General features: G+C 42.2%; 1 protein-coding gene across 1 annotated transcript; it reads right to left on the reverse strand.

The window, feature by feature from the left end:
- Nucleotides 1-1,625: 1,625 nt before the first annotated feature.
- Nucleotides 1,626-35,918, reverse strand: LOC126191477 (odorant receptor Or2-like). The gene is made up of 6 exons (XM_049932361.1): nt 35,900-35,918; nt 17,430-18,313; nt 16,379-16,478; nt 16,150-16,254; nt 6,574-6,729; nt 1,626-1,814 (listed from the first exon to the last, which is right to left on the reverse strand). Exons 2-6 carry the CDS (start codon nt 18,287-18,289, stop codon nt 1,758-1,760), a joined length of 1,278 nt encoding a protein of 425 aa, XP_049788318.1. The 5' UTR covers nt 18,290-18,313; nt 35,900-35,918; the 3' UTR covers nt 1,626-1,757.
- Nucleotides 35,919-72,089: the final 36,171 nt, after the last annotated feature.

Consider the following 72,089-nt stretch of genomic DNA (forward strand, 5'->3'; position numbering starts at 1 on the left):
TGCACTCAGAGTGGCTGAGCCTTGGTTGGAGAAATGGCGGGTTAGAGTAAACGTCGACAAGTGCGAAGCCGTTCTGTTCACTAGAAGACCGAAGCAACTGCGCAAACACCGATATAGCAGACCAAAAACTCTATATGCACGCTCAATACGTTTCCGTGAGAAAGTAAAATACCTCAGTGTCTGGCTGGACCGGAAATTACTCTGGGGGGGGGGGGGGGGGGGACCACATACAACACATGACCAACCGAGCTAGCGCGAGGCTCAAACATCTCTACTCTATGCTCAACAGGCGTAGCACACTGAAGAGAAGGGTGTCGAGGTCCAGTGTACATGACACTTATTCGACCTCTGATGTCGTACGCAGCTCCTGTCTGGGGATACTCTGCGCCTACACGCCTGCGCCGTCTGCACCTCATACAAAACAAAGTACTCAAAATCATAAGCAATGCTCCACGATACACACGCATCACGGACCTTTACCGGGAATACCGGCTTGAGACTGTAAAGGAGGTAATCCACAAACTCACCACAAGACTGTACAGAAACTCCAGACATTCGCAGAACCCGTTTATTCTGAATCTGGGGAACTACGACCACAACCATAGATGGGAAGATAAAAGACCAAAAGACGTACTTGTAAGTACCTAATATCTATTGCCTAGCACACGCAAACACAACCGTACAGGTGAACCCCTGTTAATCAGACGCCATTACTGGATATCCAGGTGGAATACCGAAAAACTGGCACCACGCAGGGGAGCCGTACCGTACACTGCATGCAGACCAGCTCCACACATCCCCTACACAGTGAGATGATCTATGGCCGATCTCCCACTACTGTATAAAGATCTTGATTGTTCTAGGAACGTAGCGGCTGCAGGAACTGGGATACATCGCCAACGCTTGCCATGGTAATGAATCATGATACCCATACCAACAAATCCAACCTTGCATGAACTATCGCAGCTAGTAAGCCACTACAGCTCTACTACCCATCCCACTGTCGCAGAGGTTTTTATCCCATGGCACGAGCCTTGGCACTTTTTTTTCCTCTGCTCTTCAAATTGCTATCCTCACTCGCGCTTCGTCCATCATCTATCACCTGGTGGACCGTGTTAATGCGTAGTCTTACCCAGACGCACGGATAACATCACAGCTCAGCATCCTGTGATCCATTTACTAGACAACTAACATGTTGACGGAGGTGACAGTAGAACTTTTGGTTTGGTCCCCACGTTGGTGCGGGCGTGGAGGGGCCCCATCTCTGCGAGCCCAAGGTTTGTCACTGCTTTCTCGATTCTGAGCTGTCCAACATAGCTCTTCTATATGCTGAATCAATTTCGCCCTCAGAAGCAGTCCTAGATTCAGATTCGTCCAAGCATTCAGAAATAGCCGTTGAAATGCTTGGGTCTTCTACATTTACGGTATAAGTTGGTTGTCTTTTTCGAAAAGTACTAGATGAGTTCTTCGACTGCAATGCGAAACAAGTTCAGGTGATCAGTCTTGAAGTGACTAAATAGCTTAGGAAGAAATGTCTAAGGAGAAATTGTTAGTCAAACCGAAAACTGAGATTAATGCATTACTCATTCTCGGCACAGTCATTTAATCTCATTTCAGTTGCAAGTGACTTAGTATGTTACATGTGCATCATGACCACAAATAATTCCAAATTGGCTTCTTATTTCAGTTGTGTGTTCGGACCTCCACAATCACGTCACCTTTATTCATGTCCAGTTTCTCACGAAACTGCTATGTCATCAGCGATCGCTCATCTGGCGCAGAATAGCGTAGTAGGAATACGAAGCGTTGATAAGCTGAAACAAACACGTCACAAACTATTACTCACAGCTGCACTGACTGAAACTGGAATTATACAACTATGTGATTATGCTGTACCTCATATTTTAACCTTACTACTAGCGCACCTATCAGTAAATAACTAAGGAATGATGCTGGGTAGAATTTCTAGAATTGTTTCATCGTTCTCCTGATAATGTAACAGTGGACATCAGCCACTACGTTCTGCTAGGTTTTTAAACGATGACGATTACAGTGAGTGCATATTAAGTTGGCCATTACTATGATATTATGAATTTGGGGATCACGAAGCAGACAAAGCGAAAGAATTCTCCTACCTGGAAAGTAATAGACGAAGGAAGGAGGACATAAAGAGTACACTAACAGAGGAAAACAGGGAATTCCACTCAAAAATAAGTCAGCCATGTCAATCGTATGATTTAATTCGAGGAAGGAATTTCCGAAAACGTACATTTAAGCACAGCACTGCACGGATGTGAATCATGGTCTGTAAGAAAATCTGAAAAGAATTGAATCGAAGTGTCTTGGATATGGAAGGACGCTGAAAATTAGTAGTATTGGTAAGATAAGAAATAAGGAGTGTCTCCACGGAATGGGTTGGCAGAGAAAGATGTGGAGAGTATTGAAGAAGAGACAGGAAGTATGGCATCAAGTGCCAATTTCAGTTCCATTGGAGGGAATCGTAAACTACAGGAGAAGACAGGAGCACCAAGGGCACAGACGATAGTGCTCCTGTAGGGAATCATCCTTTGCACGCTCCCCGTGAGACCCACATTCACAACTTGTCCACACCAAATGATAAGTCCCTGCAAGCGCACTATGTGCCACCGATGGCTCAGATGGATAGAGTGTCTGCCATGTAAACAGAAGATCCCGGTTTCGAGTCCCAGTCGGGGCACCCATTTTCAACATGTCCACAATGAAGTATATGAACGCCTGTTTGCAGCTAGGGTGTCCATTTACTTATCATTTCATTTCCAGCAAAGCTGCAAGGTCATCAACGGTAACTGTTCATTCTGGAACAGATACTACCGTCATATATAGTTAAAATATGGCTTCCCGGCCATTGACCTTCTTCTGCGAGCGCACTCGCTATGCCAGAACTCGTACGGGACTTGGTAGATTAATCTGCCACGAGTAATGAGTATGATGGATAAACATCCATTAGGCGCACTACGAATGTAGTGGTGTGGACATGTTGGGAATGTGGATCTCACGGGGAGCGTGCTAAGGATAAGTCCCTGCAGGCGGACTGTCCTCTGTGCCCTCGGTGGCTGAGATGGATAGAGCGTCTATCTCGTAAGCAGGAGATCCCGGCTTCGAGTCCCGGTTGGGGCACACAATTTCAACATGTCCCCAATAAAGTATATCAACGCCTTTTTGCAGCTAGGGTGTTCATGTACTTATCATTTTATTCATTGTTTGCTGAAATGACTGCAGAAAACTCAAGACACTTGGGGAGGATTTAATGCTAGTAGAACATTAGCACTAAGCAGTAGTTACTCTTCTTTACTGATACATGATATTGAGTATGATGGATAAACATCCATTAGGCGCACTACGAATGTAGTGGTGTGGACATGTTGGGAATGTGGATCTCACGGGGAGCGTGCTAAGGATAAGTCCCTGCAGGCGGACTGTCCTCTGTGCCCTCGGTGGCTGAGATGGATAGAGCGTCTATCTCGTAAGCAGGAGATCCCGGCTTCGAGTCCCGGTTGGGGCACACAATTTCAACATGTCCCCAATAAAGTATATCAACGCCTTTTTGCAGCTAGGGTGTTCATGTACTTATCATTTTATTCATTGTTTGCTGAAATGACTGCAGAAAACTCAAGACACTTGGGGAGGATTTAATGCTAGTAGAACATTAGCACTAAGCAGTAGTTACTCTTCTTTATTGATACACAGAGCTGATGAATTTTAATGGCTTGAATTTTCTCAACATACTATCAAAAGAAAAAAGAAAATTTGATCCTATTCCCCAAAGATACTTTTTTTGGCAGGAAATTTGGCTCTTAAAGTGTAAGCATTACACGCAAATTTCGTAAATAACCTGCTTGAAAGTATGTTCCGAAATACTGTTTATTACATTTCAGTAACAGGTTTTTATTTTATTTCAAGGCAAATCAGCTTCATTCGACAGTATTAACCGATGAAAATCAAGGAAAATCATCTTAGATATCATTTTCATTATTTTATCTTTTCGAATATTTTGATTTGCGTCTAAAAACTGAAATCGGGTCTGTTAATTTTAAGATGAGCATGGTGCGTAGTTGTAGACAGAAGCTGAGCTCCAGTATCTGTTCAAAGATACCACATAAGTATCTTCAAAAAAAAAAGTTTCTTCCACGGAGTGGAATACTCCTGTATTTCGTGTTCAAGAAGTGTGTATTTTGATTGTTTAAAGAAACAGGTTGCCGCACAGAGCTATAGCGAAAGATAGTAAAAGTTAGTTTCCTACATATAACTCTGTAAACTACTTGAAACTGTTTATTCTAAAATGAACACATAATCAGCATTTAAAAAATGCCGACTAACAGATAAAATACACCCCCTCACGCGATCCACCAATCTACAAAAGGTTTTCTTTTACTCTTTTACTTACGTTAAGAGGAAGGTTTACCTTATGAGGCTCTAAGTTCATGCAGTGCGATAATGATGTGCTTAAAAAAGAATTTTCCAAAATGAATCACGTGCCATCGTTTGACAGTGTCGAAATTCAGTCTAAATTGTCGATTGCTGTCTACTGATAGCGCAAACATGGCGGTACCGTGATTCAAAAGTCGCTCCAAAACTTCAAATATTCGTTATTTACACATTTTCTTAATACAGTGATTTGAGACTATTCGCCGGCCGCGGTGGTCTCGCGGTTCTAGGCGCTCAGCCCGGAGCCGCGCAACTGCTACGGTCGCAGGTTCGATTCCTGCCTCTGGCATGGATGTGTGTGATGTCCTTAGGTTAGTTAGGTTTAAGTAGTTCTAAGTTCTAGGGTACTGATGACCACAGATGTTAAGTCCCATAGTGCTCAGAGCCATTTGAACCATTTCTTTGAGACTATTCAGTACTTGAATACAGCTACTATATTTTATCGTATCTGTAAGACTTAGTTGGAATGATAATCTGTTTCAGGAACACCTCCGTTGTTTCTGATCTACATAAACGATTTTGGAACAATCTGAGCAGCCCTCATATACTGTTTTCAGATGACACTGTCATTTTCCGTCACGTAAAGTCATCACATGGACAAAAAAATGTTTCAAAATGATTTAGACAAGACACGTGTGTGGTGAAAAATGCGAAAAATGACTTAAAACTATGAAATGCGCCAAGTCACCCGCATGAGCACTAAAAAGATTCCTCTAAGTTTAAGTTACACAATAAATAATCTTAAGGTCGTAAATTCAACAAAATAGTTAGGGATTACAATTACGAGTAGCTTAAACTGGAACAACCACATAGAAAATGTTGTGGGGAAAGCAAATCACAGACTGCGATTTATTGGCAGAACACTTAGAAAATGTAGCAGGTCTCCTACAGAGACTGTTTACACTACACTACACTATGCTACACGACGTTTGTCCATCCTCTCTGTGCGGTTTGGGACCAGCATCACACAGGAAATAGAGAAAAGTGTCCCACGAATATGATACACGAATATGAGTGGCAGTAATTGAAACAATGGTGTTTTTCACTGCGGCAGGACCTTCTCATCAAATTTGAGTCACCAACTTTCTCCTCAGATTGTGCAAATATGTATAGGGAGAAATTGTCACCATAGTATAATAAGAGAAATCAGACCACACATGGAAAGATTTAAGTGTTCCTTTTCCCCGGGCTATGCTAGAGTGTGGAGCGATAGGGAAGTAGCTTAAAGATGGTTCGATGAACTGTAGGCTGGACAGTTGTGAATTGCTGATGTAGATGTAGGAGTAGAACAAATAAATATAAAAGGAAGTAATGCACGTAGGTTTCGTCTGTTATTGGAGTGTTGGAAGCAGGGATCATCTGCAGTATTGCCAGCCTCAGAAGTTTCAATGAATACAGTTTCTCTTCATCGGAGTATGGACACTCTTTTATAGTGCCATTTTTGTGATGTACGAAGGAGAATATTTTTCTAGTATTGTTAGTCACAAGAGCAGAAGAAGAGACGCGTTGTCCTGGAAAAAGGAGGGTGTAATGACAACAGTTTTATTCTTGTATTAGCATTTTAGGGAGAATGAACAGTTTAGGATCTGTTTCGTGTATTTACTTCAAGCAAGGAAACTCTAGCGAGTTGTGTTCCCAGTTCTGTCATGTGTGTTGACAACGTTTAAACAGAGTACGTTATAGTGATCGGATCAGGCTCACTGTTATGAAAACCCTATTTTAGAATATGGAAAACAATAGATATTTGAGGATGAAGGTGGAGTTTTATACACAATTATGATTTGCAGATAATTATTAGGAGTATGCAATCAATCGCTCCGTGATACATGAAGGAAGGATTTCGATTCCCGGACAACGGGGAAAAATCTACTGAAGAGGTATTAGGTGTCACCGTCTTTCTATTGTTTGATTTTCACAGTCGGGCAACCACAATTTCTTCCATCAATGGCATATTGTTTCAATTGCTTCGCCGCAGTACATGCTAATTTATAAGTATTCTGAATGTGTCTCTCTCGTCAAATCAAAGCAGACGATTGACAATTTACCAACTACTGAAGAAATTGATACGTGCTGAACTATCTTAGTACGACAGCTTAATCTGCAGCTTACCGAGACGAAAGTTGATCTATTGATGGTGTATATACGGCCTGCGGAGACGGTAAGCGGTTTCTGAGCACGGGCCATGAGGATGTGCAGTGCTGTGGTGAAACGTCGTGGTGCGCCCGTCCATTCGCTGAAGTACGCTGATGTGCACAGGCGCTCGCTCTGAAATGTAGTGTAGACTTCAATGATTTTCCAAAAAGAAGCCTCGTTACTGCATATCAGAAATGACAAAAACATTCAAATGGGGTCAAATTTCATGCTACGGTAATACTAATAAATGTTGATTATAAACGACATCAGTCGCTGAAATGGTAATTCCAGCCTAGGATATACACTCCTGGAAATTGAAATAAGAACACCGTGAATTCATTGTCCCAGGAAGGGGAAACTTTATTGACACATTCCTGGGGTCAGATACATCACATGATCACACTGACAGAACCACAGGCACATAGACACAGGCAACAGAGCATGCACAATGTCGGCACTAGTACAGTGTATATCCACCTTTCGCAAATGCAGGCTGCTATTCTCCCATGGAGACGATCGTAGAGATGCTGGATGTAGTCCTGTGGAACGGCTTGCCATGCCATTTCCACCTGGCGCCTCAGTTGGACCAGCGTTCGTGCTGGACGTGCAGACCGCGTGAGACGACGCTTCATCCAGTCCCAAACATGCTCAATGGGGGACAGATCCGGAGATCTTGCTGGCCAGGGTAGTTGACTTACACCTTCTAGAGCACGTTGGGTGGCACAGGATACATGCGGACGTGCATTGTCCTGTTGGAACAGCAAGTTCCCTTGCCGGTCTAGGAATGGTAGAACGATGGGTTCGATGACGGTTTGGATGTACCGTGCACTATTCAGTGTCCCCTCGACGATCACCAGTGGTGTACGGCCAGTGTAGGAGATCGCTCCCCACACCATGATGCCGGGTGTTGGCCCTGTGTGCCTCGGTCGTATGCAGTCCTGATTGTGGCGCTCACCTGCACGGCGCCAAACACGCATACGACCATCATTGGCACCAAGGCAGAAGCGACTCTCATCGCTGAAGACGACACGTCTCCATTCGTCCCTCCATTCACGCCTGTCGCGACACCACTAGAGGCGGGCTGCAAGACGGCCTAACGGTGTGCGGGACCGTAGCCCAGCTTCATGGAGACGGTTGCGAATGGTCCTCGCCGATATCCCAGGAGCAACAGTGTCCCTAATTTGCTGGGAAGTGGTGGTGCGGTCCCCTACGGCACTGCGTAGGATCCTACGGTCTTGGCATGATTCCGTGCGCCGCTGAGGTCCGGTCCCAGGTCGACGGGCACGTGCACCTTCCGCCGAACACTGGCGACAACATCGATGTACTGTGGGGACCTCACGCCCCACGTGTTGAGCAATTCGGCGGTACGTCCACCCGGCCTCCCGCATGCCCACTATACGCCCTCGCTCAAAGTCCGTCAACTGCACATACGGTTCACGTCCACGCTGTCGCGGCATGCTACCAGTGTTAAAGACTGCGATGGAGCTCCGTATGCCACGGCAAACTGGCTGACACTGACGGCGGCGATGCACAAATGCTGCGCAGCTAGCGCCATTCGACGGCCAACACCGCGGTTCCTGGTGTGTCCGCTGTGCCGTGCTTGTGTTCATTGCTTGTACAGCCCTCTCGCAGTGTCCGGAGCAAGTATGGTGGGTCTGACACACCGGTGTCAATGTGTTCTTTTTTCCATTTCCAGGAGTGTACATAACTCAGCAAAACCTTTTGTAATACTGATTTACTCAGAGGGATTTGAAGGTGAGAGATTCATTTAGTATTTGCAAGCTACCGAAATTCCTGGTCGTAGCTTTAGAGGTAAATGCCCCACGTTAGAAGACAGAACTCATTTCATTTAGTAATCTCCTCTAATGAATGGATTTCGCTAATACATCGCACCTTGTTAGAACATGGCAGGAAGTCTGCATTATTTCCCTGTATATGCTTTAAACATGCTAGTGAGAGCTCTTTATGGATGGTTCATTTACGTACTCAGACTAGTGATGCGATTCTACGTAAAAGTATCCTTTAGTTCTGACTACCGATGATGGCTTTGACTGAAAAGCGTTGGAATATACTGGTAATGTACTTTACAAGTCCCATTCGGACGGCAGATTATAACAAAAACTGATCAAAAACGACGACTCAAGATTCAAATTAAAAAGTGTAGTATAGTGCATTAATTGTTGAAAATATTAGGGTACTCTAGGGGAAATCTCTTAGTAATGAAATAAATAAAAAACTACAAGGAAGGCAAGGTGGGATGGCAGCGGGAAAAATGTGAAGGAATAGAAGAAGAAATGAATACCGGAAGAACTTACGCAGCGTATAGTAAAGTCAAAATAGCCTTCACCGAAATCAAAAGCAACGATTGCAACATTATTGGGATTTCACTATCAAGCGAAAAGGACAGAGCGGATAATAGGAAACAATGCTTCAAAGGCCTGTGTAAGGGGGACAACTGTCTGATGACGTGATAGAAGGAGAAATTGTAGTCGATGTGAGGGAAATAGGGGATCTAGTATTAGCGCAGGATTTAAAACAGCTTAGGAAGGCTTGGGATAGAAAAACAACACAAAGGGTACAAAATTTTCCACCACAATTCCTAAAATAATTGGGGGGGGGGGGGGGGGGGAGCGGCGATCAAACGACTATTAAAGACGGAGAGAAGAATCTATGAGACTGGTGACGGACCATCAGATTTTCGAAAATATGTTATCCGCTCAATTACGAAGTAGTAAAGTTAAATAACTGCGAGAATTACAGAAAAATCAACTTAACAGCTCATGCATCAAAGTTTCTGACAAGAATTGTATCAAGACGAATGGGAAAGAAAACTGAGAACATGTTAGATACCGATCAGTTTGCATTTAGGAAAAGTAAAGATACCAGAGAGGCACTACTGACATTGCTCTTGATGATGGAATCAGGACTGAAGAAAAATAAAGATGTGTTCATAGGATTTCTCCGTCTGGGAAGAGCGTTCGAGAGGATGGAATGGTGCAGTATGTTCCAAATTCTAAGGAAATGTGGCTATAGATAAACACGGCTAATATACAATATGTACAAGAAACAAGAGTGACAAATAAAACTGGAGGACCTAGAATGAAGAGCTCGGAATAAAAGAATATAAGAGAGAAATGTAGGCTTTCGCACCAGCTGGTCAATCTATACGTAGGAAATTCAATGACGATATAAATGAAAGTTTCAAGAGTGAAACGAAGAATCAGCTCGAAAGGACATCAATGATAAGAGACATTGATGGCATTGCTACTCTTGGTGAGGGTGAAGAAGCATTACAGGATCTGTTGAATGGAATGAACAGTCTAATGAGTACAGAGTATGGATGGAGAAAAAAAATAAGATATAGAAAAGTAAAGAAAAGTGGTACATATGAGACTGGCCTGCATATTAACATCAAAAGATGTGATTGAGAAGTAGAGGAAGTCAAGGAATTCTGCTACCTTGGAAGCAAAAGAACCCATGTTGGACGAAACAAGGAGGATATGAAAAACGGACTAGCGCAGGCCAAGGGGCATTCCTGACCAAGAGAAGTCCGCTGCTATCTAGCGTAGACATAAATACGCCGAAGAAATTTGTGAAATTCTACATTACGAGCACAGCATTGTATGGCAATGAATCCATGGACTGCGGGAAAACCGGAACAGAATTGAATCCAAGAGTCTGATATGTGGTGCTAAAGAAAAATAGGGAAGATGTGGCTGAATCATAAGATAAGGAATGAGGAGGATTTCCACATAATCGGCGGTGAATGTGAAATACGAAAAACAGTGAAAAGGTGCAAAGAAGCAGGTATAGCACTGTAGGAGATGTGTTAAGGTATCAGGGAATAACTTACAATTTGTTACACAGTGCTATAGAGGGTAACAACCGTAGGGGAAGACAGAGACTCGAATACATCGGCAAGTTACTCAGGGCGTAGGGTGAAGTGGTTGGCACAAGAGAAGGTTGTCGGTCCACATCAATAACGTCGATAGGCTGCAGGTTTTTGGAACATGTATTGTGTTCGAACATTATGAATTACCTCGAAGAGAACAAACTATTGAAACACAGTCAACACGTATTTGGGAAATATCGTTCTCGCGAAACGCAACTAGGTCTTTACACGCACGAGGTATTGCGTGGCATTGACAACTGTTTTCTAATTGATTCCGTGCTTCTAGATTTCCAAAAGGATTTTGACACTGTACTACACAAACACGTTGTAGTGAAACAGCATGCTTATGGAATGCGTGCTTGTGGAATATCGTCTTACCAGGAAAGTACTTGGGCTCGAACAAACACAAATACACCAAAATCGTGTGAGAAATAATGTAAAGGTCTCTTATTGCACTAGTGATACTCCCGCAACACTCTGCAGTCGTCCGTTAGAGGCCTCTGCGTATGTCATGCCGCATTGCACACTGACCTGCCGGTATGCCAGTCGGGGCCAGTAGGGACGGTGCAGTGTGCCTCTGAAGTTGCGTTTTGTGACATTATTTGTGTATTGAAGCGTCAGATGGCTCGGCTATTGGTAATCAATCCTGCTAATGTATTGCGATTGGTTGAGATGAAGTTACGAAGAACCCTTCTTCGTAAAGATGGTATTGGTGTAGAAGACGAATCATTCGCATGTTTTCTAGTATCTATTATAGTGCAGAAATATGAGCATAAGTTAGAAACAGATACTGTTGTAACACTAACACATAATGGTGATGATAGGGATGATAATGACGAACAACTCATTGCAAACGGTAGTGCTACGGCAAGTGCGGGAAGAGGCGATGGAAGTAGTGACAGTGAATACCAACCATCTCCCAAGAAGAAACTTAAAATTGCAAGTATCATCACGTCGTTTGATGACAACACACTGGAGAACAGGTACGATGATTATAACGTAAGAGGTATCGATACAAACAAGAAGCTTCTGAAAAGATACCCTAAACTGAAGTCTAAAAGCAATATGAAAAACATACTGGATTACGTGGCAAAGAAACGAGAAGGAAATACAGTTTTCAAAGGAAATCGTACACTGCTGTTGAAGACCATCAAGGAGCGTATAATGGCGAAATTCGATGAAGCGTGAGAATGCGGTTCCGCCGTTCATTATTGGCATTTACAACATTGGGCATTGGACGTAGCCACTAATCTCGGGGGTACAAACTTTACAGCTTCAATAGGATTTATTACTACAGCTACAGAGCAAACAAATAAAAGTGTTTGATCTAAAGTTATTCTTTCTGATCGTATATTAATTGCTGTTGTAATAAAGTTTACTGCACCAAGAATTGATGATACACCTGCTGAGTGTAGTGAAAAAAAATAGCTAGATCTACAGATGCACCCGAGTTTAGAGTAACATCACGTCGTATCACTATGCTCCAAGCACGAAAAGATAAGGATCATGAAGAAGAGCTGATTGAAAGAGTTCAAACGTTTGTTGCTGACGTCAATGAGAATATCACGAGAGAAAACATCGATATTAGTTCTGTATGGAACTATGATCAGAGTCAGTTCAACTATGAACTTTCTTGTGACAGAACACTATCCACGAAAGGGGAGAGAAACACTGTCGCAATGTTGCAATCAGTTAACTGTGCAACACATAGTTACACGATCGACGTTGCTATATCAATGGACGGACGATTGGCAGAAAAACTCTATATTAGCTTCCAAGAATCCAGTAGAAATTTGGACCCGCGTGTGAAGGGGAAATAAAAACGTGGTGGCCTCCAAATGTCGTCGTCGATGCGAGTGGGAAGATGACGAAACAACATCTGAAGACGTCTGAAGGAACCGACCCACGTCCGGCAAGGTGACCAACCGACGAGGCCCAGAAACGCTCAAAAGACCAAAATACACGTCGCCCGATGAGACGACCAACGGATCGACCAACCAACGGTTGTCCCGCTCCAATCTCCTTCCGTTGGACAGTTCATGTGTGTCGCCAGCACTAGTTGTCGGCAACTCACTGGCGCTCCGTCCCCGAATGCACTGCTGGTCCGTCCCCCGACTGACTCCACTGTTGGTACGTCCGCCACTGCACACCCGACAGACGACGACCTGGAAATACTAGCGGTCGCTCCTGAGACAGTATGACAGTGCATTTATCGATAAGCGCTACTGCTGCCACTCACGGGCAGGTGACTCAGGACGTTAATGACGCCAGTAGATGGAATAAGAAAACGAGGCGGCAGTACCGTAAAGAGAAGATGACAAACAATAAACGGCATGAACAAGATCGGCGCACGGCTCACACGTTCTTGCATCCCACTGTTGAAGAGCAATTCGGGGAAGTCGATTGTATCCTTCAACACGACCGAGCACCTGTTCATAATACACGGCCTGAGGTGGAATGGTTGCACGACAAAAACATCCCTGTAATGAACTGGCCTGCACAGAGTCTTGACCTGAATTCTATAAAACACCTTTGGGATGTTTTGGAACGCCGACTTCGTGCCAAGCCTCACCGACCGTCATCGATACCTCTGCTCAGTGCAGAACTTCTTGGAGAACTGGCTGCCATTCCCCAAGAAACCATCCAGCACGTGATTGAAGATATGCACGCGAGAGTGAAAGTTTTTCTTATCAAAGCTAAGTGTGGCCCAACACCATATTGAATTTTCGCATTACTGATGGAGGGCACCACGAACTTGTAAGTCATTTTCAGCCAGGTGTCCGGATACTTTTGATCACATAGTGTACCTGCTAATCAGTTATGGTATTACATCACCACAGCAAATCTGTTGATATTTATAATAGAATACAGCACATCGTTAGCCGGCACTGCCTTACTTAACTGACACGTTTCGGTGCGTGGTTTGTGGCAAGAACTCGGGACTTTCATATTACATGAAACGTAGTTAAGCTGTGTCGGGCCATTATATAAAATTTGATATGTATAGTTTTATGTTAGAAGTAGTGTGTATTGTGCGTTGTTCTTTCCGTCTGTTACATGAGATCGAGGATGCTGGAGAAACGGCGGCGGACTTGCTGCAACAAGCTACGGCTTCGTTGAAAGCTGGTGACCTTAACGCGCAGAGCGGACGGCCGTGGTAAACTGAAAGACATCGTCGGCACAGCCGCCTTTGATTATGATTAAAAAAGAATGGCGTCTTCACAGCACTGGCTCGCACTCATACGTGTGAACAACCAGAGCTCCTGTTATTGCATTGACTAAACGAATGTATTTTTGGGAACGAATAAAAATTGAACAGAAGAAGTTATTAATGGGGACATGTGTTGATGAATTTTTTGTTGCAAGTGCCATTGTGCTAATGTAAAATGCATTTTATCCGTTAGCTGTTTATTGTCCCATTAGTCATCTACCGATTTTGGTATTTAACCATGTTCCAAGATGTAGAGTACAACAGATTAGTTATAAATTCTCATCATGTTAAACCTTTTGCAGATCAAGTTAGTTAACAGAAGTCCTATTATTAATTGAGTGAGGTTGAGGGAAAGGGAGGTTCCGGAATGAGATTTTCACTCTGCAGCGGAGTGTGCGCTGATATGAAACTTCCTGGCAGATTAAAACTGTGTACCGGACCGAGACTCGAACTCGAGACCTTTGCCTTTCGCGGGCAAGTGCTCTACTGACTGAGCTACCCAAACACGACTCACGCCCCGTCCATACAGCTTTATTTCTGCCAGTACCTCGTCTCCTACCTTCCAAACATTATAGAAACTCTCCTGCGAACCTCGCAGAACTAGCACTCCTGAAAGAAAGAATATTGCCGCGACATGGCTTAGCCATAGCCTGGGGGATGTTTCCAGAATGAGATTTTCACTCTACAACGAAGTGTGCTGTGATATGAAACTTCCTGGCAGATTAAAACTGTGTGCCGGACCGAGACTCGAACTCGGCACCTTTGCCTTACGCGGGCAAGTGCTCTATGTGAGCAAACTGTGAGGACGGGTCGTGAGTCGTGCTTAGGTAGCTCAGTCGGTAGAGCACTTGTCCGTGAAAGGCAAAGGTCTCGAGTTCGAGTCTCGGTCAGGCACACAGTTTTAATCTGCCTGGAAGTTTCGAAAGGGAGGTTGTCTCTCTTCTAGACTGACCGTTTTTGATGAAGCCACTTTGGGTTTTGGAGATAATATTAAGATTCACCTTAAATTTTGAAATGCAGTTACACGCTCTTGACGTGATCTAGAGTTTTCAAAAGTGAAAAGGTGTGGTAATTTTTGACAGTGATGTAATGTTATCTTAGATATGTGAGCTACCCAGCGGTGCCCGTGACTGAGTAATTGCCTGCGCTAATATCGCTGGTTGTCTTAGCGACGGATGACAGCAACTGTTGACCTGAGAAAATTACCTCATTGACTGAGATTGTGAGCTGATTTATTTATCGCAGACACACAATTGGTGCTCGCTGGTTCTATTAAACAAGAATCTGCTGAGAGGAAGTATTTCTTTGGAAGACGCGTCTGTCATGTCGACCCAGTCACCGTTGGTGGAAGAGTTTGGAAAATTCTCGTTAAGTTCAGACTTTAGCAGGACAAAGTTATTAGCCAGGGTGAACACTAGTTAGCTGCTAAGAGAACTGAAAGACGAAACCGATCTACATATAGCATTAGAGCTGCTAATACGGTTGGAAATGTATTGTTGTTGACAAATTACACGGTGAGGTCGATTGACAGCCACAATGTAAAAATAATATGTCCACGTCGATCCGACGCACAAGTAACATGCAACACAGTCATTTGAACAATGACCTACGAGACCTTATGGTACTTAATCTTACCTAATTTTAAGATCTTGAGGCATAGATTAACGGGTTTACAATATTCCACAGCGATTTCGGAAAGTCACAGTGAATTTCTCTGCCGGGGGATGATAGATAACAGTGTTTTCACAAATATTATTTCTGCCTAGACATACAGTTTTACACTTGGCAATGAACGCACTCTCTCACCATACTCATGTCGCACAAACGGAGATTCCTTGCATAAAACTAAAGTAATTACATTAGAATTTCCTATTGTAAACACATATTTTAAACTATAATACTATCTGTACTTTAGATGCAGGGAGAACATTAAATATTAATGAAAGACTATTTACATACAGTGTCAGTTGCTGTACAAAATGTATTGAGTTACGTCGCAAATTTTTAGTTCATGTGGAACATCTTTTGGCACCTGATGTCTGTGAACCAAACAGACAACGAAATCAATATCAAATTGTAATCATTCTTAGAATCATCATGCTTTTGTTTGTCAAACTCAATATTTAGACTATTATGTTGAATACATTGGAAATCATAAGTGTAAAACTGGTTCTTGTCCAGTAACTACGTAATGGTATGCAAGGAATGCATTTTAAGAAACTTTCAATTTTGATATTGACTACATTGCTTGTTTTCTTAGTAAACATCAGATTTCAGAGGAAGATCCACATTGGCATAGATTACAAGAAAAATTCGATAAAGTCTATACAGCGCCAAGTGCTATACATCAACATGTCTCTCATTAAACATATTACATTTGTTGAGAGACATCTTGTAAGAACAACAAAATGTGTTGTATGGTAATTAACACCTGTGATGTTTTACGTACCTCCACCATAACGTCGTGAGCGCACCAACAGTATATAAAAAGCTGTAGTATGAGCTCAAACATATACATGCAAACTTTGAGCACCGAAGAAAAGTCCTGGACATTCTGAAATTAGTCATAAGTTGCGTAATTGTTAGATTTGTGCAACACCTAATAATAATAGTACAAGTGCTTAGAATACTCAGTCACGAAATGATTCAGTAATATAATAATCAGCTGATTTACTTACCAATGCAGCCTGGAACAGATTCACACAAATGACCAACGTCCCCGCCGAGAACTGAACGAGAACAACAAAGTTGACTGTCTGCTCCAGATCGTTCATGAAACTGCAAACCGAATGGAAAAAATTCCATTTCTGAGAAAAAGAACACCAAAGCACACCTTTTCATTAAAATTAGTTGTCGTATAACTATGGTTGTAATTGGTGCACAACTTCAGCTAGGAATCTATCGCAAAACAGATCGCCGATTTGCTACTTCTGGCAAGGAATGTTAGTCCCACCGCATCGTAAACAGATCATCACACACGAAAACCAAGACTGCTGCAGTGAATGACACCTGAAAGTCAGCAAAGATCTTTAAAATATTTCGTGAAGCACTTTATATATTTGTTTGGAATCTGTAAGTTACTGTGTTATATTCCTGGAGCACTGACCCAGTAAACGATACCAAGGACTGTTGAACCACTAGTAGCAGATCTCGTAAACGTATTCAGACTGGATAGCAAGAGATAATTACGTAGTCAGTTACGGCTCGCGTCATAACGGCTAGTTTTTCAGCTTTCTCAATCTTTGAAAATGTATTCGTGATATGATGTCATCAATTCTGTACTCTTCGGGACCCTTGAATGTGATCAGACCGCTCCATGAAAGTATGAAAGCGATGTAATGGCCTTAGGCTCTTTGTTTTTCTCGAGAGGTGGTCTCTCTGGATCTCCAAGAATTTTTCGGTCTATAGTGAACTCCACGTCTCTTCCAGTCCTTCCAAATTTTAGAGCAGTGAGCCTTTTGTCGGAACAGATGATGCAGTTAACTTTCAACGCAGATACCAAAAGGAATTTTCTACTAAGAACTACAGATTCAGATCGTTAGGCACCATTACAGAGATTCAGTGATGGGGACGTTTTCAGATGAGTTACCCTAAGCCTCTAAATTGGTGGTAATTTCTGTTGCACTTCATGAGGCCCATTTAGTTCGAAAAAAAACTGTATAGCTTTGGGGAAGCAACGTTTCTACTTTTTTGTGTAAGAAAAAGATATACATGTGAAATTACACTCACCTTATCATCTCTTGGTGATCGATGATGCAATCACGGAGTTCAGTGTACAATGTGACCTCTTGCTGTGGAACAGGAGGTTTTCTAGAGACTACATCTCTGTTGAAATCCATTATTTTCTTTTCACTTTCTCCAGAAGATGAACCATTAAATGCAGCGTTGTCTTTTCGCCCCACATTGGCAATGCGGTTATTGAGAATCTTAAACTGGCCGGCCAGGTGAATCATGAGTGCACCGAAGAAGAGGTCCAGACCCCAACTTGCGAAAAACCAGTACATTATGGTGAGGCACTGGAGGACGTAGCCAATTTCGAAAAGGGGTGATTTGTCTTGCCGTATGCCGTACCACTCCACCACTGGAAGGGTCCTTTCAGTCTCTCCAGTGTCCATCACGAAAGGCAGCACAATCCAAGGCACCCCAACCAGATTTCCGTATGTCACAATGATATAAGTAGAGTATTTATTCAGTTTGCTCGTTTGACCCAAAATCGACTTTGAATTTACATTTGGATCGGTAATCCGTTGTTGGGAAGCGACCAGTGCGTCCAGTTTGTTAACGAGCATGTAATACTTCGGCTTGTACAGGAAGAAATGAGTCATTTTAATAATTCCAGCTGTTATAGACGTAAGGTTGCAGAAGACAGCTGTTATCATATTAAGGTTACCCCAGTAGTAATATAGCGACATGGAGTCCAGTGCGAATACTGCCCACTGCGTTAAGTATATCCATGCAGTATAGATGGCGAACAGACCGTATGGACGCGTAGGCCACAGACCTGCCACTTTTAGTACACCAATATTCACGTCGAGCACAGTATGTGGGCCAGGTAAAGATGTCAACCTCAGGTCTGGTTCTACCGACATGTTCTTGACATAAACGAGGATGCCCTGGGCAAGAGAAACGTCATTAATGAGGGAACTGTTGTTCAAATGTACCAGGTGGGAAAGCTACGAATGTTACATGTCGTACTCCACTCGAAATGAATTATGCTACCAGCAAGTAATAGTGTGCACATTGAGGGACAGACCAACATCAACAGTTTCTAACACCCTCACTTGGAATGACAGTGCAGATAATACGTATTTGACTTTATTTAAACTGTAAACTGAGCAAACACTGAGAAATCCGAAACTACGTTTCCTTGATATCTGTCATTATTGGGATTGGGACTGAATGTTTGTCAGAAAATTATACCGAAAAACGTCGATCAGCAGAGCGTGCACCTCCATCCTCTTGCGCTATGACTCAGTGAACTACGCACATCCCATGAGAAGAAGCCACCAATCATTTTGAAGCGCATCAGGTTGCATAGAACTGGGACCAGATGGTCACGTGATCCTTCGCCACTGACTTGTAACTTTGGGGAATATGTGCCAGTGGGTTGTACGGGATTAGCGCAATAGAATGAGCCGACGTACAGACGTGACATAGTGGTAGAATGAGCTTTATTATTTGCAGTCTACACCCAAAATTGTTGGCGTTTCAACGCAGGCTGTGCACCGTGACTGCAAGATTTGGTGTACCACTTGCAGCCTTAGGAACAGTGGTTGTATAAAAATGCTAACTGACAGGGACCAAAGGCCAATGTCATGGCTTGTTGAAGGTAATCGGTTTCAAACCGTACAGGAATTACTGCTATTAATGAATTAAAATCTGTCTCTTGTAGCTTGCCAGCGGTCTTTGTGAAAAGAGCTGTATGAAATGGACGTTTCGAGTCAGGTATTTCGAATAGAACTAGATTTTTTCAGTGGGCCGAACAACATAGAAGCCACAAACATGAAGTGACATGGTTTTTAATCATTCAAACGAAGCAAAGCGTCGAATGATTGGAGGGCCCGACGAGGAGTATAAAATGCAGCGGACGGATGATGTAGCTCAGACGAGAGGTGATCTTTGATTTCGTACCATGATTGAGTATACTTATCAGGTTTTCGTGAATGTGAACCAGAATATCTACTTCAATAATCTCGATGACCTGCTTCTCCCCTTTCTTCTACGTCTTCATGATGAATATGATGCGGATTTTCATCATGTGCCACACCCACGTTTATTGTTTGACGATTGCTCAGGCACCGTATCATACCCGGACTGCCCCGAGAAAGCACCGTATCACCATCTTGCAGAAAGAGAGTTGGACTACTTGGAACAAAAAGTGAAAAGTAGCAGTCAGTACACCCGGTGATTAGTCTCTTTCGCAATGTAATCACCCATGAGGGGATTCCGATGGCTACGGCACATCTGAAGAAACTTGTGAAATCGTTACAACACGGGCAGTTATTAGGATAATCTCTCCTGTCAGATTCTTATCTAATTTTCCTTAGAAGGAAAAATTTCCTGCTGTCTTTTTGTCCTATACTCATGTGGCCGCCCGGCTCCTAGCTGCGTCGGAAATGGAGCAGCAATTAGGCTAATACAGCAGTGCATTGTGCCCCATACCGACGGGGCTGTGCAACCGTAGGCAAAAAACGTACCGTATAACGGCGCCCTAGGAGCCAGGGATGGGAAGATCAAAGTGCAGCCACCTGCGGCGCACCTGAGATTCCAACTGCTTCTAAGTCATCCAGGACTGCTACGACGCTGATGACTCCGCAACCGCCGTCGCCAACTTGTCGTAGCATCGGTACATGGGTCCAACACGACAAGGAACTTTATATTTTCAATGTACCGACCGCTTCTTATTTCCACTCCAGGTGTTTGGTAGCTTGTGGATACAAATCGCCCGTGTCTACAACCTCTGTGGGGCCGTTTCTCTGCAGTTGTGCTGCCTTCAGAAAACAACATGCAGCGTACCTGAAAGGCATTCGTAACACCAGACATACATCGACCATCCTCATGCATGCATGTGTTTGCACAGCGTCGCGGATACTTGGCCTATATCGGCACTATGGCGATTCGAGGACGAGCTTGGCCAAAATCTAGAAGATGTAGTTACAACACGTTACATTCAGCTTGTATTAAGTCATTTCTCGATATTCAGCTATATTGCTTACTCATTACGTGCGCAACCTTATAAAATCTCTGTTCTATACTCGTCATTTATGTCGTCATATTTTAGAGGCGTACGAAGTGAAGAGCTTCTTATTTGGCGCTTCAAAGCTAGTCAGTATACCGTTATGACACAATAGGTTTATCTAAATTTCTGTTCCTCTGTGGTGAACTGATAGCAGATCTTGTCAGGTCACAGGTTGCTGGTACATACGAATGAAGGATTCATGTAAACCAAAGTCAGATAAACTCACTGGAGGGAATGTCAATCCCTTAAAAGAGTACGCTTGCCCATTTATGATGCTGACATTAACAGTGGAAGTGAAGTGTGTAACACGTGCTAGTTTGTTTAACGGAATCGGCGCATCAATATGGGCCTTGACATAATGACTGAAGTAATCTAACGTTTTTCGTCGTGCACACATCCACATAGTAAGTGTTTCTGATTTATTGGTGTAGCAACTTGAAGTCCGGGACGTGTCTACAAGGAACGCTGCAGCTCTCACAGCCACACAAATCACGGTAAATACAGTGGTCGTAAGGCGATCAGATGTCAACTTTGTCACTCACAGTTGTTTTCATAATCGACAAGAAGTGCTGGTGTCATTTCAGGTCCAAGAGAGGGCATGAAAGTTTTGAATGGGCCAACAACACATAAACGTGACAATAGCTGAGACCTGAGTTTCTTCTGGCGTATGCAACTTTCAAATAACTCCCGGGAATTCAGCCAGGTAACACTTTCAGTGACCGCCGATATTTCGGAGGGAGAACACCCCGCCATTTTCAAGGCAAACCGCAACGGACAGGCGACGTACATCCAAATTTAAAACCTCGGTTCTCGGACTGATGCAAGAAAGATAACGCACACTGAACACTAGTGCCACCAAAGATAAGCAAAGTCAGAGATATCGATAGTGAGACTACGAACTCGCAGGTGATGTAGCATTGACTCTGTAACTCTGTTTTTTGACAAGGGAGAGAGCCGGATTCCTAACAGAGTTTAAACCAAAACCTCCATCCCTTTAACGCGGTTTCTCTCTAATTTAATCTCAACTTCCTCCTTAATTACACTGTCCCAATAGCTGGACGTGTATGCCACTATCTCAGTGTTATTATATAACGTGGGGTGACCAGTACCCAAGCAACGTTCTGCAATAGCAGTTCTACTTGGGTGCTGTAATCGTGTGTACCGTTTATGCTCAGTACATCGGTCCTGCACGGTCCTGATAGTTTGACCAATATATGCCATGTCGCAGCTACATGGAATGCGATATACACCCGCCTTACGCAGACCAAGATCATCCTTAACAGAGGGACAGAGTTAATGCAACCTCACCTGCGAGTTCGTAGTCACACTATCGATAGCTCTGACTTCGGTCATCTTTGGTGGCACTAGTGTTCTGTGTGTGTGTGTGTGTGTGTGTGTGTGTGTGTTATCTTTCCTGCATCAGTCCGGGAACCGAGCTTTTAAATCTTCATGTACGTCGCCTGTCCGTTGCAATTTGCCTTGAAAATGGCGGGGTGTTCTCCCGCTGAAATATCGGAGGTCCTGAAAGTGTTACTTGGCTGAATTCCCGTAAGTTATTTGAAAGTTGACAATAGCTGTTTCAAGGCATGTGATACGGTTCGACTATTTGCGAAATTGATTCTTTTTCAATCGGATCAATAGGTTTGGTGCAATAATGGACGAATGGGGCGTTTAACCCACCGTGTCAGACTGGTTACGTCACGTCAGAGGTATTTTGTGTTTTATTGACGGTTTTGGTAATGACTTCATTCAACGCATTCAGGTTACCGTGGGAAATGCAATATTTTTTGTTTTTATTTATTTATTTTGTTTTAACGTTCTCGATAAGCAGATATCTCTCTTTCTTCACTGTCTTCCTCATGAGTGTGGTGTGGGCGCTGCCGTTAGCAAGATGACAGCAGCTATGTGTTTAGGGCTACACACATACGTTTTTGCTTTTACAGTCATTCAGGCACCTTATCATAACTCTGCTACCTCGTTAAATAACTCGATCGAAATTCCACAGGAACTACACTATGAGACAAAAAAAAAAAAGACCGACGTATGACGAAAGTGTTATGCAAGTTGGTCACAAATTCCTATTCTGACTGAAAATGCAAAATTGTAAACTTGGGCTGAAAATTCAAAGTTGTAAACTTGGGCGGCCGATGGATGAATGTGTGACGAAGCACCGCAGTTTCACATCGCAGATGGCAAGAAGAGTAACCGGGGGACAGGTTGATGACAGGGCCTGAAGTCTTTGCGAATTCCATTTCGTAAACGCTGTTACATAAACACTACACCAAGCAGACAGGCGAATGAACAATGTACTCAGATGTCAGTCAGCATTTGATAGAGGACGTGTAACTGGGACCAAAGAAACTGCTTTGAGTCACTGGCGAATCGGTCGACATTTGAATAGGAGTCGTGCCACTATTCAACGGTTTAGGCAGGAAATGGTGAACCATGGCCAAACACAGCGTCAAGAAGCAAGCGGTCGACTTAGAGAGACAGAAAATGAGGACCGAGCAAAAATGAGAGAGGCACTCTGAGCCGTGGATTCACCAGTGTCATCGATCCGACGTGTAGCTGGTGCTTCAGCGTTCACAAGAATCATTAATAGGTGGTTCACAGAAAGGGGGTGTACGTCACTGTGTCCCTCACGCCAACTGCCATTGACCTCTGCAAAACAACCAGCCTGTTTGCAGAAGCCCACTTGCGGTGGTGTCGGACATATTCAGATTTGAATCTCTTTGGCTGGAGTAGTCTTCAGGAGTGCTGCTTTGAACTGAGCCCAGACGATCAGCGACGACGTATCTTTAGTCGCCCCGGACAGCGGTAGCCAGGACTGATGCTCTGAGGTGCCCTTTCATTTCATAGCAGCAACCTTTCGGTTGTCAACCGCCTCACCCTTACAGCAAAACAGAAAAGCGGTACGCCGACGACATTCTACGCCTTGCTATGTTACCTTCATGGGAAGCCACCCTGGACCTGCATTACAACAAGATGATGCCCTTCCGTACACGGCGAGATTTTCTACTGCTTCTCTTCGTGCTTGATAAACCCACCCTTGAGCAGCAAGTTCGCCGAACACTGAGAAATTTGGGAGCAAATCCCAGTTCGGGATTTTGTCTATGTAACGCTCCAGTTCCACAGAATTTGGCATGATTACCCTGTCAACAAATTAAAAATCGAGTAACTGCCAGCATAAGTGTGAGAGATGTAATAATAATTCTGTTGAATAAATCATCCAATTTTTCTTAAATTGTAGCCATCTGTTTGTATGTACATGTTCTCCACATCTACTGATTCCACCCCTCTCCTCCCCCACACTAGTAACACATTGTCATAATTCCTTCGTAGTGCTTCGCCGAATTGACGCTTTCGTTAGCAAAAGACGCGGCGTCAGACGAAATTTGCTTGGTCCCACTTGAGATTGACAAACTTTCTGTGGGTTTTTCCGAAATTGTCGTGCATTGTTTCTACCCTTGAGTTCATACTGTTTCTGTTGTAGTTCAGTCCGAAGTCTGGTCTGATGTACTAATCCACGTTGGTATATCCTTTACAAACCTCGTCAAATCGGAATAACTCCTGCGACCAGAACGTACTGTATTTATCTCATGGTCTTCCTCTACAATTTTTAACCGCAACATCTGTTACATTATAGAATTGATTATTCCTTGATGTTTAAGAATGTTTCTGTCAAGTTGCACCAAGAATTTCTTTTCTCCCCAGTTCAATAATGAATCTCCTCTTTAGCCCATTACCCAAAAAATTTTCATTCTTCTACACTCCTGGAAATTGAAATAAGGACACCGTGAATTCATTGTCCCAGGAAGGGGAAACTTTAGTGACACATTCCTGGGGTCAGATACATCACATGATCACACTGACAGAACCACAGGCACATAGACACAGGCAACAGAGCATGCACAATGTCGGCACTAGTACAGTGTATATCCACCTTTCGCAGCAATGCAGGCTGCTATTCTCCCATGGAGACGTTCGTAGAGATGCTGGATGTAGTCCTGTGGAACGGCTTGCCATGCCATTTCCACCTGGTGCCTCAGTTGGACCAGCGTTCGTGCTGGACGTGCAGACCGCGTGAGACGACGCTTCATCCAGTTCCAAACATGCTCAATGGGGGACAGATCCGGAGATCTTGCTGGCCAGGGTAGTTGACTTACACCTTCTAGAGCACGTTGGGTGGCACGGGATACATGCGGACGTGCATTGTCCTGTTGGAACAGCAAGTTCCCTTGCCGGTCTAGGAATGGTAGAACGATGGGTTCGATGACGGTTTGGATGTACCGTGCACTATTCAGTGTCCCCTCGACGATCACCAGTGGTGTACGGCCAGTGTAGGAGATCGCTCCCCACACCATGATGCCGGGTGTTGGCCCTGTGTGCCTCGGTCGTATGCAGTCCTGATTGTGGCGCTCACCTGCACGGCGCCAAACATGCATACGACCATCATTGGCACCAAGGCAGAAGCGACTCTCATCGCTGAAGACGACACGTCTCCATTCGTCCCTCCATTCACGCCTGTCGCGACACCACTGGAGGCGGGCTGCACGATGTTGGGGCGTGAGCGGAAGACGGCCTAACGGTGTGCGGGACCGTAGCCCAACTTCATGGAGACGGTTGCGAATGATCCTCGCCGATACCCCAGGAGCAACAGTGTCCCTAATTTGCTGGGAAGTGGCGGTGCGGTCCCCTACGGCACTGCGTAGGATCCTACGGTCTTGGCGTGCATCCGTGCGTCGCTGCGGTCCGGTCCGAGGTCGACGGGCACGTGCACCTTCCGCCGACCACTGGCGACAACAACGATGTACTGTGGAGACCTCACGCCCCACGTGTTGAGCAGTTCGGCGGTACGTCCACCCGGCCTCCCGCATGCCCACTATACGCCCTCGCTCAAGGTCCGTCAACTGCACATACGGTTCACGTCCACGCTGTCGCGGCATGCTACCAGTGTTAAGGACTGCGATGGAGCTCCGTATGCCACGGCAAACTGGCTGACACTGACGGCGGCGGTGCACAAATGCTGCGCAGCTAGCGCCATTCGACGGCCAACACCGCGGTTCCTGGTGTGTCCGCTGTGCCGTGCGTGTGATCATTGCTTGTACAGCCTTCTCGCAGTGTCCGGAGCAAGTATGGTGGGTCTGACACACCGGTGTCAATGTGTTCTTTTTTCCATTTCCAGGAGTGTATTTACACACATTTTGCAAGCTCCTGCTATCTTGTGTGTTGGCCTGCTTATCGTACACGTGTCATATCTGTGCAAGGCTACACACCACATACATACTTCCAGATAATACTTCCTAACACTTAGGTTTGTGTACTATGCCAAACATGTCAGTAGACCTCTGTAAAATTGCCTGCAAATCTTGGAATTATCTCACAGGAAGATACAATAGCCTCATGGGAAACCAAGTACAAGGTCACAGAATCAAGGAAGTTGGGGTATTACGATATAAATGTAATTGGATAACTGTTAATGTATGGTATAAGAGAAGAGATAGTTCCAACTTACCAGATACAAGATATAATAGTAATTTCAAAAATGAGCAAATGCCTGACAGAAGTGAAAGTAATGCCAAGCATAACTCTCGACAGAGAGTGCAGATTGTTGGAAGCGACATCGAAAAAATTCATAAAAGGTACATACGAAAAAAACATCCAAACATCAAGTGCTGGTAATTGGAGAATAGAGAAATCCGAGAGATAAACATCTGGAGTTTACGACAAAGATGAGATGAGGAACACAGAGGAAGAATGATTCAGGTTCAAACTGGCTCTAGTCCATGTAACGGAAGAAACATGTGGAAGGACATCAACAAATGCCATGAAGCAAAAACTTCACGATTGAATGAAAGAACTGCAAAAGCAGTCAAGAAGAAGAAGAATGCACGGCTAGAATGTTTCAAAAACAGAACGGAACATAACACAGACAAATAGAAACGACTAAGCAAAGCAGTAAGAAATAAGGAAGCGTTGACTAACATCATGTCTTGAGAAAAGTGCACAAAATAGAAGAGACTATTAAGGACGTCAGAAAGATATTTTACTGAGTATTCGGTAACAGAAGGAAGAAAAAAGAAAATACTTCAAAACTCATCAACAAACATGGAAAACCCATAATGGGAGGAAGAAGAAATTTTGAAAGTAAGTAAAGAATACTTCACAATATCAAGGACAGGATTAAACAAATGCACGTGATGAGATAAAGAAAAGAAATACCACCGTCAGAGACGAAATAGAATGACAATATTTGAAGATTTTGTAGGGAGAGAAAGCTTTATTAGAAATGGAAAATGGCAAAGCTCCAGAAGTACATGAAATCACAGTGGAAAATATTAAATTCGCTGGACCTATTGTAATCCGATGGCTGTATAGAACAATGAGGATAGTGTGGATATATGGAAAAATTTCTGATGTTTCGACAAACGTAATTACTATACCTGTCTTCAAGTATGTTAACAAGGCACTCTGTGGAAATTACAGTGGAATAGTACTACTGTGACACTGCATGAACATTTACAAAAAGATAATTTTTGCAAATAATCTGGGATAACATAGAACTACATGGGACAAGAATTTTAGATGTCATTCATCCAAACAGACGGGCTGTGTAAAAGAAACGGGAATATTAGAAAGATCTTCGCAGTAGCATTCATAGCAACAAAAACGACTTGTGATGCTATTGCGAGGAAAAACAAATGGCAGGGTGCGAATGTGCTAGGAACTGTCAAACGGAATGCTACTGAGAATCACAAACGTCTCCAAAAATCTCAGAATTGTGACATAATTGATGGCAAAATACCTGAATGACTTAACAACGAGCATAGACGATTGGCAAGGAAGTATAGGAAGATTTGGCAAGGGATAGCAGCAGATGATACGAAAGTCATACCAGATACAGATGAGTTGATGATTTTGGAAGAACATGGGCAGAAATTGGACGAAAAATTAAATACTTCCAAGAGAGAGATGGAAGAAGTAGGCATGGAAATAAGTTCAACAAAAAGTGGAGTAATGAAGGTGAGCAGGAAAAATTAAAATTAGTGAGGGATGTAAGCTATAATGGATAAATTATTAAAGTCTTCAATGGTTACAAGTATCTGGAATATTAACCGAGACAGGAAGCATCAAGGATGAAATTTCGGAGAGACTAGCAAATTATTCGAAATATTATTATTGTTGGTGCTCCAGAAATTATGTTTAAAACTGTCGATTTTGAACCCGTAAGAGCGGCGTACTGAGTTTTATCAACAAGGAACTCTTGAATGCAATCGCAAATCTGGTCCACTACTCGATAAGGCCTCCTTGTTTCACTAAACGACAGAGACGATGCAGAATGCCTTCTGAACTGAAGGAGAGCGACATCAACCAGAGAGCGGCTCGCCAACTGTTGTGTGCTTGTGACATCACTGTACAATGGGACCCTCGACTTGGCCGTTTCACAGGTTCCGGCTGCGTGTACAGCACCACGAAAAACGTATCTGCATGTGAAGACTACGAGAAGGACGGACGATACCAGATTACATTCGACGTCATTATAGGGGCCAGGCACCTAGCACGTAGTGGAATGCCATTGGGCACAAATGATGACCACGTCTGGTTGACTTAGCTGCAAACTTCAAGATCACTCGCTACGTTTGATACTCATTATGCCCTGTGGCTCTTCGCTGTCTTTTAAGAAGATGATGCAAGGCATCCATTTTGTCCTGATTCTTTCAATACAAAAGGTGTTCGACAGTAACACTAGGCAATAGGTTAACCAGATCCCTCACACACTAAGGTCTGGTCATAGATGCCTGTCACTATGTTTGGTGTACTGTGTCACAGAAATGAAGCAGCATGGAGTGACGCGCCCGGGTCTGTTATCCACGCTCAGTTCGTTTCGACGCTCAGTTGGGTGAGAGCCAATCTTGCTGCTAGAGGTGGCAGTCCCGTGGACTAATTTGGGCACCCTTTTCTGCTGTACAGTATACGCACAAAAAAGTAAAACACCGTTATTCGCAGGTAACCCATTGGCACCTTTGCCACAGTGCGAACTAATATCAGCTACTGTCAGTTGTTTGCTGGCGTCGTGTGCCGTAGCGATCGCTTCAGACGGAGTGACGTCAGTTGGTGAGGTGTAGCGTCGACAGATATGGACCTGTGGAGAAACTCTGCGGTAGCTGATGCACCGCGGTGCCCGGGGACCACGGGCTCTCTCCAGCCCCTGGCCCTGGCCACTTTGCCATTCCGAACCACTCAGCCGCCTGCCTCGGCGTTGCAGCTCTCCTGAGAGCGCTGTCACTGCAGGAGGAGAAAGTGCACGTATACACATCAACGACCACACCACGCAAGGTAGCCTTACTTACGTTGTCGTTCTTCCTATCCTCAGAGAAGTGATCGAATTTTCTAGAACACCAAATAAAGCTCTAAACAGTGAGTCTGTGAAGTAATTTGCTTTCCTTCTGCGATCAGTCACAGGAAGAACCAAACTTTACAAGGAATTGGAAAAATGCAGCGGTCAGTTCTGTCTGACGTCAGAATACTGTAGAATTTTGGAAAATTTTTTTAAATGCACGTATTAAGACGTTAATTGAGATAGAAAATCTCTATAGGAATCAACGTGGTATTCCGCAAATAACGATCTTCTGTTACGCATTTCGCTATTTCAATGGTATGAAAGTACGAAATATTCGATCAACTTTTTTAACAGGACTGGGGAGTAACTGGGAAACAGAACAGAGCATAGGCAAATACACAGATGTAACAGTAACGCCCGCAGTACCGCAAAAAAGTGTCATATGATCATTGTCCTACACAATGTTAAAAAGTGACGGTTGGAGCTCAGTGAATCTACTGGATATAGAACAGTAGCATCGGCAGAAAATTGTATAATACTGTAGAGAAACCTCCAGACTTTCGAAGCGTTTTGTTAGATATTTGACTCTGAACATAAACAAATATACTCTAAAGAAGAAAAGAAACGACATTCCACGAAGGAAGAAATATTCTACTCAGGAGAAAGGGGGGAGGGGGGGGGGATATGTGAGGGTGATGTAGATATACAGACGAACGTATGACTAAGAGAATTTGGTTGATTCGTTCAAAAGAAAGAGCTTCACAAATTAAGTCAATAACGCATTGGTCCAAGAAATCACGCAGTTATTCGGTTGCCCTTCATTGAAAGAGATTTTGAATGTCCTCAGGGACATGTGCTAAATTCAGTCCAGCTGGGGCGTTAGATAGTCGAAATACGGAGTTGGTCAGAGGACGCTGCCCAAACTCTCAATTGGAGAGAGATCCGGCGACCTTGGTGGCACAAGTGGAGTTTGCACAGCGCGAATACCTCTACGTCTACATCCATAACCCGCAAGTCACCTGACGGTGTGTGGCGGAGGGTACCTTCAGTACCTCTATCGATTCTCCCTTGTGTTCCAGTCTCGTATTGTTCGTGGAAAGAAAGACTGGCGGTATACCTCTATGTGGGCTCTTATCTCTGATTTTAACCTCATGGTCTCTTAGCGAGATATACGTAGAAGGGAGCAATATACTGCTTGACTCCTCGGTGAAGGTATGTTATCGAAACTTCAACAAAAGCCCGTACCGAGCTACTGAGCGTCTCTCTTGCAGAGTCTTCCACTGGAGATTATCTATCATCCCCGTAGCGCTTTCGCGATTACTAAAGGATCCTGTAACGAAGCGCGCTGCTCTCTGTGGGATCTTCTCTAGCTCTTCTGTCAACCCTGTCTGGTACGGTTCCCACACTGCTGAGGAGTATTCAAGCAGTGGGCGAACAAGCGTACTGTAACCTATTTCCTTTGTTTTCGAATTGCATTTCTTTAGGATCTTTCCTATGAATCGCAGTCTGGCATCTGCTTTACTGACGATTAAATTTACATGGTCATTCCATTTTCAATCACTGCTAATACCTACTCCCAGACAATTTATGGAATTAACTGCTTCCAGTTGCTGACCTGATATATTGTAGCTAAATGATACAGGACCTTCTTTCAATGTATTCGCAGCACATTACACTTGTCTACGTTGAGATTCAATTGCCATTCCCTGCGCCATGCATCAATTCGTTGCAGATCCTTCTGCGTCTCAGTACAATTTTCCATTGTTAAAACCTCTCGATGTACTACAGCATCATCCGCAAAAAGCCTCAGTGAACTTCCTATGTTATCCAGAAGGTCATTTATATATATTGTGAATAGCAACGATCCTAGACACTCCCCTGCGGCACCCCTTAAATCACTTTTACTTCGGAAGACATCTCTCCATTGAGAATGACGTGCTGCGTTCTGTTATCTAGGAACTCTTCAATCCAATTACACGATTGGTCTGATAGTCCATATTCTCTTACTTTGTTCATTAAACGACTATGGGGAACTGTATCAAACGCCTTGCGAAAGTCAAGGAATACAGGAGTAGAAACTCTCGTTGCGTACTGTCGGGCGCGCTAGATGCCTTGTCATAATCGATAACAAAATGGGAGTAGAATATCGTCGAAGTGCCGCTGTGCTTTCAGGGTGCCGCAGACTACCAACACAGTGGTCCTGCTATGACAAGAAATGGCAACCTAGGCCATCACTCTCGGATGCCTGGCGTATGGTGGCCGATAATTAGGTTGGCATCCCACCATCGTTCAGGGTGTCTCCAGACACTTCTTCGGCCTGCATTCTCAGTGAACTGTGTTCAGTGATGAGACCTACTTCGAAATTTGCCCCATTGACTAGCGAAGACGTGTCTAGAGACACCCTGGACAGCGACGGGATGCCACCTTGACTATGGCTGCTACACCGCCTGACATCCTGGAGTGATGATCCGGGGTGCTACTTCTTCTTAGAGCAGGCCATTTGGTTTCCACCGCGGACCCTTACAGCACAGCGGTGCGTCGACGTATCTCAATTTCCGTTTTTCTCGTGGCAAAGCATCGTGGGCTTACATTTCAGCAAGATAATGCACGCCCTAACACGGCGAGAGGTTCTATTCTTTGCTTTTGTGCTTGCCTAATCCTTCCTTGGCTATCAAGGTCGCCGCAACTCCGACCCCCCTCCCCCCCCCCCCCCAATGGAGCACTCTCGGTACTATTATGATGTAACGCACCAGTTGGACCTAATTTGGCGGGAATCCCTCAGAAGGTCGGATAAGAACTCTTTCAATCAACACCAAACCGAGTAACTGGTTTCAGAAGGGCCAGCAGTAAACGGATGCAATACTGACTTGCCCAATTTGTGAAGTTCCTTCCCTTGAATAAATCATCAATTTTTTCTGAAATTGCAGTCTTTGCTTGTCTCTACATGTACATATCTACCGATTTCCATCCCGTTCGAATATTTCCTTCCTGGTGCGTAACACCTACAACAAGAAATGCCTGTCACGCAACCTGGAACTTAAGCACTACACATGTAATACGACGAGAAGCCCTGTATGCCATGGAATGTCTTTCTATGAACCGGAGAGGTCTGATGGAAAATTTGGAAGTCAGAGAGAGAAGAATCCTCAGGAAGATCCTAGGTACGGTAGAAGAAGCTGTGGAATTCAGAAGGCGGCATAACTCGGAGCTCTACGAACATATCTAGAGGCTCTCTGACTGTGCAAGAAAAAAAAGGTTGATTTCTACAGCCAAGTTGCAAGATTGCCTCCAAATAGATTGACCAACCGTCTGTTCACCACCTGGCAAAACAAGAAGGTTGCACCACTTGGTTGACAGAAATCGAGAAGGACATTAAAGAACTGGGAATATCTGATCTCCAGAACCGACAGTCTGTGAGACACACCCTGAACGAAGTCCGAGGATTTCAGGAAATGTCCCGAAGAAAAGGTAGCCCCTGAACAGAGGAAAGGAAGGAGTTACACCGACAGAGGATGCGACAGCACTGAGCAAAGATCAAAGCCCAACAGTTGAACAAGCGTGGCCCAAAGTAGCCCATTCGAAACAAGAAGAAGAAAAGAAGTTGACAGCGGCAACCGGTGGGGGGGGGGGGGGGGGGGGTGTCTGATGGCAGTGAAACAACAAATTTAATTTCAATACATACACAACACGTGTACTGACAGTACGAGAAATATTCTGAAGTATCGTAAACATGGCCAATTTGCGGGTACCTTCGCATGTAAGACATAACTTTTAAATTTCAAGCTAGAATTATCCAAGACGTTTCCTATGGGGAAGTTCAGAGGAAACGGGAGACAGGGATAACTTCGTTGGGAGTGGGTTTAGTGAACTAGCATGAGAGGTCAGAGGATATTTTATGCCGATACATGTACGCTAACTGCAGCGCAATCGGCGAGTTTAGCTAACAATTGTGGGCACTGTTATGTTGAGGAAGTAGGTAGCAGATCGTGTTCCTATGTGAAATATTTGGTTTCCTTCTAACGAATCCAACGTCTACCACCGCTCTGTAAATTATTTGTCCACATTGCAGTATGACAATGATGAAACAGAGGAAATATTTGAAGACTAGAGATAGTACGGTTTCGTAGTGGGCAGCAATCTTACAATCAAAATTAAATGGAGATGGGAGTCAATTGAAAGGTTTTGAGACACAGATAGTGTAGGTACAATGACTGAAAATTGGGTATCAGAAATAGGAACAGATCACTACGATACATGCAACAGCAAACAGAAAACTTCACTGGGAGCTGAATATGATGAAGGGGAAAAACAATACAACAAACAAAGATAACGAATTGTGTGGTTTTTGCAGATCTGATTGAGGTGTACAGCATTTACTGCCGGAGAAGGTGGTGGTACATATTGGCAGAAATAAGCTACATATGGTAATTCCATTTCGGCATTTCGCCTTTCTTTTCCCCCTTCAGCATGAAAACACACACACACACACATGCACTTAGAAAGACACACACACGCATGCGCGCGTGCGCGCGCACTCGATGATCAGCTGGGATGTTATGACCACACTGAATGCCGTCTGGGGGTGCTGCGGTCACATCAAACGGTAAGAAAGTAGCTTATGTACTTGGAGCAGAGATGAATGGGGAATCATTCTAGCGACAGGCTGCAAATGTGGGAATCCAAGGACTTGAATGGTTTTGAGCAAGGTAGTTGTGGTGCGAAGACCGGAAACGGGCGACTCAGAATGGAAGGAGATGGTCGTTTGTTTGCTTACTGTTGTGAGCATGTATGGAAAATGGTTGAAGAACAGCGGCCACGATGATTAAGACGATCAAAGTCGTAATTTGGCGGAATTTCAGTGTTGATATCGTTATTCACAAATATCAAGGAGAATGCACGAAATATGCAAGGCGTGCAACGTTAAGCGATTGTCAGCATTGAATACTATGGTAGTGATCGTACACTTTTACGTGACCCTGAGCGGAGGCCGCTGGCAGCGTAAACTTGCGATCCGATCACAGCACATTGGCTGCTGCCAACAAGCCTCGCCTCATTCTCCCAGAGCAGCCAACTTATGGATTATAAAAGTGATGAATATGTAATGGATTAATGCGTAGCAGAGGTTACAAAAAATTTTATGGTCAGTTTCTAGAAGGTCCAGGTACAACCTCGTCGCTCATTTGTGTAAATAATATTAACAATCACTACACATAACACTGCACACGGATCAACACTATATTCACATTGGTTATGGCGAATAATATTGTTTCATAGTTACGGTTGGCGTTAAAGAGTTAAGAATAATCTAATTAATATTAATGCTATTAATACAAATGCAATGGAAAACTGAAAGTAAAATATGGGTCAAATGGAATTTTTTCAGTGCCCCTATTTAACCCTAAACGATTATTAGATCCTGTTTATTCAAGAAAAATAAATGAGAACATAAACATACGGGAGCGGCACGAAGTTAGGGGCCAAGTGACAACGACCGATCGTTACAATTGGCAATTGAGATAACTTTTAGTTTCAGTGCCCTGACTGTGAATGTTAAGCCAAGGTACCTTCTCTGTGGAATAAATGACACTTTCTTTACTTGCAAAATAGCTTCGTAGAGATAGATTCTCTCACTCTTCTTCCCGTCTCAGCTGATATGACTGGCTCTTCAATTAACGATAACTGTACCGGCATATAACATTTCTTTTTTTCCACTCGAATGAAACGCGGTAAGTAGCCTATAGGCTAGTCACGGCGAGCATGTGGCATCTATGTCAGCTGCATCTACCAAAAATCGAGCGTTTATAAACACTAGGTTGGCGCTAGTCAGTTTATCTTCTCAGTCCGTAGTAAGAAATACATTACACGTTATGTACTATGTGGTATGCAAAGCACCGCGTATTCAGGCCACGAATGGCCTTCCGGGACCATCCGACCGACATGTCACGCTCGGTGGAGGATGCAGATAGGAGGGGCGTGGGGTCAGCACACCGCTTTCTCGGTCGTAAGACGGCAATCTTGACAGAGGCCGCTGCTATTCGGTCAAGTAGGTCCGCTATTGTCCTCAAGAGGCGGAGTGCACCCCGAAAAATGGCAACAGCGCATGGCAGCCTGGATGGTAACCCATCCAAGTGTCGACCACGCACGACAGCGCTTAACTTCGGTGATCTCACGAGAACCGGTGTTAATGTGGTATGCAGAACATCCAATTTCGATAGTTCTATAAATTTGGTCACTGACACATATTTTTTTCGGGGAAGGAAAGGTCAGAGTTAGTCACAAAAGTTAGCTAGCACGTCTGGTGTAATACACATTCTAACAATAAAATAATTAGAACAAAAAGTGGACCCCCTAAGTTCAGTTCTCTTTAGTGACATCACAGGTGAAAATGGGAAAATATTACCCTAGAAGATAAACAATAATGCAGAAAATTGGGGTTTGCACTCTACCGTTCCCAGTATTAAAAAGGGAGACGTTGGAAATTACTAGTGACAGTAACAAAGCTGATTAAAACTGTGTTCTTTACAAGTCTTCGAACAAAAAGAAAAAATACTTGTTTCTCACGTGTAGCACTGGAGACATTCTGTAAATACTGGGGGGCAGTAGAGAGGTAACGGGGAGGGTAAGTCCGCAGCTCGTGGTCGTGCGGTAGCGTTCTCGCTTCCAACGCCCGGGTTCCCGGGTTCTATTCCCGGCGGTGTCAGGGATTTTCTCTGCTTCGTGATGACTGGGTGTTGTGTGATATCCTTAGGTTAGTCAGGTATAAGTAGTTCTAAGTTCTAGGGGACTGATGACCATAGATGTTAAGTCCCATGGTGCTCAAAGCCATTTGAACCATTTTGGGGAGGGTAATGTTGTGAGGGCAGGCCGTCGATCGTGCCTTAGCTAACTCGGTTAGTATCCCTCGAAATGCATGTTTTCGAATTTAACTGCCGGCCCTGCAGGCAGATTTAATCTGTCAGTATGTTTCAGTGCAACCCATATTACGCTACAAAGTGGAGGATCCTGTCCGAAAATAACGAAGCAATTGATTTGAAAAAAATCATGTACACCGGTGCAGCGGGTACTGCACGAGCTTATTCGACTGCTGGAGTGAAACAACGAACATGGTCCGATACTTACGTCTAAAAGCTACTGTACCGTCACACCGTGTTCTGAACACTGTAAGCTGCTTATATGGTACGGCACTACTAATTACCGTTTAATAAATGTCGATCGACCTCCCTTTCGGAAACCGGCGCCGCGCTGAAATGTCGCAACATTTGGCACCTGCGGGCACCAAACAGGACGTGCGGAGCACAGCGCAAACGCTCAGAAATGAATAATAGGTTGTGCGGCACACGACATGTGCCAATCAGCGCGCAGTATTAACGTGCCGCGAACAACGATCTGTTTGATACCGCACGCTGCATAAGTCATCTGAGAGCGGAACGGCAAGCCCCGTATGTAATGTTTGATGTCGGTGGCGAACGCAGCCCGGCCGGTGTAGCGGTGTAAGCTCCGGGTGACGACGCTGCTACGAAATTACGGGACACGCAACATGTCTGCTACGGCCGGCTTGCGTCACTCGCCGCAGGCGCTGTGAGCCACGCTAATTCTCCCACGCGCATGGAATATTGCCCGCAGGAAACCGTGCTAGCACGGCGTTCGCTTTGGAGGATACGGGATCATCCGCTACGGGAATTCCTGAACGTTGCCTCGCGCTTTGTTAAGTAATTAGTTCCCGCTGCTGAAACATTTAGGAACACGAGGTCCCTACTTAGAACTGGCTTTTAGAGAGAAATGTATAACATACCTAATTTCTAATGTGTGAAAAGTGTATTAGACATTTTAGCGTTTTTAATAACTTCGTATATATCTCCTACCTGAAAAGGAACTAAAGAAATTGATGAAAAGGAACTAAAAAACTGTTGTAATTTAATCTCGAAGATACAAGAAGAAAATTTGTTCGACTGTCATACCCGAGGAATACTCTAAAAAACTTTTTTGTCATCGAGAGACAAAGGACTAATTTCGAGATTATTTTATTACTTCTAGTATTAACTAGCCTTTTTGTTCTGATGTGCTGGCGTAAAGAGGTACTGTATAGTTTCATGTCTATGTGTGTGTTAACTGAAGGTGTTAAATGATGAAAAATGTGTTTTATAATTTCTGTCAAGATCAAGCCTAAATCCCATACCAATGGAGTAAAAATTATTCTGTTAATTCGAGAAGGCGAATTTTAGATGGAGGCGACGATCTTTACGACGGCGCTGCTCAACAATAGAGGTACGTGATTGTGCTCACTACTTTCCTTTGGTGGCCGCTAAGATTAATTTCGATGTGTTTTTGCCGAGACATTCAGAACCTGCAATCTTCCTTTTCGTATAAAAATAGGAGTCCGATTGAGAAAGAAATATTCTTAAATTTAAATAACTGCAATTTTTTTTACCCAGGCCACGGGGAATGGTAGAAAGTACGTGCCTCTACCCTGATTGTACGTTCGCAATCTCCGAGTGTGTCACGACGTCATTATTTTACACAAAGAAAATTAAGATAGATCTTTCTCATCAGATCGCAACCACTCGTACGCGAATGCACCTACCCTCTGAATGTGTCTAGTCAGTCGTGCACATTGTGCTAAAGCTTTTCTGTTAATATTCTGTGGATTGCATCTACGCAATTAATTTTTGGTTATGCCGCAAATCGCACTTCACGCCAAGTATTTATTACGCAAGTTTCAGGCTCCATTTAACGTCAGAAAATTCCGAAGTACGGCTGACAAAGCAAACCGCTACAATAATTTCATATCTCTACAACTATAATAACAAAAAAACAAAAAAAAACAAAAAACAGTAAAAGAGAGAGAGAGAGGGTACGTTACATACCTAAGATAATATCCTCAACTTCAAAAAGCAAGGGTCCACAACTTATGACGTGTAAGGAAATATGTTGTGATTTTCCAAAAATTATACTGTCTTCTTATTAGTGCGTTTTACGGTTAATTAGTGGAAATGCGAAACATTTTTTTTTACTTCCGTGTACGTTCAACAACTGTTCATTGAATAAAAACCAATAATTGTATTATTACAGGTAACAGAATACGAATGTGTTTTCAGTTACTCCAGTTAATTTGATTATATTCAGTTCTATTCCTTAGTGCCTACTGGTTCATCATTATCCTGATTAAAACGTTAAGTATAATTGTGACTGGATAAATGTTCTTTGTTTTCTCACAATATGAAAGAAAGGGAATTATTTCATGCACTATGCGATCCTCCTAAGAGGTTGTGGAGCATCGTTTCCCAAATGTAGCTGAAAATATCACCTACTAACCTAGCTGGCCGGTAACAGGGAATATGACCGTAATATACCACCTACGATGCTTTTAAACTGAAATGGCTAGAAAGTAAATTCTGCCCGATTACCTATTTACATAATAAATGTTCTGTTGCTAAAATTTAGCTGATGTTACCAGCTGGTAACGAATATTTTATACATAGAACAGGTACCTTAATCTCACAGATATTTAAAATAATATATCTACTAATTCTAGCTATTCGAGCTAATTCTTGCTTTGTTGCTCACCACATTTTCGTCTATCAGTAATCGGGAAAATCGTCAGAAATACTTGGTTCACTATCCTGGACGCAGGCCAATGTATATTCCATTATGCGATTTTTGCCACATTGTGGAGCGTGTATTCTGTTGCACTTGTAGATTCAACATCACATTTGCCGATGTCAATGCTTAAGGACGCCTACAATATCTAAGCAGACTCCTAGACTCGGTGTAGTTGTCTCACTTGATACGCTGTTATCCCTCATTTGACCAGCATACCAAATCGTGATCTGCCACTTTCGTTTATTGTGCACTATATTTATCCACCAAGAATGTTATAGTAATATAAAAATGTTGTAATAGCATCAACTGATGAGCAAAACATTATGGCCACTAGTTGAAACCTCCGTGGTCACTTGTTGGAGTATTGCCAGTTACCATTTGTCTCCGTCTCTTTAGCCAATGTTTAAATAATAATGTCTCTGTTGCACAGAAATAGTGTAGCTGTGGGCATATGGGCACAGGACAAAGATAGACAGGCAACCCACACTACAGCATAAGGGGCCACTGTATCACAGATGCTACTACACACTTTCCAGAGATTGGCTAAGTTTCCTTGGTATACAATGCCATAAAATTCCAACAATAACGGAACCATCTCTTCTCGTGCAGCCTATGTGATTGTAAGCCCTACCTCTTTCTCCACCTCTCCATCTTCACGCTCCCTTCCGTTTCAGGCCAAATGGGTTAAGTATAAATGATGGGAAATTAAAAATGTGGGAGATGGGACGTTGTCCTTTTGGCTGAGATACAGGGCATCCAGCACGGTGGTCAGAATTTTACAAGATGGCGGATACAATATGACTGACACAACAAAATCATAATCAAAAGTCGTTGATCGAAGGCAGCTGAAGAGCACCAAGTTGTTAGATATGAGAAGTGTTGTATGAGTCTGCCTAAAGACACCCTTGTGCTGTTAGGGGGATTAAGGAAATCCGTATGTTAGGGCCGTTTTTGATGTTTATATACCAGCATCACATTAAAAACCATACTACAGGTCACATACACCCATCAGTATAATTTAAGATATGCTATATCTGCCACAGTCACAAATAGCTACCTCTATGTGTATTACACCCTTATTTTTATCCCTCGTATTTATGATACAGTATGGCTAGATTTTGTCTGATGTCCCTTTTTATTAATAAGTATAATTTTTGACTCCCAACAATGTCAGTATCAGAAATAGCTCACCAACATACGTCAACCCCATGACACACAACCCAGCGTGGAAACAGAGGGAAATATCTAAAATCCACTTATCATAACTTTAAAATATTGGAAAGCCCTCAGATACTACGTATATAATTGTCCAAACTAGACCACTTAACCTGAAGTTAAGCTGTTATAACTCACTGGTGCTACCTATATGGGTCTCAAAGAACTATGTGCATGAAGGATGAAGCAGGAAGTAAGAAAAGTATTCACTTGTGTCTTTTGATTGAACATAGCTTCCATATCCAATTTTGAAGAGCTTAACTTGTCGAATTTATGCTATAGATAGTTGATAAATAAGCCCAAATCCCCTTTCCCAGATGATGCTGATACATGCATAACAGCCATGTGAAACCTTATGACGTTTGGTGGAATGAATTCCCATCGTTTAACCGCCAATCCTGTAGTCCGAGAGTGGGCTAGTTGATCTAGATGACTCTAATACCGTTTCTTTTCGGATAGGGATACCATACACATCCAGACACAGATAGTGCACATATACGAAATAGCTACCCATTCACACTTCTATCACTTAAACCTCATTCCTGTCCAACTTCCAAATGGCGTGTAGATAAAATGACTGTCGGCTATATATATATATATATATATATATATATATATATATATATGTGTGTGTGTGTGTGTGTGTGTGTGTGTGTGTGTGTGTACATATGTATTCAACTGAAAGGCTCTACGTAATATGCAATTCCTCTCTTGTAGCACCTACCACAGGAGTTTGTTCGGCATTTCTGTATCAATCGTGTCCATCCCTCTATGTATGGCATCTGATATCCATTTTCTATGAATGTGACCTGTTGAGAGACCGAGTTAGGTGAGAAAAACTCAAAAATGAGTCATACAAATGTTTTATAAGTAACTTCTTTCAAGAATGGATTACTTTACCCTAAGTTCCATCCTTGCGAGGCGTATGTTCTTCCACAAATTTTGTTTCTATGAAGTCATTTCATCTTTGGTGACTCTATGGGAGTTAAATCTAGGTATTTTATAGTTATTACTGTTTCCAGTGAGTTGCTCCCCCTCAGTACGTTGAAGGCCTCTATTACAATTCGGAAGTGTCTGATGGCGTGATGGGAGAATAAACAGGAGTTGACACGGATTAAAAAAGGGATCTGGTAGGTGAACCAGCATTTGAAAGGGCTCTGGGAGACCTGAGATCTAATATGGAAGGAAGCTTTAATAACACTCCATCGGAATTTCTGGATTATTTGGAGGAAGTGGCAAAAAAACAACTATTTAAGTTGGTGTGTATGACCTATTGGATTGGTGACATACGATTAAAAACTCAGAAAAATGTCAACCAGAGACTTCCAAATGCAGCAAGGGCAGGTCACTGCGAGGACTATTACAGCATCAGCTTAACACCTGATACATCGAAGCTGTTGACAACATGGTATATAGAATAGTGGAAGAGGAAATTGAGGATGTGTTAGATGACGGTCAGTTAGATTTTAAGAAAGGCAAAGGCACCAAACACAGGCACTTCTCTTGTTGTACAGGATAAAAGAAACAAGACTGAAGGAAACTGAAAGCCAGGCCACCGGATTTGCTGAGTTACGATACGCGTTCGATAATGTAAAATGGTGTATGATGCTCGGAATTCTGACGTAAATGTGAGTTGCAAAAGGTAGTTACTTAGGTATTGTAAAAGAACTAATAAGATGGGAGATCAAGGACGAAGTACTGAGATCAAAAAGAGTGTAACATAAAGATTTATTCTTCCACTCCTGCTGTTCAGTCTACACAGCGAAGAGGCGATAACCGAAATAAAAGAAAGTTTCAAAATTGGAGTAAAATTTTGGGTGAAAGGATATCCATTGATTGTTGAGAGCACAAATTTCAAAAGGAAGTACATTCTTAAAGCAACTTGGGTCTCTGCGGATGGACACACCCGAAACCAAATCGATCATGTTCCTGTAGTTCGGAGATGGCACATTAGTATAGAAAATGTTAGGACTTTCTGGGGAGCAGACTCCGATTCACTAACGGCTATCTGCAGCAACATCAAGGTGTCACAATGCAGAACTTGTTAGGTTCGACACTGACAAGCTAAATGTTGAAAACTTTAGAAGAAGGTACATGATAGAAATCTCAAATAGGGTTGATGTTCTCAGGACACACGAAGATCAATAACAGAATGTAAATAAACAGTGGATCACTGTGAGGAATAATATCAAAGAGGGAGCGAAGGTCACAATACGTACAATTAAAAGAAAAGGAGGAAACAGGGGTTTGATGAGGAATGCAAGAAATTGGTAGAGCAAAGGAGAAAAGCGCGATTAGAATGGGATAGAATGGGAGACTGAAAACGAGAGGAGTTATGGAACATGAGAAGGGAATTTGGTCGTAGGCTAAGGGCAAAGAAGAGGGATTATTTTAACAATCAAATTAAAAATATGCAAACAAAGAGTAAAACAACTAACATTAGGGAACTTTACCTAGACATAAATGGATATAGGAAGGGGTTCAAGGCTAGGACAAATGCACTTCGAGGAGATGCCGGGGGAATACTGACAGACCCCAGTACTATATTAAGTAAATGAAGGGCGTATTTTGAGCATCTATTAAATGTACACCAGGAGGCAGGAAACGAGCAGGCGTACGAAATACATACAGCAGAACCCCAGAGACCTGAGCCAACGTTAAAGGAACTAAGAATTGCTATCAACAAACTGAAAAGCATAAAGCACCAGGATCAGATTGCATAACTGCAGAATTAGTTAAAAATGGGAGACAGAAATTAGTGGAAGTAGCTCAGAAAGTGCTAACTAAAACATGGAACCCAGAGATGATACCTGAAGAGAGGCAGAAGTCGATTCTGATCCCAATTTCCAAGAATGGCGACAAAATGGATTGTAGTAATTATAGAGGGATATCGCTATTACCAGTATGTTCCAAAATTTTCTCGGATTTTCTGCTAAGAAGGCTTACACCAAATACAGATGAAATTGTGGGGGATTACCAAGCTGGCTTTCAGAGGAACAGATCAACCATAGACCAAACATTTACAATGGGTCAAATTTTGGAAATGAAATGTGAATACAATAAACCAGTTCATAATCCTTTCATAGATATTACAAAAGCATATGATTCAGTATTGCAATCAAAATTGTACAGTATTCTTTTGGAACTTGAAATACCAAAGAAGTATGTTAGACTTATAGAAGCGAGTTTGGAAAACACAAAAGGTAGAGTACGCGTGGGGAAATTGGAGTCAGAAGAATTTGTAATAAAGAAAGGACTTAAGCAGGGAGATGCCCTGTCTCCGCTACTTTTTAATTTAGTCCTAGAATATATTGTACGAATGGCAGCAGATAATTCAGAGGGTGTGGAGTTAAATGGAAATATTAAGATACTAAGGTATGCAGATGATCTGAGCATCATTAGCGATAGGAAAAAATCTGTATCAGCAAATGCGAATGCGTTAATCAAGGCTAGTGAAGATGTAGGTCTAAGGATAAGTGAAGACTAAACTAAATACCTGGTTACTACTAGAATGCCAACAGCAGTAGATCAGGAAATGTTAAGAGCTGGAAACATGCATTTTGAAAATGTGGACAGATTTAAGTATCTAGGCGTGGATATGACTTCGAGAAATGAGATTGAATCCGAACTGAAGAAGAGATTACGGCGGGAAATGCGTGCTACTTCTCACTGAATAGATTAATGTCATCACGGATATTGTCTAGGAATTTAAAGATTAGAATATACAAAACTATTATTGTACGAGTTATGCTGTATCGGTGTGAGACTTGGTCTCTCACTGTGCAAAATGGAAAGCCGTTTCGAGTACTTGAAAATAAAATTTTGAGGAAACTTTTCGGAGCAAAAAGGGGTGATATTAGTGGAGAGTGGCGAAAATTGCATAACGAAAATGTTCACGAACTCTATTCAATCCCTGACATAATCAGTATTATTATATCAGATAGGCTGCGATGGGCAGGTCACGTATCTCGAATGGATGAGGGCAGGGCAGAGCGCAGAGTACTGGCAGGGCACTTAGAGGGAAAACGTCCTGTGGGGAGACCGAGGCGTAGATGGGAGGACAATGTGAAGGCTAATTAGAGGAGCCTACGTATTAAAGATAAATGGAAGGAAATACACTCCTGGAAATGGAAAAAAGAACACATTGACACCGGTGTGTCAGACCCACCATACTTGCTCCGGACACTGCGAGAGGGCTGTACAAGCAATGATCACACGCACGGCTCAGCGGACACACCAGGAACCGCGGTGTTGGCCGTCGAATGGCGCTAGCTGCACAGCATTTGTGCACCGCCGCCGTCAGTGTCAGCCAGTTTGCCGTGCCATACGGAGCTCCATCGCAGTCTTTAACACTGGTAGCATGCCGCGACAGCGTGGATGTGAACCGTATGTGCAGTTGACGGACTTTGAGCGAGGGCGTATACTGGGCATGCGGGAGGCCGGGTGGACGTACCGCCGAATTGCTCAACACGTGGGGCGTGAGGTCTCCACAGTACATCGATGTTGTCGCCAGTGGTCGGCGGAAGGTGCACGTGCCCGTCGACCTGGGACCGGACCGCAGCGACGCACGGATGCACGCCAAGACCGTAGGATCCTACGCAGTGCCGTAGGGGACCGCACCGCCACTTCCCAGCAAATTAGGGACACTGTTGCTCCTGGGGTATCGGCGAGGACCATTCGCAACCGTCTCCATGAAGCTGGGCTACGGTCCCGCACACCGTTAGGCCGTCTTCCGCTCACGCCCCAACATCGTGCAGCCCGCCTCCAGTGGTGTCGCGACAGGCGTGAATGGAGGGACGAATGGAGACGTGTCGTCTTCAGCGATGAGAGTCGCTTCTGCCTTGGTGCCAATGATGGTCGTATGCGTGTTTGGCGCCGTGCAGGTGAGCGCCACAATCAGGACTGCATACGACCGAGGCACACAGGGCCAACACCCGGCATCATGGTGTGGGGAGCGATCTCCTACACTGGCCGTACACCACTGGTGATCGTCGAGGGGACACTGAATAGTGCACGGTACATCCAAACCGTCATAGAACCCATCGTGCAAGGGAACTTGCTGTTCCAACAGGACAATGCACGTCCGCATGTATCCCGCGCCACCCAACGTGCTCTAGAAGGTGTAAGTCAACTACCCTGGCCAGCAAGATCTCCGGATCTGTCCCCCATTGAGCATGTTTGGGACTGGATGAAGCGTCGTCTCACGCGGTCTGCACGTCCAGCACGAACTCTGGTCCAACTGAGGCGCCAGGTGGAAATGGCATGGCAAGCCGTTCCACAGGACTACATCCAGCGTCTCTACGATCGTCTCCATAGGAGAATAGCAGCATGCATTGCTGCGAAAGATGGATATACACTGTACTAGTGCCGACATTGTGCATGCTCTGTTGCCTGTGTCTACGTGCCTGTGGTTCTGTCAGTGTGATCATGTGATGTATCTGACCCCAGAAATGTGTCAATAAAGTTTCCCCTTCCTGGGACAATGAATTCACGGTGTTCTTATTTCAATTTCCAGGAGTGTAGCCCAAGATGGGGACAGATGACGAATATATGATGCTGCGGTAAATGACTCTCGAGTCCGGTATACCAGTGAGTGTGTGTGTGATGTTAACATTAGGAGTGCGACGGGAAGTCCACTGTTAAATGCAGAGGAGAGAGCGGGCAGGTCGAAAGAGTATGCTGAAGGCAACTATAAGAGGGAGAAGGAAGATTTGTCTGAAGTGACACAGAAGAAACAGGAGTCGATTTAGAAGAGACAGGGAATACAGTACTAGAATTAAACTGCAGGAGAGATTTGGAGGACTCAAGATCCAATAAGGCAGAAGACACAGCTAAAATTCCATCAGAGTTTCTCAAGTCATTGGCGGAAGTAGTAACAAAACGTTGGTGTGTGTAATTTATGTGTCTCGCGACATACCATTTGACGTTCTGAAAAGTATCATCCACACAATTCCGAAGGCAGCAAGACCTGACAAGTGCGAGAATTATGGCATAATCATCTTAACAGCTCACGCATCCAAGTTCCTTACAAGAATAATATACTGAAGAAAGGGAAAAAACTGAGGATTTGTTAGACGACGATCAGTCAGGAAAGATAAATGAGCCAGACAGGCAATTCTGATTTTACAATTCATAAGACTAAAGAAATATCAAAGCACTTTCACAGGATTTGTACACCTGGAAAAAGTGTTAGACAGCGTTAAATGGTGCAAGATGTTCGAAATAATGAGAATAATAGGAGTATGCTCTAGGAAGAGAGGGGTAATATTAAATATGTAAAAGAGGTAAAAGGGAATAATAGGAGTGGGCGACCAAAAACGAAGTGTTCATATTAAAAAGGCGGAAAGGCAGGGATGTAGTCATTTGCCGTGTGGCGTGTACTGTTTGACTGCGTGTTGTACAATTTCAGCAAGATTACAATAAAACTAGCCGCTTATTATTAATGTGACATGAAGTTTTAGTTAATCAGTGGTTTTCCCGGGAACGGTTAGCAATGTTGTCTGTCAAACTGTGGAAATGGCACTACGTTCATTCACAAAAGTAATAACATATAAACAGCAAACAAGCTAAATGTATGATAAGTAATCTGCCCTAAACAAGAGTAATGACTTTGTATTCTTCAGTGATGTTGTGTAGTAGTCTCTTTACTAGTTTCAGATCGTTTATCGAATTTAACGCTACTGTTATTAGAGGTGGCAACACTTTTGTTTTAGCAAAAAGAAAAGTTTTGTCACATAACACCACATGTACACCACACTAATGTATTTTTCCAGTACAAGTATTTCATAAAAGTAGTTACCAGCTATCAAGGCTTCATAATTACATCAGCAGATAAGAATTTATATCACGTAAGATGCAGTTTATATTCAAGACGTTCACTGTGTTCACAGTCTAACTGGAATTTATTACCTGAGAGTGGGTTTTGGGCCACCAATACACAATTATTATCGCAATTATGACCAACAACATTTATTGATTCTGCTTCAGGTCCTGTTTTACTACTAACAAATAATACACACTAAATATATTTGTACCTTCACCGTACGCATTAACATTTGAAAATATTTCTCAATGTTAAATAACTTACTATTTAGTATTTACCGATACACAGCACTGTAGATAAATAGCGCTAATGGCTACGCTCTTTTGCAGCTGAACAGAAAACTTAACATTTATATAGGACGAGAATTACAATTAAATAAAACTCCAAACAAAGAAGATTCATTTTAATGTCACATAAACTCTATATCCCAGATATTAAATTAGCAACATAATAAACTTTTTTACAGATTTCTATGTTACGAGACATCAATCGCATGCTATCAGTGCAACAGTTCGAACGAGAAGAAGGTTTTTCCTAGAAGAATCATAGATAACAACAGATTGAGATTTTCATTATCTTTTCCCGTGGGTATTGACTGAGATATAAATTTTTTACAAAACATTAAATTATGTAATTGACAATAAATATTTATTATTGTACTAACGATGAAGTGCTTTTAATTAATATAACGAGAATACAATTCTTGTTCATTTACATTCTACACACAATGCTGTCGTGAATATTGTTCAGAATACAATAAAGGCGTGGATATTACATGGCCCCTTGGACTGGGAAAAAGAACTAGTTTATGTATTGTATTTTTATTTATCAGACTACCATATCCACGTTGTCTGTTGTCCACTGTCTCTTGATTAACACACTGTTCTCGTCATGCAAATGTACAGACATAACATTGAGTAACTCATCCCACAATTAGTGTTGATGTGATTGTGTAAATGACTTCAGTAATTGTAGAATCTTGGAAAATGCGGGGGAGACTTCCCGGATTAACTTATCCCCCCCCCCCCCTCTTCACACCATTCTAGGTTCACTGGGTCCGGAAAACTGGGAACAAAACCGTCCCAGGGGCTTCAAGAAACTACAGTTACCTACTCTTACGTTTCACATGATAGTAACAGATAATATCTTGACTACCAGTATTTACGTTTGTGTTTAGTTGTATCGGAGGTCAAGATATTCTTTCACTGAAGTTCCGCATGAAAATTAAGAGTTCATGTAGTTCAAAATAACAAAAGATCATATAAAGATTTCCCCGACGACGTCTCGTAGCCGTCTCCGCGTCGAGCCGCTGGATCAAAGGCAGGTGGAGACCGCTGCAGGAAGACCCCCGGCCGCGTGGATAGAGCGTTGGCCGACGTTGGCCGCACCCCGGTCTGGATCTGTTGCTGTCTGGAGGTATTACTGCTGCAGGTCCTGCTTCGTTCTTTCCACGTCCCCCTCGTACAAGGTGGGGACATGAAATGTCACAAAGAGGTATCAGTAACAAGGTAATTATTATATGCATCCTGTGGGAGAAGTGTTTACTGCAAGTTCACTTTCATTCACACGGATTCATACAGTTTGTTTTCGGACGATTCCTGCATCTTAATACTGTCCATTTGAATGTAGAGATTCATTGTCAACTTTAATTAGCTATGCACATGTGCGACACTGTACCGTTTTTCGTTATGGTGTCCATCGTGTGCTCTGTTTATTTTCTGCGGTAAGCAAACATTTCGACGAGGCGCTTCATAGCCAGCGTTGCCGCGCTACTTTCTGTACAGTCTGTCTCATAACATTTGACACGCGAGGATGAGGACTGAAATTTTATACCAGTTTTATACTGTTAACAGTTTTTCAATGTCCATGTCGCTGCTGCTAACATTAACACTCCATGAGCGTTCATATGATCAATGATCACAGTTAAAATCACTGTACATCACTTTCGTCAAAGAAACCACAGTTTTTCACTGGTCCACTAGACTTTCATAGAGCTTGTGACACACGCTTCACTGTCCTGATTGTTGCTAGTTTTTCATAAGCCACAAAACAGACAATCTTCTATACAACTGACACTTTACAAAGTAATGATTTTTGTTCGCGTTCACATTGTTCCATATGGTAATAACACGATAAAGAAAATCATATACAGTCAAAAAAGGAATCATCTACATTGTTCTGACCGTAAGATCATCACTGAACTGTGTAGATACCAGTTTATTTCCATATTTGATGACATACATTTTTTAATTTATGTTTATTTATACTCATTCTTTCATATTCTTGTTATCATTATTGCCAGATTATGGGACAGATGTCCATATTCGGTTCACCTAACAAGAGAAAAGCTCATGAGAGCAAACAGCAAAGATACTCTCATAAGGGAAAATGTAACCAAATCGGAACACAACAGGAATATGCTCCATAAAGAGCGTATGCGGACACAGAGAAACACGCAAACTCACACGCAATTAACATCCGTCACGTATGTGTGTTTACATAGGTATTTATTTATTTGTTGTTGTTGTGGTCTTCAGTCCTGAGACAGGTTCGATGCAGCTCTCTGTGCTACTCTATCCTGTGGAAGCTTCTTCATCTCCCAGTACTTACTGCAACTTACATCCTTCTGAATCTGCTAAGTGTATTCCTCTCTTGGGCTTCCTCTACGATTGTTAAAGTCCATGCTGCCCCACAATGCTAAATTTGTGATCCCATGATGCCTCAGAACATGTCCTACCAACCGGTCCTTTCTTCTTGTCAAGTTGTGCCACAAACTTCTCTTCTCCCCAATCCTGTTCAATACCTCCTCATTAGGTATGTGATCTACCCATCTTATCTTCAGCATTCTTCTGTAGTACCACATTACGAAAGCTTCTGTACTCTTCTTGTCCAAACTACTTATCGTCCATGTTTCACATCCATACATGGCTACACTCCATACAAATACTTTCAGAAACGGCTTCGTGACACATAAATCTATACTCGATGTTAACAAATTTCTCTTCTTCAGAAACTCATTTACTACTTGAAGAGTCTCATTTCCTAATCTAATTCCCTCAGCATCAACAGACTTAATTCGACTACATTCCATTATCCTCGTTTTGCTTTTGTTGATGTTCATTTTATATCCTCCTTCCCAGACATTGTCCATTCCGTTCAACTGCTCTTCCAAGTCCTTTGCTGTCTCTGACAGAATTACAATGTCATCGGCGAACCTGAAAGTTTTTGTTTCTTCTCCATGGATTTTAATACCTACTCCGAATGTTTCATTCGTTTCCTTTACTGCCCGCTCAATATACAGATCGAATAACACCGGGGAGAGGCTACAACACTGTCTCACTCCCTTCCCAACCACTGCTTCCCTTTCGTGCCCCTCGACTCTTATAACTGCCATCTGGTTTCTGTACAAATTGTAAATAGCCTTTTGCTCCCTGTATTTTACCCATACCACCTTTAGAATTTGAAAGAGAGTATTCTAGTCAACATTGTCAAAAGCTTTCTCTAAGTCTACAAATGCTAGAAACGTAGGTTTGCCTTTCCTTAATCTAACTTCTAAGATAAGTCTTTGGGTCAGTATTGCCTCACGTGTTCCAATAGTTCTACGGAATCCAAACTGATCTTCCGCGAGGTCGGCTTCTACTAGTTTTTCCATTCGTCTGTAAAGAATCCGCGTTAGTATTTTGCAGCTGTGGCTTATTAAACTGATTGTTCGGTATTTTTCACATCTGTCAACACCTGCTTTCTTTGGAATTGGAATTATTATATTATTCTTGAAGTCTGTGTCATACATCTTGCTCGCCAGATGGTAGAGTTTCATCAGGACTGGCTCTCCCAAGGTCGTCAGTAGTTCTAATGGAATGTTGTCTACTCTCGGGGCCTTGTTTCGACTCAGATCTTTCAGTGCTCTGTGAAACTCTTCATGCAGTATCATATCTCCCATTTCATCTTCATCTACATCCTCTTCCATTTCCATAATATTGACCTCAAGTACATCGCCATTGTATAGACCCTTTATATACTCCTTCCACCTTTCTGCTTTCCCTTCTTTGCTCAGAACTGGGTTTCCATCTGAGCTCTTGATATTCATACAAGTGGTTCTCTTTTCTCCATAGGTCTCTTTAATTTTCCATTAGGCATTATCTATTTTACCCCAAGTGAGATAAGCCTTTACAGCCTGACATTTGTCCTCTAGCCATCCCTGCTTAGCCAATTTGGACTTCCTGTCGAACTCATTTTTGAGACGTTTGTATTCCTTTTGGCCTGCTTCATTTTTATATTTTCTCCTTTCATCAATTAAATTCAATATTTCTTCTGTTACTCATGGATTTCTACTAGCCCTCGTCTTTTTACCTACATGATCCTCTGCGTCCTTCACTACTGCATCACTCAAAGCTACCCATTATTCTTCTACTGTATTTCGTTCCCCCATTCGTGACAATTGTTCCCTTATGCTCTCTCTGAATCTCTGTACAACCTCCGGTTTAGTCAGTTTATCCAGCTCCCATCTCCTTAAATTCACACCTTTTTGCAGTTTCTTCAGTTTTAATCTACAGTTCATAACCAATAGATTGTTGTCAGAGTCCACATCTGCCCCTGGAAATGTCATACCATTTAAAAACCTGGCTCCTAAATCTCTGTCTTACCATTATATTATCTATGTGAAACCTGTCAGTATCCACAGGCTTTTTCCATGTATGCAATCTTCTTTTATGATTCTTGAACTAAATGTTAGCTATGATTAAGTCATGCTCTTTGCAAAATTCTACCAGACGGCTTCCTCTTTCATTTGTTACCCCCAATCCATATTCATCTACAATGTTTCCACCTCTCCCTTTTCCTACTCTCGAATTCCAGTAACCCATGTCTGTTACAATTTCTTCTCCCGACACTACCTGAATAATTTCTTTTATGTCATCATACATTTCTTCAATTTCTTCATCATCTGCAGAGGTAGTTGGCATATAAACTTGTACTACTGTACTAGGCGTGGGCTTCGCATCTATCATGGCCTCAATAATGCGTTCACTATGCTGTTTGTTGTAGCATACCCGCACTCTTATTTTTTTATTCATTATTAAACCTACTCCTTCATTACCCCTTTTTCATTTTGTATTTATAACCCTGTATTCACCTGACCAAAAGTCTTGTTCCTCCTGCCACCGAACTTCACTAATTCCCACTATATCTAACTTTAACCTATCCATTTCCGTTTTTAAATTTTCTAACCTACCTGCCCAATTAAGGGAACTGACATTGCACGCTCCGATCCGTAGAACGCCAGTTTTCTTTCTCCTGATAACAATGTCCTTCTTAGTAGTCCCCGCCCGGAGATCCGAATGTGGGACTATTTTACCTCAGGAATATTTTACCCAAGAAGACGCCTTCATCATTTAACCATACAGTAAAGCCGCATGCCCTCGGGAGAAATTGCGGCTGTAGATTCCCCTTGCTTTCAGTCGTTCGCAGTACCAGCACAGCAAGGCCGTTTTGGTTAGTGTTATAAGGCCAGATCAGTCAATCATCGAGACTGTTGCCCCTGCGACTACTGAAAAGGCTGCTGCCCCTCTTCAGGAACCACACGCTTGTCTGGCCTCTCAACAGATACCCCTCCGAAGTGGTTGCCCATACGGTACGGCCATGTGTATCGCTGAGACACGCTAGCCTCCCCACCAACGGCACGGTCCATGGTTCATAACCTACATATAAATTATAAGAAAATAATGTTTACTGAGATAGCATTTACACTATCTTCTATCGAGTAGATGACCTTTTCAGAATAACTGGAATTTTTATCATAAAAAAAACGTTATTCTCCCCCTTTCTGATTTATACTTCATGAATACTTCGTGTAAGTATGAATACTACGTGTAACTACTGCCTTGTGAACTTACAGACTTTTACATATAAATTCATGAAATTAGATATGATAACATTTTCACTGTGACTACTATTTACGTATTTACATTTGCGTTGTTGTGCATTTGCACTTTACATATTAATCCCGTAGCAGAGACACAAATGTGGTTTCCTACTGCAAATATTTCTTAATGTCTCTATGACAATACAGTTCGTTTTGGTTCCCCGTACTGACTTCTTCTAGTATTTAACAGCTGTCATGTGGGATTGAGAGTAATTTAAATGGTCCTTCGTACCATAATTGCCATTTTCTATTCTTCCTCTTGATTAGTGATGCCTTGGGATGAGTTCTTAGCAATACCAAGTCGTCGACACAGTATACCTGTTTGTTAGTAAGTTTTTTTATCGAATTTCGCTTTGCGGAGTTCTGCTTGGCGACTTATATTCTGTAATACCTGAGCCGTGGAGGGACTGGCGCCATGGATACCTTTAGCTTAGGCACCATCGATTCCCTCTGTCAGAAGTTTGTCTTTGGGGCCTGGCCTGGTTCAGGATATAGCGGGCAACTTCCTGAAGAGGGGGAACAACGTTGGTCACGGCACGCGGAAGTGCTCATATTAGCGAGACGTCGGAGAGACGATAGCGAGCACGGTGTTCCTGAGTACGGGCGGCAGTCAGCGCTTGATCGTACTGTGGTCAGTAACAGCGGGCTTCTTGGTAACCTCGTGATGCTATGCATGTGCTCTCTTCCGTGAAGGAACACGCTGTTACTATCGGACCAAGCAACGTCTGGCGTCTTCGCCACATCGGTCCGGCAGCTCGCATCATGTTAAGAAATTCAAGTCCTACCAACGATTAGTGAAATATAATGATAGTTGCTCTTGAGGCAGCAAAGTGTTGCAAGGACTGTAATGTAATATTTCATGCCTATTATTAAGTCTGTGCTTCGCTCCTTAATAGTGTTATTCTTACTTCAGATGGCACCCGTCTAAAACATTGATAAGCGTGCGCAGCCTTACCAAACGATCTACACTCCTGGAAATGGAAAACAGAACACATTGACACCGGTGTGTTCAGACCCACCATACTTGCTCCGGACACTGCGAGAGGGCTGTACAAGCAATGATCACACGCACGGCACAGCGGATACACCAGGAACCGCGGTGTTGGCCGTCGAATGGCGCTAGCTGCGCAGCATTTGTGCACCGCCGCTGTCAGTGTCAGCCAGTTTGCCGTGGCATACGGAGCTCCATCGCAGTCTTTAACACTGGTAGCATGCCGCGACAGCGTGGACGTGAACCGTATGTGCAGTTGACGGACTTTGAGCGAGGGCGTATAGTGGGCATGCGGGAGGCCGGGTGGACGTACCGCCGAATAGCTCAACACGTGGGGCGTGAGGTCTCCACAGTACATCGATGTTGTCGCCAGTGGTCGGCGGAAGGTGCACGTGCCCGTCGACCTGGGACCGGACCGCAGCGACGCACGGATGCACGCCAAGACCGTAGGATCCTACGCAGTGCCGTAGGAGACCGCACCGCCACTTCCCAGCAAATTAGGGACACTGTTGCTCCTGGGGTATCGGCGAGGACCATTCGCAACCGTCTCCATGAAGCTGGGCTACGGTCCCGCACACCGTTAGGCCGTCTTCCGCTCACGCCCCAACATCGTGCAGCCCGCCTCCAGTGGAGTCGCGACAGGCGTGAATGGAGGGACGAATGGAGACGTGTCGTCTTCAGCGATGAGAGTCGCTTCTGCCTTGGTGCCAATGATGGTCGTATGCGTGTTTGGCGCCATGCAGGTGAGCGCCACAATCAGGACTGCATACGACCGAGGCACACAGGGCCAACACCCGGCATCATGGTGTGGGGAGCGATCTCCTACACTGGCCGTACACCACTGGAGATCGTCGAGGGGACACTGAATAGTGCACGGTACATCCAAACCGTCATCGAACCCATCGTTCTACCATTCCTAGACCGGCAAGGGAACTTGCTGTTCCAACAGGACAATGCACGTCCGCATGTATCCCGTGCCACCCAACGTGCTCTAGAAGGTGTAAGTCAACTACCCTGGCCAGCAAGATCTCCGGATCTGTCCCCCATTGAGCATGTTTGGGACTGGATGAAGCGTCGTCTCACGCGGTCTGCACGTCCAGCACGAACGCTGGTCCAACTGAGGCGCCAGGTGGAAATGGCATGGCAAGCCGTTCCACAGGACTACATCCAGCATCTCTACGATCGTCTCCATGGGAGAATAGCAGCCTGCATTGCTGCGAAAGGTGGATATACACTGTACTAGTGCCGACATTGTGCATGCTCTGTTGCCTGTGTCTATGTGCCTGTGGTTCTGTCAGTGTGATCATGTGATGTATCTGACCCCAGGAATGTGTCAATAAAGTTTCCCCTTCCTGGGACAATGAATTCACGGTGTTCTTATTTCAATTTCCAGGAGTGTATATTCCGTGTCTAAAGATTGCCGTGTGATACTTTACACGCCCACATAAGGTGCTCCATGTGATGCTTGGGTTTTAATGAGCCAGTTCCGTTTGTATCATTCGTTTACGTGGTTCTGCTTAAATGAATTAATTCAGTTTTATTATTTTATCGAAGTAGATTTCTGTATAAGTTTGAGTATTAAGGTGAAGGAAGGGTTGTTTGGTTCCCTGTTGTCGCTTCTAATTTGTGTTTCAGAGATCGGAAGCAGTGGGTCACAGAAGTGCTGAGCCTTCCCTTCTAGACTACCTGCTGGCGTTCAGGCTGTGGACTTCGCCTGTGCTCGCGTGTGCTGTTTGGTTCCGATTTCGGTGTTCTGGAAAGGGTGAAAGTACAAACGGAGTCCACATCTTAATTCGAAGATAAGTAGTCAGTCGCCTCCAACGTTCATGGCCAAGTCGCGGCTTCACAATCTCGGGCCTCAGTTGTTGTACAAGCTCCAGTTTTCTAAAACTTGTGGTGGCTCTGCAAGGTTGCCTGGGTTAAATGTTTTAATATTTGTGTTAAGAATTCTGAGACATTTCTAGAAGAATGAGTCTTAATTGAAACAGTTTTCAAAAATTGTGGTGCAATTCAGCCTTATTGGCGTATGTCAGTTTTGATAGGGAAATAACTGGGTTATTATTTATCAAACTGTCTGTAACCTTGTAAAGATGTTTGGTAATATCTCACCCAGGAGGGGAGGTTTTCAATCTATGTGGAAATTATAAATGATTTCCTGGTTATTTGATGTAAGGTTTATTTTAAATGATTTGCTTGGCCCGAGTGGCAATTTTTTAAATATTTGCAAAGAGATTAATTCGCTTGTAGTTTCATATAACAAGCAGTTTGTAAAATTGGCATGAGTGGCGGGTTTTTAAATGTTTTCAAAGAGAATAATTCATTTGTGGATTTATAAAACAAGCAGTTTGTAAGGTTTGCCTGAATGGCGTTTCTTAAAGAAACTATTATCTGATTATGATAATTCTCTTAATGATTTATCTATAATGCAAATAAATATGTTGAAATGAAATGGTCATTGTATGGGGAAAGTCCTTCGCTCCCTTTATGTTAAAGGTCAAGGAGTTTACAGTTCAAATAGAATTAACGTCCCAGTGCCATATCCCGTTCCTCTACATGTGTTATTTTTTCGTCTTTGTTCTTTGGTATAGCACTGGGGTATACTTTTCCAACATTCATTTACTTCTTTCTTCTTTTCGTTCATTAGTTCACACAGTGTATAACCAGCTGATATGTGCGGTAAATTACTGTAGATTTTCATTCAACGATTTAGGTATTCTACCTATTACGTGTGCTTATTGTGGGCGTAACTTGGTATGAACCGGTTTAGCTCTCTAAAAGTTCTCTCCGATTACTGCTGGGAGAAAACCGTGAAATCAAGACATATTTGATGTAATGTCCTTCCATAAGATCCTTCCACCTCTCTCCAGTGAAAAATGTAGCATTATCAGTTATCGCAGTAGATGGGTATCCGACAAACTTGATACAATCATTTGTTAACCTTTCCCCAGCACTGCTGGCAGTTTACGTTTGGTGTGGATACATTTTTAAAAATTTAGTAAGCAACTCATACACAGCTAGGATGTATTTCAGCTCCCCTGTAGCAGTTGGTGGGGGTCCTGCAATGTCGAAAGCTGCGATCTGTCACGGGTGTCGTGCAATAATTGGATATAATCCTCATTGTCCCTGCATACATTGCTCGGTTTCACGTTCTGGCACACCTTACAGGTTCTTATAAGTTCTTGTATTATTTTTTTTTGCAAATTCGACTGGTAACAGTACTCATTAATCGTCATTGTGCATTTGATAATGCCGAAATCCCCCATGCTCGATGTGTTAACCAAATTAGGTCTTCATTCTGATGTGATGGAGTACATACCCGCCAATTACTGTTACGATTGTCTGATTTGTAAAATAGAATATCATTGCTTAACTGATAATACTGGTGGAAAGCATTGTTACTTTGCTGACGCAGTATGTCTTTAACGTTCTTCCAGATCATATCACTTTCTTGGCATTGCTTCAGTTTTTTCCACAACGCTAAATATTTTTTTTCTAGTGTCTTGAAGGCAGGATATAAGATGAACATCAACAAAAGCAAAACGAGGATAATGGAATGTAGTCGAATTAAGTCGGGTGATGTTGAGGGTATTAGATTAGGAATTGAGACACTTAAAGTAGTAAAGGAGTTTTGCTATTTGGGGAGCAAAATAACTGATGATGGTCGAAGTAGAGAGGATATAAAATGTAGACTGGCAATGGCAAGGAAAGCGTTTCTGAAGAAGAGAAATTTATTAACATCGAGTATAGATTTAAGTGTCAGGAAGTCATTTCTGAAAGTATTTGTATGGAGTGTAGCCATGTATGGAAGTGAAACATGGACGGTAAATAGTTTGGACAAGAAGAGAATAGAAGCTTTCGAAATGTGGTGCTACAGAAGAATGCTGAAGATTAGATGGGTAGATCACATAACTAATGAGGAAGTATTGAATAGGATTGGGGAGAAGAGAAGTTTGTGGCACAACTTGAACAGAAGAAGGGATCGGTTGGTAGGACATGTTCTGAGGCATCAAGGGATCACCAATTTAGTATTGGAGGGCAGCGTGGAGGGTAAAAATCGTAGGGGGAGACCAAGAGATGAATACACCAAGCAGATTCAGAAAGATGTAGGTTGCGGTAGGTACTGGGAGATGAAGAAGCTTGCACAGGATAGAGTAGCATGGAGAGCTGCATCAAACCAGTCTCAGGACTGAAGACCACAACAACAACAACAACAAGCTTTGTCATTTACCAACAAGATCTTATATTCCGTAAAGTTCTCAACTAAGGCTGCAAACTCCGGTAATCCTTGCGGTAGCCTGGATAATGCGTCGGCAACGACATTATCAGGTCCATGAAAGTGCGTGATTTGAGAGTCATATTCTTGTAGAGCTATAGTCCATTAAGCTGAGCGTCCATGCAGTAAATTGCAAGTTAACATGAAGCTCAATGCCTAATGATCACACAGGACGTTAACATACTTCCCTTATACACAGTAACGGAATTTTTTTTAAAAGAAAATACTACAGCGAGTGCCTCAAGCTCGGTCACTGCGTAGGAGCGTTCACATTTGCTTTGTATTCCACTGGCAAATCCGATCATTTTTACTTCCAGTTTATCATCTATCTGTTCAATTTGAAACAGCCATGCCCCGATTTCATAATTTGAGGCGTCTAATGCAATGAATAAATCCTTTGACATATACGGCTGATGGAGAATCGGTGCATTAATGACTGCCTCTTTGGTATTGCCAAAGTCTTCCCTACACTGCGATGTCCACCATCACTGTGCATTTCCCTTCAACTGGCTCATTAATGCCTTACTGTTAAGCTGATGAGTCGTCAGAAATCTTCGAAAAATGGATGCTAACCCAATGAAACATTTGAGTTGTTTTTTTGTCCGTGGGTATGAAAAATTCGCAATTGCCTCCATTTTGTTTGGATCTGGTCTTGAGGCGATATTATGCGACCTAAGAATTTTCTTATCGGGTAAACTTGAAATTTTTTAAATTTTACGGTTACTCCCCTTGCTAGAAATTTGTCCAGCACATTCTGTATTAAATTAAGGTGTTCTTCCCAAGTGTCTGTCGCTAGCATAAGGGGCCTTCAACATATGCTGTGACCTGATCTCATAGCTGGGATCCTAGTACATTATCTAAGGCTGCTAAGAACACACCGGCATTAATATTCAAGACACAGGGAAGAACACAGAATTGTTACCTTTGGCCCCCAAACACAAAAGCTGTGTTTTGTTTAGATTCCTTAAGTAACAGGATCTGCAAAAACGAAGAACGCAAATCAATTGAAGTCAGATATTTCTTACCAAAGAACTTCTGAATTTGCTCGTCGAGGTTTTCAGGCCTCGTTCGCACCGACACAATAATCTTGATGATGTCTCGTACATCGACAACTAAACGTATATTTTTATCTGCTTTAGTTATGGCCAGCGAGGGGCCACTATATGGTGAATTTGATGTTTCAATAATTCCCCAGTCCAGCATTTTTTGGATTTCCTTCATTACCTCATTTTTCTTTGTCCTTGGGACCGAGTATGAAGCTCTACATTAGGTCTTATGGGGATAGACTTTCATATCATGAACATAACGTTCTATGATACCTGATCGATCTATAAGTAAATCATGGCATCTGGAGAGCAATGTTATTAATTGTACAGTCTTAGAAGCGTCAATGCAATATGCCTCTTTCACCATCTCGTCTATTGTTGCGCCGAGGTTACTCACGGTATTGGGTGACTCAATGTTTCGGTTAGTATGACACTTTCGTGGGTGATCATATTCTAACACCAACTATTTCTGTTTGCCGACAGATACATCTGATCCTCTTGTGAGCGGAAGGCTCGCATAGAACTCCAGATTCAGCTTCAACGATATCGGTCGCTGCCGGTACCTAAGTACGCATGTTCCCCGGGAGAGATCTATTATAGCGTCTCTGTCCCGTAAAAGCTCAAAGCCCAGTAACACAGGAATTGGTAAGTTTTCCATTAATAGGAACGTGCATATAACGCTATCATTTCCAAAGGAAACCTCATCCTGTGTCTGGTAATTTATAATTTTTGCCTTCTTTCCCAGCGCTCCTATCACTATGCAGTTCGTAACAGGCAAAATCGGACGTCTGTTTTATTAGCGTTACCTTCTTGAAAAATTGTGCGTTCATCACCGACACACTCGAACATGTGTCGAGGAGGATAATGGTTGCTATACCATTCATGGTGCCATTGACAGTTGCCTGAATACTCTCCTTTTCTTCCATATCAGTTTCGGTAGATTCTTGATAGAGTTCAACTTCGATTTTCTTGCTGTCCTGATAGCGAATCATATTGATGTTCTCTTGCATTGACCTATTGCCTTCATTCATAGTCTCTGTCTCATGTCGAAGGCCGGCAGGGACAAAGGTTAATTTGTCGACTTTGGTACATTCTGTTTCGGCTCCGAGGATATCTCCATTATTTCCACATTCTGAGATTCTACAGTCGAAGGTGGTCTAGTTGCGTCCCACCATTGTGGATACTAATAATTCGACATGGGTATAGCCTGCACATAATTTACTGGCTGACCCGGATTCATAAAATTTTGTTGCGGCTGACAATGACTTGGCCCTGGTTGTTGTCAATATTCATTGTCACCACACGTGTTTTTTGGTTTATCCTCGTACGGACTGTTCGATTTATTTTCATTTCGCCTTTTACGTTTATTAATACTATTATTGTAGGCATTTTATTACTATATTGCCTTTGACTACCAATCGGATGTGGGTAGTCATTGGTTTGCTGGTAATTGTTATTATTACAGAAGTAATCAGAGTTTTGGTTGTCAAGATTTATAATATTACTATACTTTCCATTGCCATGGATTTTGTTTTTGTTTTTCTTGGGACTGTCTTCGCCCGTATTTCCATTGCTTCCGTTCCACGAATCTTTTTCGTTAGAACAATTGGCACTGTTTATTGCGTCAGATTTATTTCTGGCGTATTCTTGGACTAATTCTAACGAATCTATCACAGATAAAAATTCCTTGAGATTAGTATCTGACGTTAAAGAGTTTCTCCATTACATCTATTGGTAACCTAGCCTTCAATACTCGTAACAGGTGTCTTGTGGTTACTAATTTCACAGTACCTTGACATATTAATATATTTTTTAAAGTATTCCCTCAAAGAGCCTGTCTTCGGGTTATATATTTCTGCGTTATACTAGGTTGAGAATTTTAGTAGTGGAAACTATTTATTTACAGCTAGTACAAAATATATACATGTTTCAAAGATTTAGTGACCTTCAGAGTAGCCTCCAGCATTGTGCATAACCTGTTACCAGCGATGAGGAAGCCGTACGGTACTCATAGCAGTGCGAGTTGTGTTGACAGTTCGAGAGGCGGGGCCTATTGCCGACAAATTTGTAGCAGTTCTGAAGCGAATGCCGTGAAGTGTTTCCTTCAGGTTAGAAATCGTGTTGAACTTACGAGGGCTTAAGTCAGGGGCGTGCTGTATGTGGTATAGTGCTTAGCAGCCCTAACAGTCAAACAAATCAGTAACAGATATCCCTGTACGTGCTTGAGTATTGTCCTGCAAAATGATGGTCAGGTCGTGCAGAAAGTGTCCTCACTTCTGTCTCTATGCTGTTCATTTTTGGATTACTACCTACGACCAGCTTAGAGACAGAAATGATGATACTTTCTGCAGGACCTGATCATAATTTTGCAGGGCAATGCTCACGCGCGTACAGTGCAAGCTGTTACTAGTTTATTTGAGTAACGGGGCTGCTAAGTGCTATACCACCTACTGCAATTCCCTGACTTAAGCCCAAGTAAGTTCAACTTGATATCTAAACTGAAGGAAACTCTTCACGATATTCGCTTCAAAACTGCTACAGATTCGTCGGGTAATAGACTGCGCCTCTCTGTCAACACAACTGGCACTGCTAAGAGTATCCTACGACTTCCACATAGCTGGTAACGGGTTATACACAATGCTGGTGACTACTCTGAAGGTCAGTAAAACTTTGAACCACTTATCTTTTTTTTACAAGCTGTAAATAAATAGTTTCCACTATTAAACCTCCAACCCTCGTATAGTTACCGACAAAACCCAATTTTGGGATTATACAATCATCCTTAGTCGTTTTTTAGTCGACACTGACCAGAACTGGTCGTGAAACGCCTCCTCAGATTGGTTAAATGTTTTTCATAATGCTGCTGCTTTCAACACCTAGAGCGATGCTTCACTGGAAATGTGTGAAACTGTGCGTGACATGTTTACCAAACAGCAATAGTTACAATTCTTAAGTACCTATATCGTAGCCAGGGTATCAAGTTCCCTGTAGTGAATAACCTAGTTCATATTCCGATGTAGTCTAGCACAACTGATTAGCCTAAACTCATTTTTATTTTCCTGATCAGATCGTTGGAAAAGTATACCCCAGTGCTTAAATGCGGTGTCAATTGCTATACAAAAGTCTTTTGTCTTTGAATGATGTAACATCCCAGAATGTATTAAACTATATTTTGTGGCTTCAAAATCTGTCTGACACTCTTTCATACAATACCACTTTTCTTTTTTCTTTAATAATCTCAACAAGGCATTGTTGTGTAACAGTTCATGGTGGACGAAACACCTAATGAACTATCACAAACCTATGAAATCTCTTTATTGTCTCTTGGTTTTGTAACTAGAAAATTTTTCATATCACTCATTTTATTGGGATCCAGGTTTATGCTTTTTGAAGATATTACATGTCCTAAAAATTTAATTTCATCCTTAACAAATTTTGATTTCGACACAATGTCCACGACACTTGCAGATATATCCTTCTGCAGTGTTCATTCCAATAACTTTTAATGCTCTTGCCAAGTGCAGGTTGCTATGAAACTTTTTTCAGTATGAAGCGTTATTTTCTCTATGAGTCTGGTTCTGAGTACAGCTTCAAGTGCTGTGATGTAAGCTGTAGAACTGACATTTAGACCAAAAGGTATCACAATACTGATAAGATCAGCCACGAAGTATAAAAAGTTTCTGGTTTCTGGATTCCTTGGAAAGAAGCAACTACCAGAACGAAGCTTGGAGGCTGATTCTAGGCGGAAACTTGACCCCATGTAATTTATGCTGTGGTTCTTTGAGGTTTTCTGGACCTGTTTGCATAGATATCATAATCTGACTCATTGCTGTAGCATTCAACAGTAGGAATACCTTCCCATCCTGTTTAGCTACAATCTCTAGGTAGTGAAGGTTCAATGACCCGCGACTCTAACATATGTATAACTTCCTGGTTAACTACCTCTTGCTTCCTCCATGGAATGCAGTACGTTCTCATGTGATATGTTTCATGCTGTTCGACTTCGATTTGTTATTGATAGACATTCATCACATCTGCCTTGCTATCATGTGGTTATGTTACTTCCTTGTTGTGGACAGATTAATAGAAATTTTGGAACATTACTAATTTAATTAAGTATGATTGGTGCTATCACATTAGGCTCAGCTCAGTGCCAAATAAAAAACAGTTGTAACAGTTCTTACAAAACAAGCTCATACAACTTCTTCTATTCCCTCTGAACATTTATGATATCTGTCTGAGAAATCATCATCGACATAAGTATTATCGTTATATCTCAACAGGTTTACGTCTGAATTGTACTCACCCCATCAGTTTTTAATTGCTCAATTTGATTTTCGTGATTCCGTGGCTTAATGAGGCTGTATACAGTGACATAGACCGATGGATGCTGGTTGTGCCTCATCTCTGGCCTCAACAATGTTGACTGTGGGGTTCGGATTTCCACTCTTCGGTTCAACAAAATGATTTGACTGAGTTTATAGGTGCTACTAAGTACTGTTCACACTAAAGCGATTCTAAATTCTTCGATTAGGATGCCACTAATTACTAGAATCTTCATGATTCACATTAAACTGTGGTTCATTCCATGGACTGGAATTTCACTGATTATTATTTAACTGCATATTCATGGATATGTTCTGTTGGTTTCATAGCCAGGATGATACCTCTCATAGGCTCCCTTCCTTCTGTTATAGTTCTTAGAACTGCCATTGGGTTGTCAATCTTTCAACATTTGAGGAGTCTGTGACGAAGCAACAAATCCACCATGAGCACTGTTGCTTGTGATCGTTATTGTGATGCTGATTTTCAGGCTTTGCCTATTTCGCACCGTTCCCAGTTCGACACTTGTTATTGTTTTTATCGTTAGCTCTGTCCTCCTCATTTATTAAGTCAGTCGGATATAGATTGGGCAAAAATATTCCAAAGTAGATTCAGGAGATTGTACTAGTTTATTTCTGATATCGATTGCAAGTTTCCCTTTGCGGATGTGTAATACATCACTATGTGATACTTGTTTGTCCATGAAACGAGTTTTATTTAAACATCTCCAGATAACCTTGCTCGAAATTATGGGATACTCAATTAAAAAGTTCTTTGCACAATTTCTCCTATGTGGATTTGGACAAGTATTTCGTCATGAAGGCGCTCTCAGACTATTCATTTCCGTGATTAGAATCTGTGGTTCTTTGGCCCAAAGTGTTGTCTCCCCTCGGGTAAATCCAGCGACAAATCATATTTTTTGTTAGTTAGACCATGTTATAGATAACATATATCTGACAGATTTAATAAAGTTGATCGGGTGTCCCCTTTTCTTTTCTGGAATAAAAGCCTATATAATAGTCTATGCTTTAAAAGGCTCTCTTCTAGCAAAGTAGCAGAAAGAGATGATTCTGCCCCATATTCCTGTTTGTAAGGTTTTCTGGTAACCTATATCTGCCATACACTTCGTCAGTAAACATATTTAGAAGATTCACTAGACTTTGACAGACATCACTAGTCGTAATTACAAGGAATGTCCCATCTCTTATTCGTTCACATTCCATTTTTTTGTTTGTATTATGTATTTGCATACTGAACAGAGTTTGCAAACTGTTTCTCCACTGATGCCACTCTTTTGTCAGTGTCTTATGTATTTGTCCTATTTCGCTCTTTATTAACTGCAATGAGGTGGTTATCGGTTCAATAGTCCAGTAATGGTTTTCTTGTCTCGCCCCTTTTAGCTACGATTCTAATCAAATCATCTTTCTGTCTCAGAAACTCATTACCTTCTTTTCATGCCAGAAGGGTCCGTTACTTCTATGGATACATGCTGAAGTGTTGATTTATATTTTGTTCCAGTTTTATTTTACCGATTCAAGGATACCCTTAGTGGTTTTCAGCATTCCTGATGTTTCAATTATTATGCTCTTTATGTCCGTCTGTAACACTATATTTTTGTGACTGGAAAAATCAGTTTTTAATTCCTCAGTTTGATTTTTCACTTATTCGCTAGTCAGACTGCCTTATTGTGTTTCTTAGTAGCAAAATCATGTCAACTTGACATAAAAGTTTTCTGGGTATCTTCCCGTATCATTATGTATAAAACTACTCCTGCTGGAGAAAAACCAACATTTCGGCCGCTGCAACCGTGCCCGAAATGTTCGTTTTTCTCCAGCAGCAGTAGTTTTATACATTATGACATGGTAACATACCCTGAAAACTTTTATGTCGACTGACTGTGGCCGGGGAAGCCTACCAATCATGTCATCTTACTGACATCAGTACTGACACTCTCTTACTTTTGATTCATAGCAGAAGTGTCGTTAACCACGGTACTTTTTGCCGCTTGTAACTCTTCAAACATCCGAATTGCAGGATCGGGTATCACAAAAAAAATCTTGGAAACAGCTCCATTCGCAGATGGTAACATTATCTCACCTGTTAAAGAGTAAATACACTTACACTATCCATGGTCAATCCCCCTTGGGTGCTTCATGTGACACATTTTCTGCAATTAACAAGTCCATCACAGTAGGTTGAGTTCTCGTTTTGACTATATTAGTGTGAAAGAGCTATTTGTAGGAGCTATTGCCGATCATATGATTACGAACAGGTAAACAAGTGGCATACTTTATTTACGTGCAGTGCAACTTGACGAAAGATATTTATTTGAAAACAATTGCACGTCACTATTCTAAACGGCATACGAATGACTATGAAAACGACATATTCTAACTGCCAAACGAAATACACAGTAGTTGTATAATAATTAAATTTTTTTGTAAATAACGAAACCTCTACTTAAAAAAACGCCACTCACGCACGGTGTTGTTTTTGTTGTTGTGGTCTTCAGACCTGAGACTGGTTTGATGCAGCTCTCCATGCTACTCTATCCTGTGCAAGTTTCTTCATCTCCCAGTACCTACTGCAACACACAGCCTTCTGAATCTGCTTAGTGTATTCATCTCTTGGTCTCCCTCTACGAGTTTTACCCTCCACGCTGCCCTCCAATACTAAATTGGTGATCCCTTGATGCCTCAGAACATGTCCTACCAACCGATCCCTTCTTCTGGTCACGTTGTGCCACAAAGTTCTCTTCTCCCCAATCCTATTCAATACTTCCCCATTAGTTATGTGATCTACCCATCTAATCTTCAACATTCTTCTGTAGCACCACATTTCGAAAGCTTCTATTCTCTTCTTGTCCAAACTATTTATCGTCCATGTTTCACTTCCATACATGGCTACACTCCATAAAAATACTTTCAGAAATGACTTCCTGACACTTAAATCTATACTTGATGATAACAAATTTCTCGTCTTTAGAAACGCTTTCCTGGCCATTGCCAGTCTACATTTTATATCCTCTCTACTTCCACCATCATCAGTTATTTTGCTCCCCAAATAGCAAAACTCCTTTATTACTTTAAGTGTCTCATTTCCTAATCTAATTCCCTCAGCATCACCCGAATTAATTCGACTGCATTCCATTAACCTCGTTTTGGTTTTGTTGATGTTCGTCTTATATCCTCCTTTCAAGACACTGTCCATTCCATTCAACTGCTCTTCCAAGTCCTTTGCTATCTCTGACAGGATTACAATGTCATCAGCGAACATCAAATTTTTATTTCTTCTCCATCGATTTTAATACCTACTCCAAATTTTTCTTTTGTTTCCTTTACTGCTTGCTCAATAAACAGATTAAATAACATCGGGGAGAGGTTACAACACTGTCTGACTCCCTTCCCAACAACTGCTTCCCTTTCATGTCCCTCGGCTTTTATAACTGCCATCTGGTTTCTGTACAAATTGTAAATAGCCTTTCGCTCCCTGTATTTTACCCCTGCCACCTTTAGAATTTTAAAGAGAATTTTCCAGTCAACATTGTCAAAAGCTTTCTCTAAGTCTACAAATGCTAGAAACGTAGGTTATCCTTTCCTTATCTTTCTTCTAAGATAAGTCGTAAGGTGTGCTTTGTACAAATTGAATTATTTATGTATAAAGTTCATCCATTCCGTACTTAAAATTTTTCTAAACAACAAAACCACTACGAAAAAGGCACTAATGCACTTAGAACTCCGCACAAATTTCATTATATAGAGAGACAGTTCATCTACTCCCAGAATAAAGGATTTCAACGATTTTTGTTTTTTATAGACATCGACACCACCAAGGTATCGGTCCCAGGGCTTCAGAGAGTTCTGAGAATCTTTTAATTCCCAGTTCGAAGTCGGATAATAAATAAAACAGGCAAAAAGTTTTTTCTGTGATATGTCTACAAATTAATAATTTTCTGTTTTTATTTCTTTTGCTTACACTGTCAAATCTTTCTTATTGACAAATTTCTTGAGACTGTATCAAAGAGAACTACCGTGTTGCTTTAATGATGTGTTTACTTGTATCAAAATTCGTTACAAAATGGCTTCGTCTCCTGACTGCATTGATCGGGGAGTTTACGATAGTTATACCTCCCATTAACTATAGTGCTTAGTATGTGACACACATTCTAAATTGATATGTCTATCTGTTCTACAGAAAAGAGAGATAAACAGACAGAAGTGCAGTCAGCTTTTTCACCTTTTTTTTTTTTTTTTGAGTCATCAGTGTCCTGAGTGGTTTATTGCGACCCCCAAGAATTCCTCTCCTGTGCCAACCTCTACACCTCAGAGTAGCACTTGCGACCTACGTCCTCAATTATTTGTTGGATTTATAACAATCTCAGCCTTCCTCCACAGTTTTCACCCTCTGCAACTCCCACCGGTACCACAGAAGACGTTCCCTCTATTCTTAGAACATGTCGTATTGTAACCTACCCCTCACTTATCGACCTTAATGACAATGAAAAATTAAACCGCGTGTACCTAATGGAAATTTGGGAAAAGCAATCATCACCGAAGTTAATTTGTCGGTAAAGAGGGAGGAAAAGGTTACATCTAAATGAAAGGAAAAATGCAAATGAAATTGGTGGAAATTAATTTTGAGAAAAGGGTAAAATTAATAAAGAAAGTAAATGTGCAGTCGTTTTGTTAACAATTAATTGGAGTTAATTAGATATTTGAGATTTGTGGAAAATTACGGTCGGCAGTCCCACGGACAACTATTATGATAACTGAAAATGAAATATTAATCCACATATAATTAGCACTAAAAGCGTGGCAACTGAAGGTTGACACGCGTTGTGCGAAAACTGAATGTTTGTCAGAAGTAATAAATTTTGCTACACTCTGACTTAATTCAGCAAAAGAATTAATAAAACCAGAAAATTGAAAGTTAATTTAGTGACTGAAATTAATAATGAACTTTGCTTCTGAAGCATCACGAAATTCAATATAATAAGGTTAGTCTTGGGCTACCACAACAATCATTTCAAAAGTTACTTGAATTTACGCAATTTAGAATTAAGAGATTTAACCTTGAACTTGAATTAAATGATTCTGAACGATTAACAATAGTAAAATTTAGTACGTACCAAGCTGAGCTGCAATCACAGGTAAGCTAAAACATTGTAACAAAACTCGCATTCTTAATTTATGCTTATGTAATCTAAATATTGTAGCCAGCTATGAATACTTTAACTGAACTTTGAAATTAAAGCACTGAAATGGAATGATATTACTATAATGCTGGCGTATGAATTTCAACGACCCTCGGGTTCATTCCAGAAAAGGAAGGGACCCTGCTTGGTAATGCAATTGGGACAATGAGCAACAAAGGTTCATGCTAAGTTGCTGAATTTTTGTGATGCAACAGTTTTAAAAGCTGAGTCTGCCGTACAGTTCTACACTTTACGTGCTTCCACTCTTCCTTATGGGTTGATTGAAGGTTTGAAGTCGTCGATCGAGGAGGTGGCGACAGTCATTCATTGTCGGCCATCGTTGTTGCAGAAGATGGATGTTGGCGCGCCTTCTTCTCGGCACGGTCACCAGGCGAAACGGGCTCTTGATGTGCGCCAGCTAATGCTTCCCGTCCGCGACACCGTGTCAGAAACTATCATAGCAAGTCGAGCGCAATTACATGCTGCCAAACCCGAAAGCGCGGCAGCTCGCGGGAGCGTCACTTAACACACCTGCTCCACTGCCCTCCTCCAGCCAGACTCCCTCTGCCCGCGCTCCATGTAGCAGATTTAACACTACCAAAGATCCTAAACACTTTGCTTCTTCACACAACCTAATCGTTCGATAGCATAGTTTTCCTAGGCCAGACCCAGCGTAAAAATACAAATAATATTTACAAAACAAACCAATTATACATCGCCATAAATGCATAAATAATTATATATACAAATAGTAAAACAATTACAATATATAAGGACACAGAAATGTCATATCTTCAGGTAACAAAAAAAAAAGGAAACAGTTGATAGTACAAAAGATGGAAATAGGAGGATATGCATTTCCGGCGTTACACTGTCATCGTGCACCTTCCCCTCGTCAGTGTTTTCCACATATTCCTTTCCTGTCCAATTCTGCACGGAACCTCCTCATTCCATTCCTTATCAGGATACCTAATTTACAGCATTAATGTGTAGCACCACATCTCACATGCTTCGATTCTCTTCTGTTCTAATTTTCCCATGGTCCATCTTTCACAACCATACAATATGGTGCTCCAAACATACATTCCCAGAAATTTCTTCCTCAAAATACTGCCTATCTTTGGTACTAGCCGACTTCTAAAATGTTACTTATAATCCGACTTGATTGCCATATTTATTTTCATATGACCGGTTTAGGTTTATCCACAACCACCTTTAGATCTGACATTTCTGTTACTACTGTTCTACAGTTACTACTGTATCCGAAATATCTGACCTGGAGATGATTCTGGATGAACCGAAACCGGTCATATGAATAAAAATTTCGCAACCAAGACGGATTATAAGTAACATTGTAAAATTCAGTGATTTCTGCTATCCTATTAGACATTATGTCAGTTTTTGCAAAACTAGCTGACTTCTCTTGTCCAGGAAGCCCTCCTTGCCATTGCTAGTCAGCTTCTGATTTCCTCCTTGCTCCGTCCGTCACTGGTTGTTTTTCTGACTTGGTAATAGAATTCCCTAACTTCATCTACTTCATGACCATCAGTCCTGATGTTAAGTTCGTCGCTTTTCCCATTTCTGATACTCCTCATTACGTTCGCCTTCCTTCGATTTACTCTGATTCTGTATTCTGTACTCATTAGACTGTTCATTCCATTCAGGAGATCATATAATTCTTCTTCAATTTCACTCAGGACAGCAATGTCATCAGCGAAACGTATGGTATATATCCTTTCACCTTGAATTTTAAGTCCACTCCTCAATTTTTCTTTTAATTCTGACATTGCTTTTTCGAAGTACAGATTGAACACTAGGGACTGTAATATAAACGCCTGTATTTTATTCAGAATAATATTCATGGCAGCATTGTGTGTGGAATGTGAATGGCCATTTATCGTATTTTCGTGATATTAATAAAAGAGTATTCACCATTAATAATATAATAAATAATTATTGACGATGACATAATTTAGTATTTTGTAATCAACTATATCTCAGACAATGCGGATGGAAAAAGATAATGAAAGTCTCAATCTTTTGTTATCTGTGATTCTTCTAAATAGAAATGGTTCTTCTTGTTCTAATTGTGCTGATAGGATGTGATTGATGTCTCGTCGCACAGATATCTGTTGTTGTTGTTGTTGTGGTCTTCAGTCCTGAGACTGGTTTGATGCAGCTCTCCATGCTAATCTACCCTGTGCAAGCTCCTTCAACACCCAGTACCCACTGCAACCTACATCCTTCTGAATCTGCTTAGTGTATTTATCTCTTGGTCTCCCTCTACAATTTTCACCCTCCACGCTGCCCTCCAATGCTAAATTTGTAATCCCTTGATGCCTCAGGACATGTCCTAACAACCGATCACTTCTTCTAGTCAATTTGTGCCTCAAACTTCTCTTCTCCCCAATCCTATTCAATACCTCCTCATTAGTTACGTGATCTACCCACCTAATCTTCAACATTCTTCTGTAGCACCACATTTCGAAAGCTTCTATTCTCTTCTTGTCTAAGCTATTTACCGTACACATTTCACTACCATACATGGCTACACTCCTTACAAATACATCCAGAAAGGACTTTATGACATTTATATCTATACTCGATGTTCACAAACTTGTCTTCTTCAGAAACACTTTCCTTGTCATCGCCAGTCTACATTTTATATCCTCTCTACTTCAACCATCATCAATTATTTTGCTCCCCAAATAGCAAAACTCATTTACTACTTGAGGTGTCTCATTTCCTAATCTAATTCCCTCACCTTCACCCGACTTAATTCTCCTAAACTCCATTATTCTCGTTTTGCTTTTGCTGATGTTCATCTTATATCCTCCTTTCAAGACACTGTCCATTCCATTCAACTGCTCTTCCAAGTCCTTTGCTGTCTCTGACAGAACTACAATGTCATCGGCGAACCTTAAAGTTTTTATTTCTTCTCCCTGGATTTTAATACCTACTCCAATTTTTTTTTGTTTCCTTTACTACTTGCTCAATATACAGATTGAATAACATCGGGGAGAGGCTACAAACCTGTCTCACTCCCTTCCCAACTACTACTTCCCTTTCATGCCCCTCGACTCTTAAAACTGCCATCTGGTTTCTGTACAAATTGTAAATAGCCTTTCGCTCCCTGTATTTTACCGCTGCCACCTTTAGAATTTGATAGAGAGTATTCCAGTCAACATTGTCAAACGATTTCTCGAAGTCTACAAATGCTAGAAACGTTGGATTGCCTTTCCTCAATCTTTCTTCCAAGATACAGATATCTGTAACAAACTGTATTATGTTGCTAATTTAATATTTGAAAAATAGAGTTTATGTGGCGCTAAAATGAACTTTCCTTCTTTGGAGTTTTATTTCATTGTAATTTTCGTCCTAGATAAATGTTAAATTTTCTACTCAGCTACAAAAAAGCGCAGCCACTAGCGCTATCGATCTACAGCGTAACTTTTTGGTAAATGGTAAATAATAAGCGATTAACAATCAGAAAAATTTTAAATATTACTACATATAGTGAAGGTACATCAAGATATAATATATATTATTTGTTGGCAGTAAAACAGTGACTGAAGCAGAAACGATAAATGAATGTCTTAAGCTAGGTGCCATCTTAGTGAAATATTGCAGTGGCAGTTTTAAATTGATTTTGTATGCAGACATACATGTTGTTAGTCGTAATTGCGATAATAATTGTGTACTGGTGGCCCAGAACCCACTCCGAGGTAATAATGTCCAGTTAGAATTTGAATACAGTATACTTCTATGAATACAACCAACATCTAATGTGGTATAAATTCTTATCTGCCGATGTATTAAGCCTGGTTATTTGGTAACAACTTTAATGGAATATTTTGACAGGAAAAATACATTACTGTTGTGTGCGTGTGGTATTGCGTGACAAAACTGTTCATTCTCCTTAAA

Source organism: Schistocerca cancellata, chromosome 6 (assembly GCF_023864275.1).
Source record: "Schistocerca cancellata isolate TAMUIC-IGC-003103 chromosome 6, iqSchCanc2.1, whole genome shotgun sequence".
In the NCBI taxonomy this organism is placed as follows: domain Eukaryota; kingdom Metazoa; phylum Arthropoda; class Insecta; order Orthoptera; family Acrididae; genus Schistocerca; species Schistocerca cancellata.

What these genes read in the sequence shown, in the direction of transcription:
- LOC126191477 (XM_049932361.1), bottom strand. Translation starts at nt 18,289, where the DNA reads ATGTCGGTAGAACCAGACCTGAGGTTGACATCTTTACCTGGCCCACAT. An exon ending in GATCACCAAGAGATGATAAG is followed by an intron (nt 16,479 to 17,429) that starts GTGAGTGTAATT and finishes TTCGGTTTGCAG; the next exon opens with TTTCATGAACGATCTGGAGC. An exon ending in ATAGATCAACTTTCGTCTCG is followed by an intron (nt 1,815 to 6,573) that starts GTAAGCTGCAGA and finishes TGTTTGTTTCAG; the next exon opens with CTTATCAACGCTTCGTATTC.